Consider the following 63,257-nt stretch of genomic DNA (forward strand, 5'->3'; position numbering starts at 1 on the left):
CACGTGTCGCGCGCCGATCGCGCGGCCGACCGTTGGCCCGGCCGACCGTTGGCTCACCGGACAGTCCGGTGCACACCGGACAGTCCGGTGAATTTTAGCCGAAGTCGCCGGAGAAAAACCCGAGAGCGGCTGGTTTGCGCTGCGCTGATCTGGCGCACCGGACACTGTCCGGTGCACACCGGACAGTCCGGTGCCCCAGCCCGAAGCAGCCTTTGGCTGTACACAGCCACTCTCCACTTCTTTTCTTTTCTTCTTTCTCCTGTTTCTAACACTTAGACAAGATGTTAGTACACAAAACTAATGTACTAAGGCTTAGAAACATACCTTTACTTGTGATTTACACTTTGTTCATCCATGAGCATATTTTCACATTTAGGCCCTTGTGTTTGCACTCAATCACCAAAATACTTAGAAATGGCCCAAGGGCACATTTCCCTTTCAACTTCCCCGCAAGGACCACCACACAATTGGTGTCTCTTGCCTTGGTTACAGGTGAGTGTTTGATCACAAGAAAGAATGAGAAAGAAGAAAGCGATCCAAGCGCAAGAGCTCAAAAGAACACGACAAATCACTCTCACTAGTCACTAATGCTTTTGTGGAATTGGGAGAGGATTTGATTACTTGGGTGTGTCTTGTATTGAATGCCTAGCTCTTGTAAGTGGTTGGAAGGTTGAAAACTTGGATGACTTGAATGTGGGGTGGTTGGGGGTATTTATAGCCTCAACCACCAAACTAGCCGTTTGGTGGGGCTGTCTGTCGCATGGTGCACCGGACAGTCCGGTGCACACCGGACATGTCCGGTGCGCCAGCCACGTCACCAAGGCCGTTGGGTTCCGACCGTTGGAGCTCTGTCTTCTGGGCCCGCCTGGATGTCCGGTGGCACACCGGACATGTACTGTAGAGTGTCCGGTGTGCCAGCGCGCGCGTGCCTGACTTCTGCGCGCATTAAATGCGCCTGCAGGTGACCGTTGGCGCGAAGTAGCCGTTGCTCCGCTGGCTCACCGGACATGTCCGGTGAATTATAGCGGAGCGAATTCCCGAAGCTGGCGAGTTCCAGAGTTGCTCTCCCCTGGAGCACCGGACAGTCCGGTGAATTATAGCGGAGCGCTTCTGGATTTTCCCGAAGGTGAAGAGTTCAGCGTGAAGTCCCCTGGTGCACCGGACACTGTCCGGTGGTGCACCGGACACTGTTCGGTGGCACACCGGACAGTCCGGTGCGCCAAACCAGGGCACACTTCGGTTATCCCTTTGCTCCTTTGTTGAACCCATTTCTTGGTTTTTTTATTGGCTAAGTGTGGACCTTTAGCACCTGTATAACTTATACACTAGAGCAAACTAGTTAGTCCAATTTATTTGTGTTGGGCAATACAACCACCAAAATCATTTAGGAAATAGGTGTAAGCCTAATTCCCTTTCAGAGCCGGATGGGCCGCGCTGGCCGCCTAGGCCGCCTGGGCTGTTCGCCCAAATGTTTGAATGGGCTAAATTTACTCATTTTTATTTTCTGTATTTTTAAATACATGACTATGTGATTATTTGTATCATAGTTTTCAATCAGTATTTAGTATCTAAATTTAAATATTTAGACTGCTGATGTTATATGTAATTATACATATTTGTCTGATTTTAATATGAAAAATGCAGACTTGTCAGTGAATTATATATTTTTTTATTTACATTTATAATTCACATATTTTCGACTTGCTTTTGTTTTGTATTCTTTTATGTTTGCATGGAAAACATAGACATAATTAAGCCGAAACTAATGGTCCTCATGCAAAATGATATTGCATTTTTGGAAAAGCATAGGGTGATGGAGTCCTAAGCACTGGTGCGCTAAATTCTTTATAGAGTTTAGTAGCCCAGAGACCGTGCTTTAGGCCGCATTTGAAATGCCTATCACTATGAGGTCTACATCTTTCGAGATGATTACCTATACGTGCTATCCAAAAAGATCACGGACCACACAGGCATCGCGGGCTATGGAGCCAGGCTGGACGCTGCAGTCATGCTGACTGCTAAAAGAATTCTTTTAATTAAGTTCTACTTAATTAAATGATGAATTCTTGCAAAATATGACACATATCTTGAACTTGGGATATTTCAACACATGATGGAGATCTAGGCTTTGGCTGCAATAAGTTCTTGGAATTTATTTGCCCTGAGACCAAGCTTTTAGACAGTAAAATATTTTTTGCCCATCAGTAAGAGGTCTACATCATATGGTTATGATGATTACCTATGTGTTCTTCCAAGTAGATATGTTGGAGATGTGATGTTGGTTATTCACCTTTATGGTGATTTCCATTTTATTTTTGAAATTTTGGTTAAGCACAGGGTAGTGGAGTCCTAAGCATTGGCCGCGGTATGTTCCTTGAATATATCAGCCTAGAGACCATGCTTTCAGGCAGCAAATATTTTGCCCACTACTGGGAGATCTACTCCATTGTTTCATTACATGGAGATTATCTACGTTGTGTACACCAATTTTCAAAAATCTTTGGTACACTTTATGTGATACCTGGAATTCTCCAACATATAAAGATATGATATATTTTGCGGCAAAGTTGCAATAGCAAACGAAAATGGTTAAGCCATTTGAAGGATAATTATTTAATAGAGTTTGATGAACTCGCCTAATGGGCTCAATTATCCTTAATGTTCATTTCATATGTTCATTTCATTTTTGCATGATATGGGAATTCACCTCTTCATTTTGGAGGAAATAAGATGCTTTCTTTCTCTTACGGTTCTTATGAAAAGAACTTATGTGCTTTTGCGGCTTGATACGCAAGCGCAAAATGAATAGCAAAGAAAATCATAAGACTTGTGGACTTATGAGTATGTGTCTGCATTATGTTGTAGAATAACACTTTGTATTCAAATATTTTTGCTTGAAAGCAAATATATAAGCACATTAAAAAGGGAAGGGCAATGAGTATGACAAACTCTTTTGTCATTACACTATACGTGGTATAGTGTTGTATGTCTAAGCATCTAATCATGTATATGAAATCCCAAATAGATGCATACTACTCATGAAAGCTAAGATATGAAGTGTACTTCAATCTTCCATCTGACATGATAACAATAGTTAGTTGTGTAATTCATGATTTGGACTAATCATGTAACAACACTTCTCTTCCTAAGAGAAGACCACTTTGTTAGATGATTTGCTTTTGAGTACTATATAAATGATGCATGAGATTTGGTATAATCTCATAATTGATGTTGTGATAGGTTCAACTCATACGATGTGAGTTGAACACACTCATGTGATTTGAGTGTAAAAACTCATATGAATTTGAGTTAAACAAACTCATCGATTGGAGTTGATCACTCATGTGATTTGAGTTGAACAAACTCATCGATTAGAGTTGAACCAACTCATCAAGGGAGTTGAAGACTCATTGATTTGAGTTGTGCAAACTTGTACAGGGATTCTTCCAATTGAGGAAGAAACATGCAATGTGGAGAATTGAGCCACAAACTCTATAAGTGGGGAAACAAAATATTCTCATATTCCTTTGGAAAGAGGAAAGAATATTTTAACAATCGCTTCGCGCGATATCATGATATGTTAATATCTAGTCCCCTTTTGGTAATGGAAGTATCAAGTTTGTGTTGATATATCCTAATTTATCTTACCAAATTATAGAGATATCCATAAAATTACTATCATGTGGAAATACAAGGTGATAGTGATGGACATTGCATATGTTTCTCAGAAACATTTCTTATGGATTGTATTCTACATACATCCTCCCATACAAAGTGTTGCATATGTTATAACTTTTCAAGTGATGATACTTACCATGCTGAGTAAGATTGAATTGGTCATCCCATTGTTGGGATGAAATGAAAAGTTATGAACAATTCTATTGGTCATTTTCCCATAAGATGGATACTTGATGAGTATCATCGAGAATGAGATTTTAAGTCCCTCTTATCTTAAAATCTGATCTGAATTGGTTAAGTTCTTTGAATTATTTCAAAGGAACAAGTTGAAAGGGAAATGTGCCCTTGGGCCATTTCTAAGTATTTTGGTGATTGAGTGTCAACACAAGTGTTTAAATGTGAATCAACGCCCATGGATGAACAAAGTGCAAATCTTCAACAAAGGTATGTTTCTAAGTCTTAGTACATTGGTTTTGTGTACTAATATATTTGTCTAAGTGTTAGAAACAGAAAGAAGAAGAGAAGAGAAGACTTGGCTGTGTGCAGCCAAGGGACTGCTTCGGTCTGGGGCACCGGACTGTCCGGTGGTGCACCGGACAGTGTCCGGTGGTGCACCGGACAGTGTCCGGTGCGCCAGGCTCCCTCGGCCGAAGAGCCCGCTCTCGGGTTTTTCTCCGGCGACTTCGGCTAAAATTCACCGGACTGTCCGGTGTACACCGGACTGTCCGGTGAGCCAACGGTCGGCCGGGCCAACGGTCGGCCGCGCGATCGGCGCGCGACACGTGGCCGAGCCAACGGTCGGAAAGATACACCGGACTGTCCGGTGTGCACCGGACATGTCCGGTGCGCCAACTGTGCGCAGATCTGACTCAGACAGCAACGGTCGGATGCGCTGTTTAAGGAAACAAATCAGGCACCGGACAGTGTCCGGTGTGCACCGGACTGTCCGGTGCGCCACGAGACAGAAGGCAAAGATGGCCTTCCAGATTTGTTCCCAACGGCTCCTAGCTGCCTTGGGGCTATAAAAGGGACCCCTTGGCGCATGGAGGAGTACACCAAGCATTCCTTGAGCACTCTTGATCACTCACACATCAATCTTGCGCACTTGTTCGACATTCTAGTGATTTGAGCTCCGTTCTAGTGTGCTAGTCTTTTGAGCTCAAGTCTGGGTCTTGTGTGTGCGTATTCGCTGTGATCTTTGTGTTGTGTGTGAGTTGCTAATCCCTCCCTTGCTCCGTGATTCTCTGTGAACATCTTTTGTAAGGGCGAGAGGCTCCAAGTTGTGGAGATTCCTCGCAAACGGGATTGAGAAAAGAAAAGCAAGAACACCGTGGTATTCAAGTTGATCATTGGATCACTTGAGAGGAGTTGAGTGCAACTCTCGTCCGTTGGGACGCCACAACGTGGAGTAGGCAAGTTTTGTACTTGGCCGAACCACGGGATAACCACCGTGTCATCTCTGTGATTGAATTCTTGTGGTTATTGTGTTTTGACTCCTCTCCAGCCACTTGGCCATAATTGTGCTAACACTTGACAAGTTTTTGTGGCTTAAGTTTTGAAGTTTTACAGGATCACCTATTCACCCCCCCCCCTCTAGGTGCTCTCAATTGGTATCAGAGCCGTTCTCTTCAAGAAAGGGACTAACCGCCCGAAGAGATGGATCCTAAGGGGAAGGGAATTGTGATCAACGACAAGGAGAAGGAGTCCTTCGTCAACGAGCCCAAAGATGACAAGCCTACCGACTCCGGCTCGGGTCATAGACGAAAGGAAGGGAAGAAGAAGAAGACGAGGCGCATCAAGGAGATCGTCTACTACGACGACAGTGATGAGTCTACTTCTTCCCAAAAGGACGACGACCACAACAACTACGAACAAAGGAAACCGGTTAATTCTAACTTTTCCTTTGACTACTCTCGTATTCCGCAAAGTTCAAATTCACATTTGCTTTCCATTCCACTCGGCAAGCCCCCACACTTTGATGGAGAGGACTACGGATTTTGGAGCCACAAAATGCGTAGTCACCTATTCTCTCTCCATCCTAGTATATGGGAGATTGTAGATAGTGGAATGCACTTTAATAGTTCGGATAGTCCTATATTCATTAATGAGCAAATCCATAAGAATGCACAAGCTACTACTGTTCTTCTAGCTTCATTGTGCAGGGATGAATATAACAAAGTGAGTGGCTTGGATAACGCCAAGCAAATCTGGGATACCCTCAAGATCTCTCATGAGGGAAATGACGCTACCTTGCTCACCAAAATGGAGTTGGTAGAGGGCGAGCTTGGACGGTTCGCGATGATAAGGGGCGAGGAGCCAACTCAAACATACAACCGGCTCAAGACCCTTATCAACAAAATAAGGAGCTACGGAAGCACGCCATGGACGGACCACGACGTCGTCCGACTAATGCTAAGGTCCTTTACCGTTCTTGATCCTCATTTGGTGAATAATATTCGTGAGAATCCCAGGTACACCAAAATGTCGCCCGAAGAAGTCTTAGGAAAATTCGTCAGCGGGCGAATGATGATCAAGGAAGCAAGGTACGTGGACGACGCCTTGAATGGACCGATCAACGAACCACAACCTTTGGCTCTCAAAGCTACAAGAAGCAAGGAGGTGCTACCTAGCAAGGTGGCACAAATTGAGGCGGTCGGACTTAATGATGAAGAGATGGCTCTCATCATCAAACGCTTCAAGACGGTGCTAAAGGGTCACAAGGGGCAGCCAAGCAAGGCCAAGACGAAGGGGAAGCGCTCATGCTTCAAGTGCGGTAAGATTGGTCATTTTATCGCTAACTGCCCCGATAATGATAGTGACCAGGAAAAGGGAAACAAGAGGGAAAAGAAGAAGCATTACAAGAAGGCAAAGGGCGAGGCGCATCTAGGCAAGGAGTGGGACTCGGATTGCTCCTCTTCCGACTCCGACAATGAAGGACTCGCCGCCACCGCCTTCAACAAATCAACCCTCTTCCCCAACGAGCGTCACACATGCCTTATGGCAAAGGAGAAGAAGGTATGTACTCGCAACTCTACCTATGCTTCTTCAAGTGAGGACGAATCTAGTGATGAGGATGAAGTAGATTATTCATGTTTGTTCAAGGGCTTAGATAGATCTAAGATAGACAAAATTAATGAATTAATTGATGCCTTGAATGAAAAGAATATACTTTTAGAAAAACAAGAGGATTTGTTGTATGAAGAACATGATAAGTTTGTAGAGGCTCAAAAATCCCTTGCATTAGAAATTAAGAGAAATGAAATGCTTACTTGTGAATTGTCTACATGCCATGATTCAATTTCAAAATTAAAGAGCATCAATGATGACTTAAATGCTAAACTAGTGAAAGCACAAAAATCCAACTCTTGTGTTGAACATGTTGAAATTTGCACTAGGTGTAAGGATGTTGATATTAATGTCTGTAGTGAACACTTAGTTTCCATTTCAAAATTGAGTGATGAAGTGGCTAGTCTTAATGCTCAACTTAAGACTAGCAAAAGTGATTTTGAAAAACTAAAATTTGCTAGGGATGCCTACACAGTTGGTAGACACCCCTCAATTAAGGATGGACTTGGCTTCAAGAGGGAAGCCAAGAACTTAACAAGCCATAAGGCTCCCATTCCCGCCAAGGAGAAAGGGAAGGCCCCTATGGCTACTAGTGCTAAAAGGAACCATGCCTTTCTGTATCATGATAAAAGACAAACTAGAAATGGAAGTTATGATGTTTTTGATTCATATGTTTATGATTCTCATGCCATGTTTGCTCCTAGTTCTTCTTATGTGTATGATAGAAATGTTACTAGGAGAAATGTTGTTCCTAAAAGAAATGTTGCAAATGTTCATCAAATGCCTAGGAGAAATGTTGTTCCTAAAAGAAATGTTGCAAATGTTCATCAAATGCCTAGGAGAAATGTTGTTAGGAAAGTAGTGAATGAACCTTCTACAATTTATTGTGCTTTAAATGCTTCCTTTGCTATTTGTAGAAAGGATAGGAAAATAGTTACTAGGAAGTTAGGGGCAAAATGCAAGGGAGACAAAACTTGCATTTGGGTCCCTAAGGATATTTGCACTAACCTTGTAGGACCCAACATGAGTTGGGTACCTAAGACCCAAGCCTAAATTTGCCTTGCAGGTTTATGCATCCGGGGGTTCAAGCTGGATTATTGATAGCGGATGCACAAACCATATGACGGGGGAGAAGAAGATGTTCACCTCCTACGTCAAGAATAAGGATTCCCAAGATTCAATCATATTCGGTGATGGGAATCAAGGCAAGGTAAAAGGGTTAGGTAAAATTGCAATTTCTAATGAGCACTCTATCTCTAATGTGTTTTTAGTAGAGTCACTAGGATATAATTTACTATCTGTTAGTCAATTGTGCAATATGGGATATAACTGTCTGTTTACAAATGTAGATGTGTCTGTCTTTAGGAGAAGTGATGGTTCACTAGCTTTTAAGGGTGTATTAGACGGCAAACTTTATTTAGTTGATTTTGCAAAAGAAGAGGCCGGTCTAGATGCATGCTTAATGGCTAAGACTTGCATGGGCTGGCTGTGGCATCGCCGCTTAGCACATGTGGGGATGAAGAACCTCCACAAGCTTCTAAAGGGAGAACATGTGATAGGTCTAACCAATGTTCATTTCGAAAAAGATAGACCTTGTGCAGCTTGTCAAGCAGGGAAACAGGTGGGAGGAGCGCATCACAGCAAGAATGTGATGACCACTTCAAGACCCCTGGAGCTGCTGCATATGGACCTCTTCGGACCCGTCGCCTATCTAAGCATAGGGGGAAGTAAGTATGGTCTAGTTATTGTTGATGACTTTTCCCGCTTCACTTGGGTGTTCTTTTTGCAGGATAAGTCTGAAACCCAAGGGACCCTCAAGCGCTTTCTCGGGAGGGCTCAAAATGAGTTTGAGCTCAAAGTGAAAAAGATAAGGAGCGACAACGGGTCCGAGTTCAAGAACCTCCAAGTGGAGGAGTTCCTTGAAGAGGAAGGGATCAAGCACGAGTTCTCCGCTCCCTACACACCACAGCAAAATGGTGTGGTAGAGAGGAAGAACAGGACGCTCATCGACATGGCAAGGACGATGCTAGGAGAGTTCAAGACCCCCGAGTGCTTTTGGACGGAAGCCGTTAACACTGCTTGCCACGCCATCAACAGGGTCTACCTTCATCGCCTCCTCAAGAAGACGTCGTATGAGCTACTAACCGGTAACAAACCCAATGTATCGTACTTTCGTGTATTTGGGAGTAAATGCTACATTCTAGTGAAGAAGGGTAGAAATTCTAAATTTGCTCCCAAAGCTGTAGAAGGGTTTTTATTAGGTTATGACTCAAATACAAAGGCGTATAGAGTCTTCAACAAATCATCGGGTTTGGTTGAAGTCTCTAGCGACGTTGTATTTGATGAGACTAATGGCTCTCCAAGAGAGCAAGTTGTTGATTGTGATGATGTAGATGAAGAAGATGTTCCGACGGCCGCTATACGGACCATGGCGATTGGAGAAGTACGGCCACAGGAACAAGATGAACGAGATCAACCTTCTTCCTCAACTATGGTGCAACCCCCAACCGAAGATGACGAACAGGTACCTCAAGTGGAGGCGCTTGATCAAGGGGGAGCACAAGATGATCAAGTGATGGAGGAAGAAGCGCAACCGGCACCTCCAACCCAAGTTCGAGCGATGATTCAAAGGGATCATCCCGTCGATCAAATTCTGGGTGACATTAGCAAGGGAGTAACTACTCGGTCTCGATTAGTTAATTTTTGTGAACATTACTCTTTTGTCTCTTCTATTGAGCCTTTCAGGGTAGAAGAGGCCTTGCTAGATCCGGACTGGGTGTTGGCCATGCAAGAGGAGCTAAATAACTTCAAGCGCAATGAAGTTTGGACACTGGTGCCTCGTCCGAAGCAAAATGTTGTGGGAACCAAGTGGGTGTTCCGCAACAAACAGGACGAGCACGGGGTGGTGACGAGGAACAAGGCTCGACTTGTGGCAAAAGGTTATGCCCAAGTCGCAGGTTTGGACTTTGAGGAGACTTTTGCTCCTGTGGCTAGGCTAGAGTCCATTCGTATTTTGCTAGCATATGCCGCTCACCATTCTTTCAGGTTGTACCAAATGGATGTGAAGAGCGCTTTCCTCAATGGGCCAATCAAGGAGGAGGTGTACGTAGAGCAACCCCCTGGCTTTGAGGATGAACGGTACCCCGACCACGTGTGTAAGCTCTCTAAGGCGCTCTATGGACTTTAGCAAGCCCCAAGAGCATGGTATGAATGCCTTAGAGATTTCTTAATTGCTAATGCTTTCAAGGTTGGGAAAGCCGATCCAACTCTTTTTACAAAGACATGTGATGGTGATTTGTTTGTGTGCCAAATTTATGTCGACGACATAATATTTGGTTCAACTAACCAAAAGTCTTGTGAAGAGTTTAGCAGGGTGATGACGCAGAAATTCGAGATGTCAATGATGGGCGAGTTGAACTACTTCCTAGGGTTCCAAGTGAAGCAACTCAAGGACGGCACCTTCATCTCCCAAACGAAGTACACGCAAGATCTACTAAAGCGGTTTGGGATGAAGGACGCCAAGCCCGCAAAGACGCCAATGGGAACCGACGGACACACCGACCTCAACAAAGGAGGTAAGTCCGTTGATCAAAAAGCATACCGGTCAATGATAGGATCTTTGCTTTATTTATGTGCTAGTAGACCGGATATTATGCTTAGTGTATGCATGTGTGCTAGATTTCAATCCGATCCTAAGGAATGTCACTTAGTGGCGGTGAAGCGAATTCTTAGATATTTGGTTGCTACGCCTTGCTTCGGGCTCTGGTATCCAAAGGGGTCTACCTTTGACTTAGTTGGATACTCAGACTCCGACTATGCTGGATGTAAGGTCGATAGGAAGAGTACATCGGGGACGTGCCAATTCTTAGGAAGGTCCCTGGTGTCATGGAACTCTAAGAAACAAACATCCGTTGCCCTATCCACTGCTGAGGCCGAGTACGTTGCCGCAGGACAGTGTTGCGCGCAACTACTTTGGATGAGGCAAACCCTCTGGGACTTTGGCTACAATCTGAGCAAAGTCCCACTCCTATGTGACAATGAGAGTGCTATCCGCATGGCGGAGAATCCTGTTGAGCACAGCCGCACAAAGCACATAGACATCCGGCATCACTTTTTGAGAGACCACCAGCAAAAGGGAGATATCGAAGTGTTTCATGTTAGCACCGAGAACCAGCTAGCCGATATCTTTACCAAGCCTCTAGATGAGAAGACCTTTTGCAGGCTGCGTAGTGAGCTAAATGTCTTAGATTCGCGGAACTTGGATTGAATTGTAGCATACATGTGTTTATGCCCTTGATCATGTTCATTCTGCATTTTGTTGCTTATTGTGGTGCTCAAGTTGTACAAACACTCCCTGGACCTCACAAGTCCGTTGCAAAGTTATGCACATGTTTAGGGGGAGATGTGTTACAACTTGACCCTTTGAGACTAACCATGTGCTTGAGTTTGGTAATTTAGTCTCGAAGGAGGATTGAAAGGGAAAAGGTGGACTTGGACCATGAAAGACTTCCACTGCACTCCGATGAGAGGGTAACTAATTCCAAGTTCATCTCATGAAATCTTATTGCCATTTGCTCTTAATTGAAGACTTTGGTGAGGCAATGGGGTTAAAAGGCCAAGATTAATCCCGTTTTGGTGCTTGATGCCAAAGGGGGAGAAAATAAAGGCCAAAGTGATAAATGGATCAGCTACCACTTGAGAGATTTTGAAAATAGTAGAATAGAGTTTTTGTTTTGTCAAAAGCTTTTATTGTCTCTTATTGTCTCTATTGTCAAAAGTTGGCCTTGTGGGGAGAAGTGTTGATTATGGGAAATAGGGGGAGTTTTTGAACTCTTTGATCAATCTCTTTTGGAATGACTCTCTTTATGCCTCAACATGTGTGTTTGACATAGAAATAGAGAGTTGAGTTTGATTTGCAAAAACAAACCAAGTGGTGGCAAAGGATGATCCATATATGCCAAAATTGAATCAAAACCAATTTGAGTTTTTATTTGAAGTGATTTTGCACTTGTTCTAGTTGCTTTATGTTGTGTTGGCATAAATCACCAAAAAGGGGGAGATTGAAAGGGAAATGTGCCCTTGGGCCATTTCTAAGTATTTTGGTGATTGAGTGTCAACACAAGTGTTTAAATGTGAATCAACGCCCATGGATGAACAAAGTGCAAATCTTCAACAAAGGTATGTTTCTAAGTCTTAGTACATTGGTTTTGTGTACTAATATATTTGTCTAAGTGTTAGAAACAGAAAGAAGAAGAGAAGAGAAGACTTGGCTGTGTGCAGCCAAGGGACTGCTTCGGTCTGGGGCACCGGACTGTCCGGTGGTGCACCGGACAGTGTCCGGTGCGCCAGGCTCCCTCGGCCGAAGAGCCCACTCTCGGGTTTTTCTCCGGCGACTTCGGCTAAAATTCACCGGACTGTCCGGTGTACACCGGACTGTCCGGTGAGCCAACGGTCGGCCGGGCCAACGGTCGGCCGCGCGATCGGCGCGCGACACGTGGCCGAGCCAACGGTCGGAAAGATACACCGGACTGTCCGGTGTGCACCGGACATGTCCGGTGCGCCAACTGTGCGCAGATCTGACTCAGACAGCAACGGTCGGATGCGCTGTTTAAGGAAACAAATCAGGCACCGGACAGTGTCCGGTGTGCACCGGACTGTCCGGTGCGCCACGAGACAGAAGGCAAAGATGGCCTTCCAGATTTGTTCCCAACGGCTCCTAGCTGCCTTGGGGCTATAAAAGGGACCCCTTGGCGCATGGAGGAGTACACCAAGCATTCCTTGAGCACTCTTGATCACTCACACATCAATCTTGCGCACTTGTTCGACATTCTAGTGATTTGAGCTCCGTTCTAGTGTGCTAGTGATAGTCGCCTAGAGGGGGGGTGAATAGGGCGAAACTGAAATTTACAAATATAAACACAACTACAAGCCGGGGTTAGCGTTAGTAATAATAAAAGAGTCCAAGAGAGAGGGCGCAAAACAAATCCCAAGCGAATAGGCAAGTGAGACACGGAGATTTGTTTTACCGAGGTTCGGTTCTTGCAAACCTACTCCCCGTTGAGGAGGCCACAAAGGCCGGGTCTCTTTCAACCCTTCCCTCTCTCAAACGGTCCCTCGGACCGAGTGAGCTTCTCTTCTCAAATCAAAGCCGGGAACAAAACTTCCCCGCAAGGGCCACCACACAATTGGTGCCTCTTGCCTTGATTACAATGGAGTTGTGATCTCAAGAACAAGTGAGAAAGAAAAGAAGCAATCCAAGCGCAAGAGCTCAAATGAACACGGCAAATCACTCTCCCTAGTCACTAGGGCTTTGTGTGGAATTGGAGAGGATTTGATCTCTTTAGTGTGTCTAGAATTGAATGCTAGAGCTCTTGTAGTAGTTGAGAAGTGGAAAACTTGGATGCAATGAATGGTGGGGTGGTTGGGGTATTTATAGCCCCAACCACCAAACTTGACCGTTGGCTGGAGGCTTCTGCTCGATGGCGCACCGGACAGTCCGGTGCACACCGGACAGTCCGGTGCCCCTGCCACGTCATCACTGCCGTTGGATTCTGACCGTTGGAGCTTCTGACTTGTGGGCCCTCCTGGGTGTCCGGTGCACACCGGACATGTACTGTTTGATGTCCGGTGCACCGGTATGGGCAAGTCTGACGTCTGCGCGCGCATTAAATGCACCGCAGGGAGCCGTTGGCGCCGGAGAGAGCCGTTGCTCCGCTGGTACACCGGACAGTCCGGTGCACACCGGACAGTCCGGTGAATTTTAGCGGAGCGGCTGCCGCGCGAACCCGAGGCTGGCGAGTTCCGGAGACCGCGCTTCCTTGGAGCACCGGACATGTCCGGTGCACACCGGACAGTCCGGTGAATTATAGCGTGCCGGCTTCCGAGAAATCCCGAGAGTGAAGAGTTTGAGTCTGAGTCCCCTGGTGCACCGGACAGGTACTGTTTACTGTCCGGTGGCGCACCGGACAGTCCGGTGCGCCAGACCAGGGGTGCCTTCGGTTGCCCCTTTGCTCCTTTATTGAATCCAAAACTTGGTCTTTTTATTGGCTGAGTGTGAACCTTTTACACCTGTATAATCTATACACTTGGGCAAACTAGTTAGTCCAAAGATTTGTGTTGGGTAATTCAACCACCAAAATTATTTAGGAACTAGGTGTAAGCCTAATTCCCTTTCAATCTCCCCCTTTTTGGTGATTGATGCCAACACAAACCAAAGCAAATAGAGAAGTGCATATTTGAACTAGTTTGCATAATGTCAGTGTAAAGGTTGTTTGGAATTTAGCCAATATAACTACTTACAAGATATGCATGGAATGTTTCTTTCTTATATAACATTTTGGACCACGTTTACACCACGAGTTTTGTTTTTGCAAATTCTTTTGTAAATCCTTTTCAAGGTTCTTTTGCAAATAGTCAAAGGTAAATGAATAAGAGTTTGTAAAGCATTTTCAAGATTTGAAATTTTCTCCCCCTGTTTCAAATGCTTTTCCTTTGACTAAACGAAACTCCCCCTAAAAGAGATCCACCTCTTAGTGTTCAAGAGGGTTTTGATATATCATTTTTGAAATACTACTTTCTCCCCCTTTTGAACACAATAGGATACCAAACGATAAATACTTTTGGAAAGCACTAAGTTTTTGAATTTGGTGGTGGTGGTGCGGTCCTTTTGCTTTGGGCTCATTTCTCCCCCTTTTTGGCATGAATCGCCAAAAACGGAATCATTAGAGCCCTCCAAGTAAGTTCCTCCCCTTTGGTCATAAGTAAATGAGTTAAGATTATACCAAAGACGAGGTCCGGTCCTTTTGCTTTTGAGCTTTTACTCTCTCCCCCAAGGATGGAGTCCTTTTCTTTGATGCTCATTTCTCCCCAAGGAATAGAGAGTTGCTCGGAGTGATGGCGAAACATGAGTTACGGAGTGGAAGCCTTTGTCTTCGCCGAAGACTCCAATTCCCTTTCAATATACCTATGACTTGGTTTGAAATAGACTTGAAAACACATTAGGCATAGCATATAAAAGAGATATGATCAAAGGTATTCAAATGAGCTATGTGTGCAAGCTAGCAAAAGAAATTCCTAGAATCAAGAATATTGAGCTCATGCCTAAGTCTGGTAAAAGATTGTTCATCAAGTGGCTTGGTAAAGATATCGGCTAATTGATCTTTAGTATTAATGTAAGAAATCTCGATATCCCCCTTTTGTTGGTGATCCCTAAGAAAATGATACCGAATGGCTATGTGCTTAGTGCGGCTATGCTCGACGGGATTGTCGGCCATTTTAATTGCACTTTCATTATCACATAGCAAAGGGACTTTGGTTAATTTGTAACCATAGTCCCGCAGGGTTTGCCTCATCCAAAGCAATTGCGCGCAACAATGACCTGCGGCAATGTACTCGGCTTCGGCGGTGGAAAGAGCGACCGAATTTTGCTTCTTTGAAGCCCAAGACACCAAGGATCTTCCCAAGAACTGACAAGTCCCCGATGTGCTCTTCCTATTAATTTTGCACCCCGCCCAATCGGCATCCGAATAACCAATCAAATCAAATGTGGATCCACGAGGGTACCAAAGCCCAAACTTAGGAGTATAAGCCAAATATCTCAAGATTCGTTTTACGGCCGTAAGGTGTGATTCCTTAGGGTCGGATTGGAATCTTGCACACATGCAAACGGAAAGCATAATGTCCGGTCGAGATGCACATAAATAAAGCAATGAACCAATCATCGACCGGTATACCTTTTGATCCACGGACTTACCTCCCGTGTCGAGGTCGAGGTGCCCATTTGTTCCCATGGGTGTCTTGATGGGTTTGGCATCCTTCATCCCAAACTTGGTTAGAATGTCTTGAGTGTACTTCGTTTGGCTAATGAAGGTGCCCTCTTGGAGTTGCTTGACTTGGAATCCTAAAAAATACTTCAACTCCCCCATCATCGACATCTCGAATTTCTGTGTCATGATCCTACTAAACTCTTCACATGTAGACTCGTTAGTAGACCCAAATATAATATCATCAACATAAATTTGGCATACAAACAAGTCATTTTCAAGAGTTTTAGTAAAGAGTGTAGGATCGGCCTTGCCGACTTTGAAGCCATTAGCAATAAGGAAATCTCTTAGGCATTCATACCATGCTCTTGGGGCTTGCTTGAGCCCATAAAGCGCCTTAGAGAGCCTGTAGACATGATTAGGGTACTCACTGTCTTCAAAGCCGGGAGGTTGCTCAACATAGACCTCTTCCTTGATCGGTCCGTTGAGGAAAGCACTTTTCACGTCCATTTGATAGAGCTTAAAGCCATGGTAAGTAGCATAGGCCAATAATATGCGAATTGACTCAAGCCTAGCTACGGGTGCATAGGTTTCACCGAAATCCAAACCTTCGACTTGGGAGTATCCTTTGGCCACAAGTCGAGCTTTGTTCCTTGTCACCACACCATGCTCGTCTTGCTTGTTGCGGAAGACCCATTTGGTTCCTACAACATTTTGGTTAGGACGTGGAACTAAATGCCATACCTCATTCCTTGTGAAATTGTTGAGCTCCTCTTGCATTGCCATCACCCAATCCGAATCTTGAAGTGCTTCCTCTACCCTATGTGGCTCAATAGAGGAAACAAAAGAGTAATGTTCACAAAAATGAGCAACCCGAGATTGAGTAGTTACCCCCTTATGAATGTCGCCGAGGATAGTGTCGACGGGGTGATCTCGTTGGATTGCTTGGTGGACTCTTGGGTGTGGCGGTCTTGGTTCTTCCTCATCCTCCTTTTCTTGATCATTTGCATCTCCCCCTTGATTATTGCCATCATCTTGAGGTGGCTCATCTTCTTGATTTTGCTCTTCATCATTTTGAGCCTCATCCTCATTTTGAGTTGGTGGAGATGCTTGCATGGAGGAGGATGGTTGATCTTGTGCATTGGGAGGCTCTTCGGATTCCTTAGGACACACATCCCCAATGGACATGTTCCTTAGCGCGATGCATGGAGCCCCTTCATTACCTATCTCATCAAGATCAACTTGCTCTACTTGAGAGCCGTTAGTTTCATCAAACACAACGTCACATGAGACTTCAACTAGTCCAGTGGACTTGTTAAAGACCCTATATGCCCTTGTGTTTGAGTCATAACCAAGTAAAAAGCCTTCTACAGTTTTAGGAGCAAATTTAGATTTTCTTCCTCTTTTAACAAGAATAAAGCATTTGCTACCAAAAACTCTAAAATATGAAATGTTGGGCTTTTTACCGATTAGGAGTTCATATGATGTCTTCTTGAGGATTCGGTGAAGGTATAACCGATTGATGGCGTAGCAGGCGGTGTTGACCGCTTCGGCCCAAAACCGGTCCGGTGTCTTGTACTCATCAAGCATGGTTCTTGCCATGTCCAATAGAGTTCGATTCTTCCTCTCCACTACACCATTTTGTTGTGGAGTGTAGGGAGAAGAGAACTCATGCTTGATGCCCTCCTCCTCAAGGAAGCCTTCAATTTGAGAGTTCTTGAACTCCGTCCCGTTGTCGCTTCTAATTTTCTTGATCCTCAAGCCGAACTCATTTTGAGCCCGTCTCAAGAATCCCTTTAAGGTTTCTTGGGTTTGAGATTTTTCCTGCAAAAAGAATACCCAAGTGAAGCGAGAATAATCATCCACTATTACAAGACAATACTTACTCCCGCCGATGCTTATGTAAGCAATCGGGCCGAATAGATCCATGTGGAGTAGCTCAAGCGGCCTGTCGGTCGTCATGATGTTCTTGTGTGGATGATGGACTCCAACTTGCTTCCCCGCCTGGCATGCACTACAAATCCTGTCTTTCTCAAAATGAACATTTGTTAATCCTAAAATGTGTTCTCCCTTTAGAAGCTTATGAAGATTCTTCATCCCAACATGGGCTAGTCGGCGGTGCCAGAGCCAACCCATGTTAGTCTTAGCAATTAAGCAAGTGTCGAGTTCAGCTCTATTAAAATCTACCAGGTATAGCTGACCCTCTAACACTCCCTTAAATGCTATTGAATCATCACTTCTTCTAAAGACAGTGACACCTACGTCAGTAAAAAGACAGTTGTAGCCCATTTGACATAATTGAGAAACAGAAAGCAAGTTGTAATCTAAGGAATCAACAAGAAAAACATTGGAAATAGAATGGTCAGGAGATATAGCAATTTTACCAAGTCCTTTGACCAAACCTTGATTTCCATCCCCGAATGTGATAGCTCGTTGGGGATCTTTGTTTTTCTCATATGAGGAGAACATCCTTTTCTCCCCTGTCATGTGGTTTGTGCACCCGCTGTCGAGTATCCAACTTGAGCCCCCGGATGCATAAACCTACAAAACAATTTTAGTTCTTGACTTTAGGTACCCAAATGGTTTTGGGTCCTTTGGCATTAGACACAAGAACTTTGGGTACCCAAACACAAGTCTTGGAGCCCTTGTGCTTGCCCCCAACATATTTGGCAACTACCTTGCCGGATTTGTTAGTAAGCACATAAGATGCATCAAAAGTTTTAAATGAAATGGCATGATCATTTGATGCATTAGGAATTTTCTTCTTAGGCAACTTAGCATGGGTTGGTTGCCTAGAGCTAGATGTCTCACCCTTATACATATAAGCATGATTAGGGCCAGAGTGAGACTTCCTAGAATAAATCTTTCTAATTTTGCTCTCAGGATAGCCGGCAGGGTACAAAATGTAACCCTCGTTATCCTGAGGCATGGGAGCCTTGCCCTTAACAAAGTTAGATAAGTTCTTTGGAGGAGCATTAAGTTTGACATTGTCTCCCCTTTGGAAGCCAATGCCATCCTTAATGCCAGGGCGTCTCCCATTATAAAGCATGCTACGAGCAAATTTAAATTTCTCATTTTCTAGGTTGTGCTCGGCAATTTTAGCATCTAATTTTGCTATATGATCATTTTGTTGTTTAATTAAAGCCATATGATCAAGAATAGCATTAACATCAATATCTCTACATCTAGTGCAAATAGAAACATGCTCAACATTAGATGTAGAGGGTTTGCAAGATTTAAGTTCTACAACCTTAGCATGCAACATTTCATTCTTAGTTCTAAGGTCGGAAATAGTAGCATTGCAAACATCAAAATCTTTAGCCTTAGCAATTAAATTTTCATTCTCTAATCTAAGGCTAGCAAGAGATGCATTCAATTCATCAATCTTAGCAAGCAAGTCAATGTTATCATCTCTAAGATTGGGAATTGAAACATTACAAACATGTGAATCAACCTTAGCATTTAAAATAGCATTTTCATTTCTAAGGTTGTCAATCATCTCACGGCAAGTGCTTAGCTCACTAGACAATTTTTCACATTTTTCTACTTCTAGTGCATAAGCCTTTTTAACCTTAACATGTTTCTTGTTTTCTTTAATTAGACAATCCTCTTGGGAGTCCAAAAGGTCATCCTTTTCATGAATAGCACTAATCAATTCATTTAGTTTTTCTTTTTGCTCCATGTTAAGATTGGCAAAGAGAATACGCAAATTATCCTCCTCATCACTAGCATTATCATCACTAGACGATTCATATTTAGTGGAGGAGTTGGATTTAACCTTTTTCTTTTTGCCGTCCTTTGCCATGAGGCACTTGTGGCCGACGTTGGGGAAGAGGAGTCCCTTGGTGACGGCGATGTTGGCGGCGTCCTCGTCGTCGGAGGAGTCGCTTGAGCTCTCGTCGGAGTCCCACTCGCGACAAACATGGGCATCGCCGCCCTTCTTCCTGTAGTACCTCTTCTTCTCCTTTCTTCTCCCCTTCTTGTCGTCGCCTCGGTCACTGTCACTAGACATAGGACATTTAGCAATAAAATGACCGGGCTTACCACATTTGTAGCAAACCTTCTTGGAGCGGGACTTGTAGTCTTTCCCCCTCCTTTGTTTGAGGATTTGGCGGAAGCTCTTGATGACGAGCGCCATCTCCTCATTGTCAAGCTTGGAGGCGTCTATTGGTTGTCGACTTGGTGTAGACTCCTCCTTCTTTTCTTCCGTCGCCTTGAATGCAACGGGTTGAGCTTCGGATGGGTCGCCAAGCTCGTTGATTTTCCTCGAGCCTTCTATCATGCACTCAAAACTTACAAAATGCCCGATAACTTCCTCGGGGGTCATTTTAGTATATCTAGGATTACCACGAATCAATTGAACTTGAGTGGGATTAAGAAAAATGAGAGATCTTAAAATAACATTTACCACTTCGTGGTCATCCCACTTCTTGCTCCCGAGGTTGCGCACTTGGTTCACCAAAGTCTTGAGCCGGTTGTACATGTGTTGTGGCTCCTCCCCTTTGTGAAGCCGGAACCGACCGAGCTCCCCCTCGATTGTTTCCCGCTTGGTGATCTTGGTGAGCTCATCTCCTTCGTGCGCGGTTTTGAGTACATCCCAAACCTCCTTGGCGTTCTTCAACCCTTGTACTTTGTTATATTCCTCTTTACTTAGTGAGGCGAGGAGAATTGTTGTGGCTTGTGAGTTGAAGTGCTCGATTTGGGCTACCTCATCCTCATCATAGTTCTCATCCCCTATAGATGGTACCTGCGCACCAAACTCAACAACATCCCATATGCTTTTGTGGAGCGAGATTAGATGAAATCGCATTAAATCGCTCCACCTAGCGTAATCTTCACCATCAAAAGTTGGTGGTTTGCCTAGTGGGACGGAAAGTAAAGGAGTATGTTTGGAAATGCGTGGGTAGCATAGGGGGATCTTACTATACTTCTTGCGCTCTTGGCGCTTAGAAGTGACGGAGGGCGCATCGGAGTCGGAGGTCGATGTTGATGAAGTGTCGGTCTCGTAGTAGACCACCTTCCTCATCCTCTTGTGCTTGTCGCCTTTCCGATGCGGCTTGTGGGAAGAAGATTTTTCCTTCTTCTCTTTGTGGTGAGAAGAAGATTTCTTCTCCTTCCCTTTGTTGGAGGAGCTCTTCTTCTTCTCCCTCCTTTTGGTACGGGACTCTTCCGATGAAGTGCTCCCGTGGCTTGTAGTGGGCTTTTCGCCGGTCTCCATCTCCTTCTTGGCGTGATCTCCCGACATCACTTCGAGCGGTTAGGCTCTAATGAAGCATCGGGCTCTGATACCAATTGATAGTCGCCTAGAGGGGGGTGAATAGGGCGAAACTGAAATTTACAAATATAAACACAACTACAAGCCGGGGTTAGCGTTAGTAATAATAAAAGAGTCCAAGAGAGAGGGCGCAAAACAAATCCCAAGCGAATAGGCAAGTGAGACACGGAGATTTGTTTTACCGAGGTTCGGTTCTTGCAAACCTACTCCCCGTTGAGGAGGCCACAAAGGCCGGGTCTCTTTCAACCCTTCCCTCTCTCAAACGGTCCCTCGGACCGAGTGAGCTTCTCTTCTCAAATCAAAGCCGGGAACAAAACTTCCCCGCAAGGGCCACCACACAATTGGTGCCTCTTGCCTTGATTACAATGGAGTTGTGATCTCAAGAACAAGTGAGAAAGAAAAGAAGCAATCCAAGCGCAAGAGCTCAAATGAACACGGCAAATCACTCTCCCTAGTCACTAGGGCTTTGTGTGGAATTGGAGAGGATTTGATCTCTTTAGTGTGTCTAGAATTGAATGCTAGAGCTCTTGTAGTAGTTGAGAAGTGGAAAACTTGGATGCAATGAATGGTGGGGTGGTTGGGGTATTTATAGCCCCAACCACCAAACTTGACCGTTGGCTGGAGGCTTCTGCTCGATGGCGCACCGGACAGTCCGGTGCACACCGGACAGTCCGGTGCCCCTGCCACGTCATCACTGCCGTTGGATTCTGACCGTTGGAGCTTCTGACTTGTGGGCCCTCCTGGGTGTCCGGTGCACACCGGACATGTACTGTTTGATGTCCGGTGCACCGGTATGGGCAAGTCTGACGTCTGCGCGCGCTGCGCGCGCATTAAATGCACCGCAGGGAGCCGTTGGCGCCGGAGAGAGCCGTTGCTCCGCTGGTACACCGGACAGTCCGGTGCACACCGGACAGTCCGGTGAATTTTAGCGGAGCGGCTGCCGCGCGAACCCGAGGCTGGCGAGTTCCGGAGACCGCGCTTCCTTGGAGCACCGGACATGTCCGGTGCACACCGGACAGTCCGGTGAATTATAGCGCGCCGGCTTCCGAGAAATCCCGAGAGTGAAGAGTTTGAGTCTGAGTCCCCTGGTGCACCGGACAGGTACTGTTTACTGTCCGGTGGCGCACCGGACAGTCCGGTGCGCCAGACCAGGGGTGCCTTCGGTTGCCCCTTTGCTCCTTTATTGAATCCAAAACTTGGTCTTTTTATTGGCTGAGTGTGAACCTTTTACACCTGTATAATCTATACACTTGGGCAAACTAGTTAGTCCAAAGATTTGTGTTGGGTAATTCAACCACCAAAATTATTTAGGAACTAGGTGTAAGCCTAATTCCCTTTCAGCTAGTCTTTTGAGCTCAAGTCTGGGTCTTGTGTGTGCGTATTCGCTGTGATCTTTGTGTTGTGTGTGAGTTGCTAATCCCTCCCTTGCTCCGTGATTCTCTGTGAACATCTTTTGTAAGGGCGAGAGGCTCCAAGTTGTGGAGATTCCTCGCAAACGGGATTGAGAAAAGAAAAGCAAGAACACCGTGGTATTCAAGTTGATCATTGGATCACTTGAGAGGAGTTGAGTGCAACTCTCGTCCGTTGGGACGCCACAACGTGGAGTAGGCAAGTTTTGTACTTGGCCGAACCACGGGATAACCACCGTGTCATCTCTGTGATTGAATTCTTGTGGTTATTGTGTTTTGACTCCTCTCCAGCCACTTGGACATAATTGTGCTAACACTTGACAAGTTTTTGTGGCTTAAGTTTTGAAGTTTTACAGGATCACCTATTCACCCCCCCCCCTCTAGGTGCTCTCACAAGTGTGGTCCATTACAGAGTTGTATGGACATTGAAGGTTTTATATGGTTATTTGGTGCATCTATATGATGACCTCAAGTGTGTCCTTCGGACAACACATGACCATTAAGTAATAATGTCTCAAGCTTGAGCACATTAGCCTCCACACTACTGAATTTACCAAATCTGCTTACAATGATGATTGTTTGTCTTGGTATTCAGAATGATATCCATAAAGGATATGATGAATATGTGATAGATTCGAAAATTTCAGATCATTAATGACCATCAGTAATGAATTGTCATTTCCAACTGGTTATGGTTGGAGTCAGGAAGTTTTGCACGCTCCTGACTTGCGATTAACTGCATGTACTACATGTACAAGTTCCCCTATGGTTTTTAGTACATGGGAATCTATGAAAGATTTCCCATGCGTACATTGGGTATGTTTTCCCAATCTCACCACCGCAGCGTACATGTATGGGCACAGAGAAAGCTGGGGATCTATGTGAGAATTTATTCTCCGTCGATCATTAAGTTTTAGAATCTCTTCATGAGAATCTATTTACGGCCCGTACGCTTGCTTGAATCATGAGCTTTTCCAGGCATTAGGGGGAGATATCAAGTACCAAAAAAATTCCAGGAAATGATGAATGCAGTAAGTATTCAGGCTCAGGATCACGTACTAAAACTGAACCTTTGGGTTCGAATGATTTGCAAGAAGTTGCAAATTGACTGCCTTGTGCATTTACTATGAGGTGTCACTCAAATTAATCCTATGTGGAAGTGCTAGAAAGAGTGGTTAAATGGAACACCACTAAACTCCCTATTACAATGATGTTGTAAATAAGAGGGGGAGAAGTATGGTCACAAATCCTAGGATTAAGATGCTTGCAAGCTAATGAAGGCTAGACCTTCTGAGATAGTAAATGCAGACCATCTATTCGTTGGTAACCAACATGGTATTGGTGGACACCTAAAGGATATTGATTATCCTGTGAATGGAAGACATTCACAACCTAGCTCAGTGCGCACTGATGAGGCTAGGTTATCGGAAGCCCTTGATTCTCGTTTTGGGATTTCACGAAGAATCATAAGGGTGCATAAAAAATGACTTCATGTCAACTAGAGAATTATGTTATTTGAAAGCTACAAGTGTCGACACATACATCTCAACAATTGTATATGCGCTCCAAGTGATCCAAAAGACTATGGCCATAGCAGAGCATAGGTATGCTCAATTGGATCTTGTTGAGTGATACAATGTCGCAGAGATAGCCTTGCTCACCATAAAGAAGTGTTGAATTATTTCCACTTCAAGGTATCTTACTTTGGATACATGTTTGTTTTCATGGACTTGGAAACAATGAGGTGGTGAGAAAGCATGGCTAGTAGCAACTGGGTTTATACGCAAACCCAAGCATTATTTTAATGCTATAAATTCTCTTCTATCGTGAGTAGTAAAATTCCGATACAATATGAAGGGCAGTAAATCATCTATCTATGTAGTTGATAGATGTAGTGACAACATATGCATATGTGGTCACTAGATTATGGTATATGTGGAGTCTTATACATAATCGCCAATCACAAATTCGCAATGCTTGGAAAGTCTTTGTGACTTAGAGCATCCTGGTCAAATATGGTACATTCGACCTAGTGAATCCTTCTTTCTGAAAGGATACACAAAGTATGGTATGTTAAGTGTAAATATGTGCAGCATATTTTAAACATACATTACTTATCGACGGAGTTCAAGATAGAGGATATGAATTGTAAGAGTTTTTCAATTCAAAGTAAACTATCTTGAGTATCTTAGATACAAAGTTGTCTATATCCAACATATATTGAAAAAATTCAATATGAGAGAATCATTGTTATTTGTATTTGATTCTTTCGGATCATGAGATGTGCTATTGTATCTTGCAAGAGCATCCGGCCGGATATTGCTTTGCAATGATTTGCTAGCTAACAGCACATGAGATCGAGTTATGATCTCCAGGTGTACCCATGCTCTCCTTATGTTTGGATATACTGATCTTGGATATCTATAGAAGATCCCCAGGTACAAGATCAATGACATACTTCTGGTAAGTTGGACCTACTGTTTGATTTATGTCGATCAACAGAGATTAATGGTCACTTACACACAGAATGATATACTACATACTGAGGGTATGTGGTGGTCATGATTTTATATCATTGACCTTATTATCTATGGAGATAATATTACTTTGTGTTGTTTAGATGAAAAACAAGTTACGAACTAAGTCTCTACCTTACTCCACATTTTTGATGTGTTTGAGAGTAGGTATGGGATGACTTAGTGTTTTGCAAAGATCAGGGGGAGTTTTCTCTTGATCGAAAGAACTTGTTTCTACATCATGTTGTGCTCTTTTCTTTGCATGAGTTTTTCCCTGTTTGGGTTTCTCATTCAAAGTTTTTAACGAGGCAACATCAACACAAGGCCTATGTCGTATCATCTATTTTTCCCATAGTGGTTTTCGAGGATGATACATTATGACATAGTTATTGTTGTATTTGAACTAGGTGATGAGTTTATCTCCTTAGAGTTCAAATGAATCAACAATAGAGTATGACTACTCTCCTTATTTTTTTCACTGGGGTTTTAAGGAGACTCAGCTGATATGTTGATTCCTCAGATTTTCTGGCAAGATTATCTTGGAGAAATATTAGCCTGAGTTATATGTCTCATCATTTATTTTCCCCACGGGGGTTTTTGAGATGATGGCTATAGACATATTATTGTTCTTTGGGCTAGAGGTCCATTGGAGAACAATATCGTACCATGATTCAACTGAATCACCGACCATTATCCATAAGGATAATTGAGCTTGTGTTGTTCAGATGGAAACAGGTTATACCAGGAGCAACATTAATAAACATATTGCTTCTAAATTGTTTTATCCCCATGAACTTCAGGAAAATGGAGATATAAACATCTTGCAAACAAAGTCTTGTGATAATCTTACTGATCTATTCACAAAATCTCTACCATACTCAACGTTTTTAGAAATGTGTTGAGGTGATTGGTATGAGAAGACTTAAGTGCTTGCAAGGATCAGGGGGAGTAATTCTCCATGATATTTGACCTGTTTTATACCATCATATTACACTCTTTTCTTTGTATGAGTTTTGCCTTGTTAAGGTTTTCCTCATCCAAAGTTTTTAACGAGGTAATATCAACTAAGCTATATGCTTCATCATTAACTTTTCCCCACTGGGGTTTTTATGAATGATGATTACAAGCATATTTTCTTTTGGAATTCAAATGGGATTATTCTCATTATCCAAAAGACATTGTGTACTCCTTATTTTTTTCCCACAGGGTTTTTGAGGAGATGGTACATTGGAAGACGACTTGCAGGTGATCAAAGGGATTTGGGTTGATCAAGGGAGAGTGTTGCGAAACATTCACATGTTATTGGACACCAAAATGAGCGGACAGTCCGACCCTTGGGCCCGGACGGTCCGCGTGTCCCGAGATTAGATTAACTCGGATGTTTATCCTTATCTCGTGCGTGGTTATCCATCTAATCACGTGGGAGTTTGTTGGCTATCTCTTAGGAAATGGTCCAGACCTCCTCCCCTATAAATATAAAGGGGTACAGCCGATTGAGAACCCCCGAACACATTCCAATCGAACCAATTACCTTATTTACTTTTCCTGCCCTAGGAGTAGATGTAGCATAGTTCTAGTTGTAGCCTTCCGCATATCCACCTCCACCCCTATTCGACTCTACGTCGTCTAGATCTGTCTTGGGTGGCCTGCCGATCCCAAGACGACCCTAGGATCTCACCCCTCCCGGGGGGAAAGATCTAGTTGTCCATCCAAGACCTCTTCCTCGATTTGATCTCTTAATTCCTAGGCGACTCCACGTCGTCTGGGGACGCCCCGGGTGACCTGTCGACCCGGAGCACCTTAAGATCTTTCCCCCAGGGGACGAGATCTAGATTCCAGCAAGGAGGAAGACGACCCTGTCGCCAGGTCACGGACCGTCCGGCCCAGAGCTGCGGACCGTCCGGTGTGACGCAGGGAAGACACCGCTCCTGCGCCCAGGTCGCGGACCGTCCGGCCCAAGGCCGCAGACCGTCCGCGCCGTCGCAGAGGGCACTACCAGGCGATCCGGCGACCTGTCGCAGGCCGCCACTACTGTTCACCTTGCGGAGCCGAACCCAAGGTATTGCTCATCACGAGAAGGCCCTAAGGTTCGTTGCTATTTGGTCCCAAATAGGTGGTGACCATCATAGAGGTTTTGCCCCACATTTAGGATAACCACTTTATTTGACCCTACATCATCTAAAGGTGCCAAGTACCGCCAAGCGGTTCATTATAGTGTTTGGTGACCAAAAAGGCACCAACATACTTTTGGCGACTCCGCTGGGGACGAGGTTGCAGATCTACAAAATCAGGCTTACATGGCCGATTCTAAAGATCTCAACAGTGCTTCTCCAAACAGCGACACAAGGCTGACTAATTTATCGGCCGTAGAGCATGAAAACTTAGAAGATGACATGAAGAAGATGGATGAGGAGATCCAACGGCAACAAGATCAGATGCTCAAGGTGGCAAAAAAGTGGTACCTCTCGCACTTCAAGGTAGATCGCCACCAGAAGGTCGTAAAGGAGAGGGAAATAGACGCCGATTACATGTCATCCGTGCTGCAACAGCTCCTCACGATAGGTGATGCCAGGTCAGTCGATGATATTCCATCTATTAAAATTTCTTTTGATAATCGAATTAAAAGTATCACAGAGGATATAGAAAGGATGGCGCATGCATTAGGAAAAACTCACATGCCTAGTTTTTTATCACATAAATTAGGCGCCAAAACAATTGCGCCAAACACATCGGCAACAAATGGGTTTACCCAGCCATATTCTGGTATGCCGATGGACTCATATCCAGGACGACCATCACCACCATCTTCGCTAAATGGTGAGTCAACTCTGAGCACGGCCGGACCGTCCGCACACAATCGCGGACCGTCCGGCCCTCCGTCAGACCGTCCGGCACCCTACGTCGGACAGCCCGGAGTTACACAGAGCCCACCACAAGGGTCATAGGTGTTGCCTGACGTGACCGGACAGTCCGAGGATAGTACCAGACCGTCCGATCCACCCGCAGACCGTCCGACTGTGCAGGTCGTACCGTCCGGAGCACCAGAAGTCACTTGTGATCCGCCTAATGCGGAAGGCCGACATAAATATAACCGGCCACCCAAGCCCCAAGAACCAAAAAAGTCACATGTCCCTGAGCTTGTTTGGCCCACTAAGGCCAAACCTTCTGTTCGCTCTCACCCGCACTCGACACAAAAGGAAAAAGTTAAGTTCACATTTAATATTACTAAATGTGATAAAATATTTGATGAGTTGCTTAAACATGGTAATATTAAATTGTCACATGTTATTCCTCCGGTTGAACAATTAAAAGGGCGCGTTTATTGCAAATGGCATGGCTACTTTCTCCATAACACCAATGATTGTGTCGTCTTCCGTCGGCAAATACAATCGGCTATAAACGAAGGCCGGTTGAGGTTTCAAAAAGAGGTGAAAATTGACAGGCCGTCTGTTCCTGTCACCACATTAGAGCCAACGAGCAAAAAGGCCATAATTCGGCCTTGTGCGGCCGATGAAAGTAAAAATAAAAATATCATCATTGGTGATCATCTCACACCAAATATGTCACACAGAATGGTTACTCTGAAGGCTCCGGACAAAAGAAAGACCGGAGGCACCGGGGGGCAAGCACGATCGGACATCCGATCATGGTCACCTGTCCTGCGTACGCCAGACGATCCGGGTACTAAGGCCGAACAGTCCGAGACAGGCACGGATAGTCCGGCTATGATGGCCGGACGGTCCGCAGATGGTCAGAAGCAACAACCTCAGACCATCGGACCACAACGTTCCAACACAAGTGTTAGGAAACAAAACACTACTAAGACGTCTGGACGACTCAGTAGAGTCGGTCCTACTTTTGGTCAGTTGCTTGCCAAATATATGAAAAAGGTCGTTCCACACAACCGGCCAATAAAACAAACGAAGTCAAAAGGGCGACCTGTGCGGAAGCAAAAGCCGACTAAACGGACCCAAAGGGTAGCACAACCAAGATCGCCTTGTCATCCTCCTCCGGGGATAGCATGGTGCGTCCCGTTCTATCCATCGCCGATGTGTTGTCCTGCTCATGTGTGGGGTGGTACGGCGATGAATTTGTATTACTGGCCTAATCTGTTTGCTTATTTAGGCTGGGGGGCACCACAAGTTTTTGCCTATTGACAGGTTGATCAGGTAGACATGGCCGAAGAGGATGCAATCCGAAACGGCCTCTATGCATTAAAGTTCCATCAAGTATTTATATTATATGATCGCAAGAGCCGATGACTTGCATCGAGCTGAGTCCTTACTTCGGGAACAAAAGCTCATGAGGTCAATTGTTTCCGAAGTTTTCGCTGATGCTTTTGGTTCGCCAAGCTCCACCAAAAGGCAGGGGGCATATGTTGGACACCAAAATGAGCGGACGGTCCGACCCTTGGGCCCGGACGGTCCGCGTGTCCCGAGATTAGATTAACTCGGATGTTTATCCTTATCTCGTGTGTGGTTATCCATCTAATCACATGGGAGTTTGCTGGCTATCTCTTAGGAAAAGGTCCAGACCTCCTCCCCTATAAATATAAAGGGGTACAGCCGATTGAGAACCCCCGAACACATTCCAATCGAACCAATTACCTTATTTACTTTTCCCGCCCTAGGAGTAGATGTAGCATAGTTCTAGTTGTAGCCTTCCGCATATCCACCTCCACCCCTATTCGACTTTACGTCGTCTAGATCTGTCTTGGGTGGCCTGCCGATCCCAAGACGACCCTAAGATCTCACCCCTCCCGGGGGGCAAGATCTAGTTGTCCATCCAAGACCTCTTCCTCGATTTGATCTCTTAATTCCTAGGCGACTCCACGTCGTCTGGGGACGCCCCGGGTGACCTGTCGACCCGGAGCACCTTAAGATCTTTCCCCCAGGGGACGAGATCTAGATTCCAGCAAGGAGGAAGACGACCCTGTCGCCAGGTCGCGGACCGTCCGGCCCAGAGCTGCGGACCGTCCGGTGTGACGCAGGGAAGACACCGCTCCTGCGCCCAGGTCGCGGACCGTCCGCGCTGTCGCAGAGGGCACTACCAGGCGATCCGGCGACCTGTCGCAGGCCGCCACTACTGTTCACCTTGCGGAGCCGAACCCAAGGTATTGCTCATCACGAGAAGGCCCTAAGGTTCGTTGCTATTTGGTCCCAAATAGGTGGTGACCATCATAGAGGTTTTGCCCCACATTTAGGATAACCACTTTATTTGACCCTACATCATCTAAAGGTGCCAAGTACCGCCAAACGGTTCATTATAGTGTTTGGTGACCAAAAAGGCACCAACACATGTGATCAAACCTATCCGATGGGTTACTACCCAAGGATCGCACCCCTTGGGAGAGTACCCCTACAGTCTGTATATAATCCAATGTTCCCCTGCAATAAAGACTTACAACTGTCATTTGTCTGTGCCGGAGACGGCGCCCACGTGGCATTGGCGTATCAATGCGGGGACAAACGCCGCCTACCTGCTTCATCCGGTTCACGTATCCCCCTGGTTCAAATGGCGCGTCACTGAGAAAAGGGCCGATCAGGCGAGTTTCACGGAGGGTAGCAGCAACCAAAAAGACAGCTACTTCACAAAGGCAGAAGTGGCATCAGCGGCGTCTTGTTGTCAAGTGTCAAGGGCTCGCATGGTTCCACTAGCAAATCTCTTTAACACGCAATGTACTCCAGAAGCAAACAACAGGAGGTGCAATTCTAATGCATATCAGCTCATTCGATTGTTGTCACGTCTTGTGCTTGTACACTTTGAAATCCAGTCATCAACAAAGCATAAATACGATCATCTGTTGCTTCATCAGTCCTAGTAAAGTTACACATGCGTGTAACTCCTGTACAAACCCTCAGCTAGAAGGACAAATACTCCTCAACGATCTTACGTACAAATCAAAATTCAAAAGTGTCTGAGATTTGTTCACGAGGAGCAGAGAGGACACCGCACCAGCCCGTTCTCGTTGCACTCGGGGCACCGCCTGAACGTGCCCACCTCCTCGACGAACACCTTGCAGCTGCCGGAGCAGTCCTCGCAGGGCACGAACCGCACGCCGCCGCAGCCGGAGCACGCGTCCAGGACAACGCCCTTGCCGCCGGAGCTCGGCGGGGGCGCTACTACTACGTCGCAGGCCTCGAGCGCCCTCGCCAGCTCGCCGGCCTCGTGCATCCGGCGGACCTCCTCGGCGCCGCCCAGGTGCCTGCCGTCCGCGAACGCCTGCGGGAGCCTGCCCGCGTTGGGGCTGGAGCCCAGCGCGGCGTGGAGCTCGTCCTTGAACCCCGAGTGCATCGACAGGTCGCGCTCGTCGACGCGCACGCCGTAGCTCCGGAGGACGGACCTGGTGGACCAGCAGTCCTCGTACGTCTTGCGGACGCCACGGAGGCTGGTCAGGTACAGCACCACCTTCCGGGCGCTATCCGGGGGCGGCGGCGGTGCCAGCTTGGCGAGCAGCTTCGCGTCGATCCTCTGCTGGAACGCGCTGACCCGCGCGCGCACGATGCCAGGGAACCTCTGTATCTCGCGCTCCCGCTGCTTGACCTTGACGCCCACCTCGCCGCCCGGGCCGTCAGGCTTCTTGTCGACACACCCCTCGTTGCCGGGGACGTCCGACGGCGGCGGCGGGGGGTTCTCATCCAGCGCCTTCCGGAACGCGGCGATGACGTCCGGGTCGAAGTCGAACTCGGCGGGTGACCCTGTCGCCGACTTCTCCCGCCGCCCCTCGGCGTCGGCGTCGGCGTCGCCCCCCTCCTCATCGTCCTTGCCGTCGTCGTCGAGGCCGTCCATGAGCTCCCACACGTTGATCACCTCGGGCTCGCGAGCAGGCGCCTTGGCCGGCGAGCCTCGCACTTGTTGTTTCTGCCGCCGCATCAGCGTCTTCGCCGCGCCTGCTAGAGCGCCGTCGTCGTCCCGGTCCCGGTCGAGGCTGAGCGACCCCAGCGTGGAGGACTTGAGCGCGACGGTGTGGTGGACGCCGCCGGAGCGGCTCCGCGCGCGCGGCGACCGGCTGCCACCCCGGACGCCGCCGCGCAGCGCGTGCCTGGACCCGGTGCAGCCCATCGGACAGCCGCCACGGCCCACAGAGAGCGACCCCGGACCGGCAGCGCTAAGGCACAGTAGCTCAATGTCGGTGTGGAGCCTTGTTGGAGGAGCACTGGACCATCATCCCTCGACAAGAGCAGAGCAGCTGGGCCAAGAACAGCGAGGTGGTGGAACAGCTGAGGCCAGTTCAGACTTCAGAGTATGGAACCGGTAGGTAGCTGGGCGCGTCGCCTCCGCGCCTCTCCCTGGCCACCAATCCAAGCGCAGGTGGGGTTAGTCAAGCGTGGGGGAGAGGAGCTCGACGGCGATCGAGGCGGGGAGGAGGCGGACGGAGTGGCGAGTCTACCAGGTGGGCGAGATCTGAGGCACAGGGTGAGGTTGGCTGCGATGCGCGGAGGGAGGAAACGCTCTAGTAATCAAGCGAGGAAGGAGCGTTTGGGGTCACGGCCTCACGGCACGGGCGCATAAAGCGTAATAACTCGCGCGTTTCGGTTGGGAAATCGTGGACTCGTGCCCGCGTCCCCGTTCGCGCTGACAGGTGGGTGGAATCATTACCCGCCGGCCGCCGGCAAGCAGCTCCTGGTGGCTCTGATAGGCTGGAACTAGCCAGGCCAGGATCATCCGCATCGGCGGGAGAGAGACTGCAGCATCGGATCGAGCGCAGGAGTTCGGCGGGCGACCGTACGCTGCTAAAATGCCAGACCTGTCAATTCGGCACCTTCTGCGATGCAGCGGCTGAGCGAGCGCCCCATGTTTCATTTCCGAACGAGGGCAACTTGATGGCCAACACCGCGTGGCAACTGGCAACTAGCTTGTTGCAAGAACGTGCGCGCCTGATCGCCTTTCTATTTTCGAACCCAGCAAGTCGGGCGTGTTCGAGGATTAGTGGATTCTGACCTTGAATTTGACGCCGCGGGCAAGGCAAACTACTGTCACTGTGTCACCACCCTCCCTGTCCCCGTCGCCGCGACGCAGCAGCTTCGTCCTTTTTCTCCTTGTCGCGATCTCACAGCTGAAACAGCGAGGCGCCGCGGTGTCACTGTCACGGTGTCACCACCCTTCGCCCCGGGTAACGTACATGCCAATCTGCTGACGCGCAACCGCGAGCGCATATGCCAGTCTGAACTGGGAGGTGGGAGCCGGCCAAAGGTTTGCGCACCGCCAACAAGTCCTACTACTTCTCTTTCGTCACGTCAGGTCAGGTGACTGCGCCCAACAGAACGTCTCAAGCTTCGATCGGCGCTGCCGCCTATCTCACCGACGCGCGCCGCGGGAGCTGGACCAGAGCGAGGGCGCGATTCCAAGTTTCCGACCCTTCTTTCTTTCTTTCTTTCTTTCTTTCTTTCCGGCACGAAACCTGGGCAGGTTTTCGCCTGTTGGTTGGTGGCGCCGAGTGCCGACCGACGACTGCTAGTCAGTGCTGCTGACCGTGCCGAGCGGACGAGGGCGACTGGCAGCGGCAATGCCCGTGCCCGTGCCCGTCGGCTGCTTCCACTTCCACTCTTCCAGCCATGAGCGCATTTACCGTTCAACAATTCCGAGCCACCACACTGAAGACTGAACTGAAGACCAACCTGTCGTCTCAGCTTAGCTACAGTAACTGCGAAGACGAGTACGCCGCTTTTTGGTGAGCTGTAGTAGCCTGCTGTCGCTGCTGAATCTAGAAAGGGAACCGGTGCTGCAAAAAAGATGATGCCTAAAGTTCCGTGGGAGTACCACTCGACCCTGTGGGCGACCACTCACCAAGACAGCTCGTGAGTTAGGACTGCACTCTTGGTATCGATTCCGATGCTCTAGCTGGATCATCCTGCTCGTGACCTCGCGACATCGCAACCCGCAGTTCCTCATATGGAGTCAGATCCGGCGTTTTTTTTTGTCAAGACTAGAGATTGTTCTCAAAAGGCAAGCCATAGCATAATAGGCCTAGCTAGCTGGGCCTGATCATCCAAATGTTTGATATAGACGTGGGCCGTTGTGTAAATCCAAGATCGTAGTCACCGGCTAGGAAACGAAGCGGCAACTATGGGCTGGTGCGTGAAAGCAGATTTTCTCGTACGTCCACACTGGTGATGCCAAAAAAAGGCAGCCCGTTATAGCGACCGCAAATTTTATCAAGGCCAGCAGCCCACTAGGCAGAGCTGTTTGGAATCCTCGTTCATTAGATGCAACATATAGAGTAGTTTATTTTTCCTAGTATGTCTCGTGAAGATTAACGTGGAGCCTCCGTTTGGAGTCTCCAACTAGCAACAGTAACCAATAGTAAGATCTATAAATATACATAGATCGAAGGTCTCAGTTGTTTTAATGTTAACAATACCATTGCATACTGAGATCAGGTCATCCTTGAATCTAGCAGCACAATTGTGCATGAAGTGCAGGGCCCTTGCTAGTTCAATTGGAAATCTAAAGAAATTTATAGCTTGCTAGTTCAATTGGAGTTCTACAGAAATTTAGCCTCTCGGTAGGGCAAATTCGAATCAACCCTCCATTTCAGAATACAGGATTTAATCCCCCATAAAAAATTAGCTATGAATACGTACGCCATGTATAAACCCTAGTCCAGTACTATACCTCGGGGTAGCAGGCAGCGAGCGAGTCACGAGTACTTTGGAGTAGGCATCTTGGCAGGCAGCGTTGGCAGCGTCACCTCACACTGCAGCATGCTCACAGCCTGCCTGATGGAAGGCCTCAGACTACAGTCCGGATGAGCGCACGCCAGCCCGACAACCATCACCCGCTCCATCTCTCCGCGGTCGAAGTCGCCGCCCATCCGCTCGTCCGCCGCTTCAAGAACGGCTCTTCGTCCGTACAAGCCCCAGACCCACTCCACCAGGCGCGTCCTGCCCTGGTCTTCCTGCTCGGGCACCACGGGCGGCCGGCCGCAGGCGATCTCGAGGAGCACGACGCCGAAGCTGTACACGTCCGACTCCGGGCCCGCGCGGCCGGCGACGAGGCACTCCGGGTCCATGTAACCCATGGTGCCCGCGAGGTTTGTCGTGTGCGATCCACGGCCGTGGTCGACAAGCCTGGCGAGGCCGAAGTCGCCTAGCTTTGCGGCGAAGGACGCGTCGAGCATGATGTTGCTCGGCTTCACGTCCCTGTGCACCACGCACTGCTCCCACTCCTGGTGAAGGTAGAGGAGCGCAGATCCCAAGCCGAGCACGATCTTGAACCTGCACAGCATAACACAGCCAGATCGACATCCAGATCTGCAGCGTGTATTCTGTTTGCTCTGCCCACATCGAACGGACACATTCACGTAACGTTTTCACCCTTACCTGACTGGCCATGTTAGGAGAACAGTCGGGTTGTAGAGATGGGTGTCGAGGCTGCCGTTGGGCATCAGTTCATACACCAGCAGCAGCTCCTTGCCCTGATGGCACCATCCAATGAGCTGCACAAGGTTCCGATGCCTGAGCCGGCTTATGATCCTCACCTCGGAGCTGTATTCTTTCCTCCCTTGCTCTGAACCCCTCGAGACTCTCTTGATGGCGACGTGGAGGTCCAGCTCTTTCAGAAACCCTCTGTAAACTGCGCCGAAACCGCCTTCCCCGAGCTTCTCCTCCTCCGAGAAGCCCTTGGTCGCGACAGAAAGTTGGCCGTACTCGAACCTCTTGGGCCCCGAGCCCTTCTCAAACTCCTCGTCCATGAGCCTGTCAGCATCTCAGACAGGAGCAATGAGCAGACAACGAGAACAAGCCACGGCACGTGAGAGTCCATCGTCCAAACGCCAAGGTTACTGAGCCAATATGGGCCAAGTAGTGGGTCAGCTATCTATGGGTCGCTTGATGTTCGAGTAGTACTATATAAAAGACAAACACTTGTGTAATAGGGGCATGAACAATTTAGCTATCAAATATCAGACAAACTCGTCTTCCTCCCAGCTATTCCCTTCTCCAAGTCTTATTCTCCTCTGAGCTCTTCCTCTTGGATCCCCTTCCCAGGTGTTGCTAACATTTGGTATCAGACTAGGACTCAATCTCGATGGAGGCCACGATGCAGGATATTCTAGACGCACTGGCGCGCATGGAGGCACGCTTGACCGATGCGCTGGTGGGTCGCTGCGGCGAGCAGTACGCACGCGAGCACACTTCCCCCTTCGACGGATCCGTGCCTCCTTCTTCCATCGTCAACACACAGTACCGCGACGAGGCAATCCTTCCGCCTCTCGTCCACGACGACGCTGCGAAGGTGGCGTCCTTGGATTCGGGAAACGACTTTGGCCTGCAGCAGACCGCCACGGTGCTTGCGTCCCTGGGGTCCGACGAGATGTCTTCGTCGACCACGCTCCTCGCCGGCTCCATATCCGACCGCTACATTCCGCCGCTCTACGACGACGACTGCTACACCATGCCACAGCCGTTTGTCGATACTCTCGCCAACCCCGACGATGACCTCCTCCAGGAGCTCGACGTGTTGGACGAGGATGCCGCGAGCGCCAACGCGGCTGACGACGATTCAGGCGTTGTCCTCGTCTATGCGCCGCTCGACTCGAACATCGACAGCAGCGGATCACCGCGCTACCCGTGCCTCCCCGAGGGCGCGGTGTTGTTCCATCGGGACCCGCACGAGAAGGTCCTCATCGGCGGGACGGAGTTGTCCGGCGAAGTCCGCCGCCTCCGTTTCTCCTTGTCGTCACCAGACCAGGCGATGAACCCCGCGCTCGTCCCCAACACCGACGCAGAGGAGGAGGAGGTTCTCACCATCACGCCCACCAAGTGTTCGACAATATACCTCAACCGCGGCATTTACTCCGTCCCCAACCCGGTCCTCCATCGTCAGCACCTACTCCGGGACTGCGACGGCAACCACGTCGGAGTCGACGTCGACATCCTTCCTACCTCCGAGTTCGACGAGGGTCCCATCTTCGACGAGGAGCCCTGCTTCCACCGCAGCCTCCTGGATTCAGATCCAGACTCTCCCTACGACTGGGTCGTCCCCGTCATCGCCGTCCACGGCAGCGGCGACACTGAGCTGTCTCACAGCGAAGCCGACAAGGTCCCCGCGACCGCCGCGCTACCCAACCTGCGCGAGAAGATCTGCTGTCGGTTCGTCGACAGGACGAAGCTGTCCCGCCACGTCCACCTCATCCACTTCTCCCTACCGTCGCCGGACCAGGTGCTCGGCATCCCCACCGGCACGCATGTCTTCGACTGCACCAGCGTTGACGGGAAGCCGTGTATGCGATTGTACACGCCGCCGAGCAAGGAGGACGAGGTTCTCGCCACTACGCCCAACAGGTGTTTGATGAATTGCTTCATCCTCACACAGAGTTGTTTCTCGCCTCCGGTCAGTTGCAGCTGGGATGCAGTGATGCAGAGACAACCATGGCCACCACCTATGCAATCCAACCGTGTTGTGAGCATCACCGACCGCCACACCGAGGAGGCCAGCCCCGTGCGCAAACTGGTTGCCGAGATCATTGGTGTGCTTGGGTCAAAACACATGAGAACTGTCACGCCGCTTCCTGACACCGGTCAATGGCTGCTTCTATCATTGATCGAGAAGCTCCCTCAAAGCGTGGTTGATCTACTGAGAGCTCATGTTATCAATCTCCATCATTATCTGATGTTGTTTAGCTTGCTGGGATTTTCAGTTCTGTTCGACTGTATCAAAGCACCTGACTCGAATGCTATCTGTAGAGGCATAACACAGGATATGACATATGCTGCTGTTCAAGCTTACACAGATGCATATAAGCCTGATTGGGAACGTATCAACTTCATTGTAGACATTTTGAGATCGACTCCTGGAGAAGGGCCTTCGTGGTACCATCTTTTGAAGAAAGTTAGTGGCGGCTGCAATGATCTTAAGAACAACGAACACATGCTTGTTGTTGTCCTTACCAAACAGCAAGCTATTAAGACAGGAGGCAACTTCCAGATCGTGGAGTATTTCCTGGTTGAGGCAATCCAAATCCAGTCATATGGAGCAGAGGGCAATACCGAGCTCAACCTTTCAACTGGTGACTACATAGTGGTAGGGGTGTCAGATGTCCAGGTCTGGTGTGGCTGCGATCTGCTATTCCGCATTACAGACTGGCACATTCCATGGCATATCATCTTGGCGGTATCAAAAATTTCCATCGGCTTGGGAGCCAGCCGAAGCTCAAGAATGGAGAAATGTCAGCCATATGTCCAGTCGTCAGTCACTTCCCGTGACAAGCAAAAGTTGTTTGTCCGATTCTTTGGTGTGCTCTACAGAGTGTTCAACAAGACGAATTTCATGCTGCTGTTGGACGACGATTGGGAGCCACTGATGGATAATTACCGGCCTTTGGGAATAAAATCTCTGAGGTTCAGCACATTTTCTCTTGGAAATATGTCACCAAAGATAGAAGAGCAAAAAATTCAGTACACCATTCATACCATTGGAGGAAGCTTAACTGCAGTTCATGGATTTTTTGTCCAACTTGGTGTCAATGTGGATACGAGTGACTGGGAGCTTCAAGCTCTGGGAAGACTTTCGGTTACTGTGGCAAAGCAAGCCAAGCTCGACCGCTTCCCCATCACCATTAGTGATCCAATCTCAGCTACGTTCGGTGAACCATTTGAGAAAGCCAACCCAAGCCATTCCTCCACAGCAATCGTTTGTCGAGCTGGTTCAGGAATTGATATGGTTGTTGGCCTTGTTTCTTCTAGTCTAGGTGCTGTTGCTAGTGGCCAAGGCAATTTCAAAGTCTTAGTTTGGGATCCTGGTGGTTATGCATATCACAGCTTGGGGACAAGCTGTATTTCAAGCGGTGGGGAATGTCAGCATCTCAGACAGGAGCAATGAGCAGACAACGAGAACAAGCCACGGCACGTGAGAGTCCATCGTCCAAACGCCAAGGTTACTGAGCCAATATGGGCCAAGTAGTGGGTCAGCTATCTATGGGTCGCTTGATGTTCGAGTAGTACTATATAAAAGACAAACACTTGTGTAATAGGGGCATGAACAATTTAGCTATCAAATATCAGACAAACTCGTCTTCCTCCCAGCTATTCCCTTCTCCAAGTCTTATTCTCCTCTGAGCTCTTCCTCTTGGATCCCCTTCCCAGTTGTTGCTAACAGAGCCTTCCTCGAGCATCCGATTCTAGCTGTATCTCAGCCAACGCCAGGTGTTTCCTTCGTAGTGCACGGAGCAGAGCAACAACTGCCGCGCAGAGCAAGATGGATATCGAGCTAGTGATTCCAAGAGCAACTTTCAGTCCTGTTCTGGGATTCGATGAAGCCAAAGCACCTACAGACGTTCATGCATATATAACGACATCAAATGATTCATCAATGGTGCATGTGTAGTGTATGTAGTAGGTTGTCAGTGGCAGGGATCAGTTGCCTACTACTTCCGTGTGTGTGCTCGTACGGTCGTACCGCGTACCTGGATCGGTTGGGCTCCCAGTCCCAGGAGCTACCGAGCTGAAGGACCAAGAGAGCAACTGGTGGAGCTCGATGGACGCGCCGGTCGCCGCCGAGAAACCGATGGCCACCTGCTCCGGCAGCGCGGAGCTGAGATCCACCTTGGCGCTCACGTTGAAGATAGGCGTAGCGCTGCCGAACTTGGGGCTGCGGTCGAATCTCAGGTCAACGCCCATCACGCTGGTGCTGCTGTTGTAGTCCACCCGCGCGCTCATCTGCCCGTTCAGGCTGAAGCTCGGCAGCGAGATGTTGGCCACGGACACGACGGAGTTCACGTTGATCCCCATGTGGTCGTAGGTCAGGTGGGGATCCCAGGAGTCGTCGAACGTGTCGAACTCCACGGCCACGAACCTGTCCCTGCCAGCGGTCCGGTTGACGCAGTAGTCGGTGCAGAGGCCGAGTGCGCCTCCCTCCGACCTGGGCGGCAGACCCGAGGGGTAATTGCCGAGGAAGAAGGCCATGCCGTCCCCCTTGTTGTTCATGTCGGTGATGTTGATGGCGAAGGTGAAGGATGTGGTGAAACTGGCCACCTGGCCCGTGGCGTTGTCCCGAAGAGGCACCGGGTGCGCGTACGCAACCCGGCCGACGCTGTCGGAGATCCCCGCTCTGTACGCGTTCGCCGTGAGGTCGAAGCGTTGGCCGTGGAACGCGGCGTCGCCGGCGGTCGTGAAGTCCGCGAGGCTGAACGTGGAGGCGTTGGAGAAGTCGACATCGAAGAAGAGAGAAGCGGAGCTGAGGGCACTATGGCTGGCACTGGCAACGAGCATCAAGTAGACAAGCGGGATGACGAGAAGACGTGTTGTGGTTGTGGTGGTGGAGCTCATCGCCGCCGTCCTGCTAGCTAGCTAGCTAGTGCCGATGGGCGTCGCGAAAGCTTGTGTGAAGTGTGCTGACTCGTCGCCTTCGCCATTAGCATGCATATGCAGTTACCTCGCTCCGCTCTGCAGACTGATGGTCAAGTCTTACTTGCTGATGGTCAAGTCTCCGTCTCCGCGTCTCGATGTTGAATGTGTGACGGGATTGACGGATTGTTACGGGAGTTCGGTCATCCTACCACGATTCTAGACATCCAAACATATGTTTACGGTTTACCATTACCGTTTTCATCCAAGGATGCTCCCATCTTCAAATAATTGACGCGTCCAATCAATACATTTTGGTTTTGACCATCAGTAATTTTTTAACCTGATGCAAATAATTAAATAACTGAAGTAAACCCTTAATGACTGAATATTTATTGTACGTAGTGGCAAATCCATTAGTGAATCAAAGGACCTATTAAGCCGGTCAACCGTGGCGATGTTGCCCTGGCGATGGCAACAGACGGTCGATACCTTGTGTTAGGCAACCTAGCTGATTAGCCACTGTCGTCCACTAGTCTAGAGCCTGGGCGCCTGCAGGCTGTGGTTGTACTATGGAGGAGATGGAGGGTAGGCGCCAGATAGCGACGAGCCGACAACTAATGGGAATAGCGGGTGCGAGACATCAACGGATAAGGTTAGGACACAGATTGGGACAAGGTCGGTGTCGTGGCGAGTGTGTGTCAGATGGAAACATTTAATCTTTTATCATCTTTATAGATAACACTAAATAATCAGTCATGACAACTGAGTCATTAATATGGTATTTTACGTGACATCTATCCCACAAAATGGCAAAAAGATCATGTCCGATACGAATGTGGTTGGTGCATGGTGGGTTACGGAGTGAGACATTTAGACTGATACGAAGATCCGCTCCTATTTGTTGGATTACTATATTTAGATTGATCATCTTCCTTGTTTTACTATTGCATGCCACCATTATTGTATACGCACGGTGATCACCTTCCATCTCTAGTGCATGGCTATACTTAGAAGGTACTAAACAGGTGATCACCGTCCATCTCTACCGGGCACTGTTTCTATGAACCGGTTGGAGCCTAGTCTATATATTGTTGGTCTTGTTAATCAATAATACAACAATCATTCGACTATCATGGTATCACAGAGGTTCGTTCCGAACCATCGCTTCCGCCTTTCCTAACCACGCTATCTCGCTGCCATGGCCGACGACGAAGTCGCAGCTGCTGCTGCTCGCCGTGCTTTGGAGCAGCGCGTCGCCGCCTTTACTGCTGAAGAACGCCGCGAGGCTGCTCGCCAAGAAGCTGCGCACCTGGAGGCTGCGCGCATCGAGGCCGAGCGTCGCGAAGCCGCGCGCTTGGAGCAGGAACGCCGCGACGCCGATGCCCATGCCCTGGTCATCGCCGGTGAGGTCGCTGCGGCTACTGCCGCTCTTCATGCTCAAGCAGCAGTGATCCTCAACGTCAAGTCTCTCGTTCCCATCGTCCTCGACTTCACGTCACCCCACTACAATCGATGGCGTGGCCTCTTCCTCAACACTCTCGAGCGCTATGCGCTTGTCGATCATGTGCTTTCCGACGACGACCGCTCCGCCGACGCCATGTGGAAACGCATGGACTGCACTGTCTTGTCCTGGCTCTACGGCACCATCAATCCCGAGCTCCTCGAGGTTGTCATGAACCGGGACGATGGCCCTCCCACTGCTCGTCGCGTGTGGCTCGGTCTCGAGCAGCAGTTCATTGGGAACAAGGAGAGTCGCGCTCTTCTCCTCGACGCCGAGTTCCGCACCTTCGTCCAAGGCGGTCTGTCCATCTCCGACTACTGCCACCGGCTCAAGTCCATGGCTGACCAGCTTGCAGATCTCGGCGAACCCGTTCGCGACCGTACGTTGGTGCTCAACGTCATTCGGGGCCTCAACGACAGGTTCTCCTACCTCGGCGCGCTGATCCAGCGTCAACGTCCGTTCCCGACGTTCGCCGAAGTCAAGTCTGATCTTCGCCTCGCCGAAATCAACATGGCTGCCAAGTCTGCCCAGCCGCCTCAGGCCTTCGCTGCCTCGGCCCCTCCTTCTCAGCACAACAGCGGCGGACCCGGCGGCGGTGGACGCAAGCAGACAAGGCGTGGCAGCGGCGGCAAGAAAACCTCTGGAGGTCGCGGTCCTGGTTCCATGCCCCCTACCGCGACTTGGGCTGGCCAGCCGCCACGGCCCACACCCTGGCAACATGCATTTGGCACTTTCCAGGCGTATTGGGCCGGCCTGCCAGGACCACCAGGCGTCCCGCCGCGCCCCCCTGGCCCACCTCCGCAGACTTTCTACGCCGGCCCATCCGTGCTACCTGGGCCGCCTCCGACGGCTGCTTCAACAGGCCTCCTGGCGTCCCCGCCTGGGCCATCCCAGCCGGCTCCACCTGGCTTCATCGGCGCCAACCCGCCACCACCAGGATGGCTGCAACATCCTGGCGCCTTCTCCTGGGACGCCAACATGTTGGCTGCAAATTTCAACACGATGACGCTTCAGCCACCGCCAACAAATGAATGGTATATGGATACAGGCGCTGAAACTCACATGACATCCAACTCCGGTAATCTTTGCACCTCGCAGCTTCCTTCTTTTTCTACTCCGTCCAATATTGTCGTTGGCAATGGTTCTCTTTTACCTGTCACTCACACCGGCTCTACCACCCTTCCTGTCATATGTGGTCCTCTTCATTTAAATAATGTTCTTGTTTCTCCTCACCTCATTAAAAATCTCATTTCCGTTCGACAGTTTACTATTGACAATAAATGCTCTGTTGAATTTGATCCCTCTGGCTTTTCTGTGAAGGACCTCAAAACCCGGAACGTGATCGTCAGGTGCAATAGTTCCGGTCCGCTATACCCGCTTCTATCATCGGTTTTTCAGCCCTTAGCACTCACTGCCGGCGTCTCTTCATCCACTCTTTGGCATCGGCGTCTTGGACATCTCGGTCATGAGGCCTTGTCTAGTCTCGTGTCATCATGTGCTATTTCTTGCAATAAGAGTAATTCCGAACACTTGTGTCATGCTTGTCAATTAGGTCGTCATGTACGTCTCCCCTTTCCCACCTCCAGTTCGCGAGCAATCAATAATTTTGATTTAATCCATTGTGATCTTTGGACATCCCCTGTTCCTAGTATTTCTGGCTACAAATATTATTTAGTCATTCTTGATGATTGCTCTCACTTTCTCTGGACCTTCCCCTTGCGTCTCAAGTCTGACACATTTTCTACTCTCACTCAATTTTTTGCCTATGTCTCCACCCAGTTTGGTGTCACCATTAAAAGCGTTCAGTGCGATAATGGTCGTGAGTTTGATAACTCCTCCTCCCGCACGTTCTTTGCCACACATGGTGTCACTCTCCGCATGTCTTGCCCCCATACCTCGCCACAAAATGGCAAGGCCGAGCGCATCATTCGCACCACTAATAATATCCTTCGCTCTCTTCTATTCCAAGCCAGCATGCCTCCGTCGTACTGGGTTGAGGCTCTTCATACTGCCACCTATCTTCTCAATCGCCATCCCACTAAAACCTTGGCCTCGGCCACACCTTTCTTTGTCCTATTCAAAACCCAACCCTCCTATGACCATCTTCGTGTCTTTGGTTGTCGCTGTTACCCCAACCTTTCCTCCACTGCTGCACACAAGCTAGCCCCGCGCTCCACTGCCTGTGTCTTCCTCGGCTATCCCTCCGAACATAAAGGGTATCGCTGTCTTGATCTTTCTACCAATAGAATTATCATCTCGCGTCATGTCATTTTTGATGAGACCTCATTTCCCTTTTCTGAAGTCTCTTCGCCTCCTTCCTCTGACTTTGATTTTCTCTCGGAGTTGGATGTTGCTCCTGTTATTTTTCCTGGTGTCTCACATGTTTCAGGTACCATGGCTCCTCGCACTGCTGCCCCTGTTGGCTCCTTGCCCCAGGTTGCTGCCAGCGGTGCCACGCTGCCTCCGGCCTCGACGTCCGCGGGGGTGGTCTCTGACGCGACCACCACTGCGTATCCTGGTGCTGCCAGCGGTGCTCCACTACTTCCGGCCTCAACGTCCGCGCGGGTGGTCGGTGCTCCCCATGCGACTTCCTCAGCCTCGCCCACTCCTGCGGACCGCACTGGGAGTGCGTCTGAGCGCATCGCCTCTCCGGTGTCTGGTGCGGGCTGCACCACCGGTGCTCCTTCAGGGAGCATGAGCCTGCCTGAGATCATGCCACCTCTGAGCGGTTTGACGCCACTTGTTGAGCGGCCGGCGCCTCCAAATGCGGTCACTACTCAGCCTCTAGCCAATGACCACAGCATGCTAACGCGTGGCAAACGGGGCTTTCGTCAACCAAAGGTACGGCTTGATCTGCATGTTGCTCCTTTGTCTCCCGTGCCCAAATCCTACCGAGGAGCATTGGCCGATCAAAATTGGAGAGCCGCTATGTCTGAGGAATTTTCTGCACTTCAGAAGAATAACACCTGGGACTTGGTTCCTCGTCCCTCGGGTGCTAATATTGTGACTGGCAAATGGGTTTATCGGCACAAGTTTCGCTCTGATGGTTCACTAGAGCGGTACAAGGCTCGCTGGGTTCTTCGTGGTTTCACTCAACGTCCTGGAATTGATTTTGATGAGACTTTCAGTCCGGTTGTCAAACCTGCTACCATTCGTACAGTACTCACAGTGGCTCTCTTCCATCGTTGGCCTGTCCATCAGCTCGATGTGAAGAATGCTTTCTTGCATGGCACCCTTGATGAGATTGTCTATTGTGTACAGCCTGCTGGTTTCGTTGATAGCTCTCGGCCTGATCATGTCTGTCGTCTGAACAAGTCTCTGTATGGGTTGAAACAAGCTCCGCGTGCCTGGTACAGTCGTTTTGCCACTCACATTCTCTCTTTTGGCTTTGTGAGTGCCAAATCTGACACTTCCCTGTTTATATATCAACATGGCCATGACACAATTTATTTACTTCTCTATGTGGATGATATTGTGCTGACAGCATCTTCAGCCTCTCTGCTCCAGTGGGTGATTACAGCTCTACAGCAAGAATTCTCTATGACAGATCTCGGCCCTTTACACCATTTTCTAGGTCTCACGGTGACTCGCCAGCCCAATGGATTTCATCTTTCTCAGCGACAGTATATTCTTGAAGTTCTTGAACGTGCAGGTATGATAGACTGTAAGCCATGTTCTACTCCTGTCGACACGAATGGCAAGCTTTCTGGTACTGACGGGCCACCGGTTGATGATCCGACTCACTATCGGGGTCTTGCTGGCGCACTGCAATATATCACTTTCACTCGGCCTGACATTTCCTATGCTGTTCAGCAAGTTTGTTTACACATGCATGATCCTCGGGAACCACATTATACGTTGATCAAACGTATTCTTCGCTATCTGCATGGGACATTGGATCATGGCTTACATCTTCGCCCCACAGATGTTTCTGCTTTGGTTGCCTACTCTGATGCTGATTGGGCCGGTTGTCCTGACACCCGTCGTTCAACCTCTGGGTATGCTGTTTTTCTTGGTGATAACCTCATATCTTGGTCATCCAAGCGTCAGCCTACTGTTTCCCGTTCAAGTGCTGAAGCAGAGTATCGTGCAGTGGCCAATGCCGTTGCTGAGGCTACCTGGCTCCGTCAGCTCCTTCAGGAAATGCATTCTCCCCTGAAGCACGCCACTGTTATTTTCTGTGACAATGTTAGTGCAGTCTATCTTTCCTCGAACCCAGTACATCACCAGCGTACGAAGCACATTGAGATCGATCTTCACTTCGTCCGTGAGCGCGTTGCGGCCGGTGCTGTTCGAGTATTGCATGTTCCTACTACCTCTCAGTATGCTGATATCTTCACCAAGGGATTGCCTTCATCGGTGTTCACAGAATTCAGGTCCAGTCTGAACATTCTTCCAGGTGGCTGACCACGTTCAGACTGCGGGGGGGTGTTGGATTACTATATTTAGATTGATCATCTTCCTTGTTTTACTATTGCATGCCACCATTATTGTATACGTGCATGGCACGGTGATCACCTTCCATCTCTAGTGCATGGCTATACTTAGAAGGTACTAAACAGATGATCACCGTCCATCTCTACCGGGCACTGTTTCTATGAACCGGTTGGAGCCTAGTCTATATATTGTTGGTCTTGTTAATCAATAATACAACAATCATTCGACTATCACTATTACTTTTAGCCTACGGGAGGGCAGGGTTGCAGGCCTGACAGCCCCGACAACGGCATAAAGTCCACAATAAGCTTTGCTATTAGCCTTGTTTTAATGTATAAAGTAGTCGACGATGTAGTATAATTAATATACTTTGTCATGAATATTTTTTTATGAATTTGCTAGTAGTAATTGAATGTTGTTCCTTGTTTTCAAGGTTCAAACTGCACATCGTCCACCACGTGAGAAACCTTCGCAGAAAAAACAATTGTAGGCCATGCATATTTGCAAATAACCACCGAGAAAGACGAATAATCTCTCAAAGGGCTAGAAGCTTATGGAGGAGGAGATATTTGTAGTTTAGATATAGATTTGACGGTCTTTTATTTTTAACACTAGCATAGGTGAGCGATTTACATGCAGATAAGCTATATTATAGTAAAAAGATAAGCTATTGGTTGACCGTTGACAGTCCCGTCTCATGCAAATTTGGTAAAAGACACCGTGGCTATTAGGATATAGGTTGATTTCTAGCTCAGGAAAAGAAAGAAATAATTTGAAGTACTGTACTATTTTTTGCCTCTGGCCCTACACTCCACGTGAGTGATTCTCTGTAAACTAGTACTATTTGTTTGGTGGTATTTTTAGTTAGATTCACTCCAGGTAAACTGGATCTGGATGACGGTCCAACGTTTGAAGAAGCTAGCTCGATGGAGGAAAATCACATCTTGTCCAAAAGTGAAATAACAGTACCGAGGTTACGACGCGTGTTCCGCACACTGATTGGGCGTGGTCAAATTGCCGTGTAGAACGGGCATCAGCATCACGGTAGTGTGTCGTCGGCAGTCGGCTTCAAAACTTTCGCCGTTGCTTCCTCCATTGTTCCCACCCCCTATTATTGCACACGGCGGACACACACATACATGCATGGCGGTGCGCTGTTGCTGCATTATTTGCTTCCATAGCTGCCAGAGTTTGGCGCCGCGGGATGTTTGGTACCGGCAGGATCTTCTCGTCTTTGTGTTTGTGTTTGTGTTTGGGTCGAGTGTTTTTATTGGAAAAACTTGAAGGGATAGGATCGATGAAGTGTAACACCATTAGCTACACCTGGTTCCCAGTAGTCATTCTCTCTCCATGCCACGTATTCTTTTCCTTTCGCCGGCCAAGGACAGCTGCCACGCTCCTCCTCCCGGCCGTAGGTCCTTATATATATACTCTCAAAATGCAAAATCTAAGTCTCTAAACTTGTTAATCCATCTTATATAGGTCTAGATTTTCATATGCCCTTTCAACTATTCACTTGTGTCTACCTTTCTACCATAAAGACTGCACTTCTACTAGTTAAACGCCGATTTTGCTTACTATATAATGCATGGTTGGTAATATCTGTGTAGAACCGGAAGAAATCGGCTGAACTATCAGCTGAGCCGTCCATGATAGAGGGGGTAGGTTAGGGAACACACGACCTCTAAAATTAAATTTACTTGTCGAAAGATTGCCACTCAGATAGAGTAGTTGGAACAAATTAACGTGGGCACTAGAAATCCCTTCGTTCCGGGCTGGCGCGCCATCTTTTTTGGTCGGAATGCACACCGGGCAGCTGGAGAATGCACATATATGCGCAGCCAAGCAGCACGGGCAGGGCCCAGGTTTCTCTTTCATTCATGAATGGAAAAATTCCGTGTGTGACATCGGAATTTATACTCATCACATATGTACCATTGAATGATATATATATATAGAGAGAGAGAATTTTTTGTGTGTATATAATACGTGGGGCATCACATATGTACCATTGAATGGTATATAGAGAATTTTTTGTGTGTATATAATAAGTGAGGCCAGTGGCACATAAAGGATCCCTTGCATGCTGGACAGTGGGCGCCACCGCCATGCATGGCCCCATGCCATGCTATATACAAGGGTCGATCCATGTAAGTATGCAACAGTCTTCCACATTGTTTGGTATCAATAATTCAGTGCATCCCATCACAACTTTTTGCAGGCGAGGGAGTAGTTGTGTTTAGTATTTGCTTAAACTCCTCTTTCTCTGTTACAGTACTCACCAAAGTGTAAACACCGATGTCCTATCCATTTAATTCGGCGGCACGAAACTGTGCATTTCTTGACGCTCTCCCTCTGACTGTCTTGTGCTCTCCATCGTAACGGGAGATGAGAGAGAGTTTGGTTGCTGATTCCAAATTCCAATCTAAACTGAGCGACATGCATTTGCATATTTGTGATTTTATGAACCTGTAATTAAATGAGCAACCGTGCTCCAGCTAGCTGCAGCATGTGCAGAATTGACAAGAAATGTTGCTTCTGCATGCAGAATTAAAGGCGGGGAAGGGAGAAGGGGTCGTCCTGACCGTTTTTTTTTTTTTGCATTTTAGACTTTTTGGTTTTATTTTCACAAATACGCCTTTTTCAGTTTTATTTTAAAAAATGGATCCCCAGCTCGGCGTCATCACTATTGGCACCGAGCTATAACGTGTCGACGCCAATTAGTTTGGCGTGTACATGTAAGAGTTGACGCCTATGTGGATCTGATGTGGCAGCACCTCGGCGCCGACCTCAAATTAATAGTACCTATCTCGCGAGACAACAAATTCAACTGGACTAGTCCTGCAAGGATGAGTGTAAATAACTCAGCTCAAACATGCAATTCGTTATCCATTGATCCCAAAACTTCCTTTTATAATATACAAGGGAATCATGCACCAATTAAGTAACGGACTGCAATAGCCCTGTAACTAAAAGTGAACACAGAAACAGAAATAGTTTAACTAAGCTCATAATTCCTTGCAAACCTTGGCTTGTAATAGACAGTGAACATACTACCAGTGTTCACTGCATGCCATGCTGTTGCAAGAACACCAAGATGCATACTGTGGTTTGATGTTACTGAAGATGGGATAGTGGTTTGGTGCCTCAGTGCACGCCAAACTCCAACACATAGCTCCCCATTCTCACCTCTATCATGTAAAATTTAAGGAACCGGGTATTGGTATGGTTAGGGGTGGGCGTTCGGGTTACCCGAAAATTTCGGGTCGGGTAATTCGGGTTTTTAAAATTTCGGGTTTTGAGAATCGATACCCGAAATTACAACGGGTTTTGTAATACCCGAAATTTCGGGTACCCGAAGTTTCGGGTTCGGGTTCGGGTATTCCCGAACTACCCGAACTATTGTGTCACCTTCATAAAAACGCATACACCCTATTAAATTAGTATAAAAATATAGTTTGAATAATGATACACATGGACATATAAAACACAAGCAATCTACAATCATAAGTTATGCACACATACACATAATTATAAATGTACAAATTAATAATTAAGCATGACATGGGTACATGACACATTAAAGTTCGGGTAATTCGGGTATTTCGGGTACCCGATTGTGATACCCGAATTACCCGAACTAAATTCGGGTTTTGCAAGTTGCTACCCGAAATTCCTGAACAAAATTCGGGTTTCGGGTATTTCGGGTTCGGGTATTTCGGGTTCGGGTTTCGGGTTACGGGTTTTTTGCCCAGCCCTAGGTATGGTAGTCAAGCGTAAAAAAGGAGAGTTAAGAGCAACCGCATTAACTGCTCATCATAGCACCTGAGAAATATGAAGGCATCCCCCACGACAAGACGCTTGGCGCTCACAAAAAAACACTCCAACCACTTTGCATGAGATGTCTTCGTGGCTGACCTATGAAATGCTAAGTTGTAAATTTTAACAGGTATAAGATCATCAACTATCCAAGTTATAATTTAGGTCACTGTCGGTACCCTGAAATAGGGGTACCCCTTACTACTGTGCAAAGACGCAGTACCCACGCGGCTATCACTTAGTCGCGTGGAAGAAGTGTTGCGTATGGGACCAAGCCACGGCTCGCCCTAGTCTCATGCGGCTATTCTGGGTCCACAACAGTGCTTGACTCCACCACGTGGGCGGGGTCCGGAGCCGCCACGTGTCCAGAGAAGGTGGTATACTCCAAGACATCAACAGTGGTCCGGACCCCCACGGGTGAGCGCCGGACCCCCGGATATACCGACCGGACCCCCAGGGTTGGTCCTGGACCCTCGGGTATACAGTCCGGACCCCCAAGGTTGGTCCCGGACCTCCACGTGTGCAAGCCGGACCGCTGGGATAGGGTCCGGACCCCCTCCCCCCCGTAAGGGGTCTGGACTGTCCACAGCGGGATCCGTTACCGACACGTGTCAGGACCCAGTCTAGTGCGGACCTGTCCGCATACGCCTCTGCTCCCCGCCCAGGCGGGGACCCGATGCTGCCACGTGGCCTACTGCTCGTGACGTAAGCCAGCGGGCAGAGCCTGACGTAAGGCCTCTGGGTTGCGCGACCCCTGCATTTATTGCGGATAAGACGCGCCGCCTGACAAGCGATGTGCCGCCTCGGCATTTAATGAGGCCTGCCCACTCTGCTGTCAGGCGGCGACCTGTCCATTCCACTGGCAAGCAGTGTGCCGCCTCAGCATTTAATGAGGCCTGCCCACTCTGCTGTCAGGCGGCGACCTGTCCATTCCACTGGCAAGCAGTGTGCCGTCTCAGTATTTAATGAGACCTGTCAATTCCGCTGGCAGGCGGCATGCCTGTCTATTCCATTGGCAGGCGGCACGCCCATGCTGCGGCATGCACTATACTCATCATCACTCGTATGTTGCTAGGGAAGCTTCCGCTGCACGCTAATGCTACGCAGACCGTGGATGCCAGGATGCAGGAAGATTGCGCTGGCGATTAGCATTAGTTGCTCCAAGTATTACATCTGTTATGTTCCTGGGCCCACATGTCGGGGCTCAGTACCCTTGTACATGCCTCCCTTAAGCTATAAAAGGGGGCACACGACGTTACAAGGCAGGTTTTTTCAAAACGAACTTAGACACTGAGACTCTCGGCTCTCAAGCTCTCACAGGAATACAACACACAGTGGAGTAGGGTATTACGCTCCAGTGGCCCGAACCACACTAAATCCTTGTGTCTTTGCGTGTCCATCCTGAATCCATCTAACAAGCAAAACGCTTAGTCCCCCTCCTCATCTTAGGATTTAGGGTGGGTGCATTCCGCCATCCGGCCGGAGAATTTTCTCTCTGACATTTGGTGCGTCAGGTAGGAGGCTTTGGCTTTAAGTTTTTGCTTGTTTTTCTGCTCGACCCCATGGTCCACATCGTCGAGCTCCAAGATTTCGTGCCCGAGGACTTCATACTGGAGGAGGAGGCTGCCTCTTCCACTCCGCGGGCCACCAACCTCCCTGCGCCTGGTGCAGCGGCTACTGTGCACTCTGCACGACAGCACACTCTCGCGCAAACATCTCGGGCATCTAGGGCTGCGCCTGGGGCGCTGTTAGCAGCTAGGGAATTGCTGCGCCACCCTCCTAGCTCCACGGCCTCTCCAGGAGCCATGAAGTAGTGGCGGGACGATGTCAACCGTCTGCTCGGCATGGCGCACTCTGGCTCAACCAGGCCCATGCCTCAGTCATCCCGGCGTCAACATGAGGCGTCGGCATCTGTGCGCTCACCCTCGGTGAGGGCAGCACCGACTGAGGACCTGCGGGCGGAGCTCAACCGCCGGCGCGTGGCAGAGGACGCTCCAGTCTCTCTGGAGAGGTCTAATGACCTGCGGGCATAACTCAACCGCAGGCGTGTGGGCGAGGATGCCCGCGTCTCTCTAGAGAGGGCGCGAGAGCGTCGACAGAACGTCGAGGGTCGCAACCTCGACTACGACTTCGCTGTGGTTGCACCGTAGACTCGCCCGGATCCAGGCGGGTGTCCCATTGGCCGGCGTGGGCTGCGCCGCACTCGCGGACCATCTCCGCGCGGCGACCTGGCCATCCAAGTTCCGGCCACACCTGCTGGAGAAGTACGACGGTACGTCCAATCCGTTGGAATTCTTGGAGGTTTACGTCACCGCCATCACGGCAGCAGGTGGAGACACCACCGTGATGGCAACATACTTCCATGTTGCCTTGTTTGGGCTGGCCCGTACTTGGTCATGAACCTTGCCCAGGATCGATCTACTCTTGGGAAGAGCTCTACGCGCGGTTCACAGCGAACTTCGCCAGCGCTGACCAACAACATGGCATGGAGGCCCACCTCCACGTAGTGAGGCAGGAGCCCGGGGAAACTCTCTGAACGTTCATCACCCGCTTCACCAAGGTACGAGGCACCATACCTCGTATTTCAGATGCTTCCTGAAAGTCGCCTAGAGGGGGGTAAATAGGCGGAATCTAAAATTTACAAACTTTAAGCACAACTACAAGCCGGGATTAGCGTTAGAAATAAAATCGAGTCCGAAAGAGAGGGCGAAAACAAATCACAAGCAAATGAAGAGTGTGACACGTTGATTTGTTTTACCGAGGTTCGGTTCTTGCAAACCTACTCCCCGTTGAGGTGGTCACAAAGACCGGAATCTGAAATTTACAAACTTTATGCATGGATGGTTTTCTTCTTATTTAAAAGTTTGGACCACACTGCACCACAAGTTTTGTTTTGCAAATTATTTGTAGAATTCTTTTCAAAACTTTTTGCAAATAGTCAAAGATATATGAATAAGATTGAAAGAAGCATTTTCAAGATTTTGAAATTTTCTCCCCCTATTTCAAATGGTTTTCCTTTGACTAAACAAAACTCCCCCTCAATGAAATTCTCCTCTTAGTGTTCAAGAGGGTTTTACAAATTTTTGAAGATACTAGAACTTTCTCCCTCTTTTGAAATCTCATTAAGATACTAATTTGAAAACTTCATTTTTAAAATTTCGGTGGTGGTGCGGTCCTTTTGCTTTGGGCTAATACTTTCTCCCCCTTTGGCATGAATTGCCAAAAACGGATACTTGTGAGTGAAATATAAGCCCTTTTACTTTCTCCCGAATGGCAAACAAATAAATATGAGTGAAAGATTATATCGATGTGGAGAGATGGTGGAATACCAGCAAAGTGTAGATAATACCGATGGAGTGGAGTGGAAGCGTCGTCTTTGCCGAATACTCCATTTCCCTTTCAATTCTATGACTAAGCATGAGAATACACTTGAAAACACATTAGTCATAGACATAAGAGAGATATGATCAAAGGTATATAAATGAGCTATGTGTGCAAAGTATCAATCAAAGTTCCGAGAATCAAGAATGTTTAGCTCATTCCTAAGTTTGGTAAAGGTTTTCTCATCTAGTGGTTTGGTAAAGATATCGGCTAGTTGTTCTTTGGAGTTAATATAGGCTATCTCGATATCCCCCCATTGTTGGTGATCTCTCAAAAAGTGATACCGAATGGCTATGTGCTTAGTGCGGCTGTGTTCAACGGGATTATCTGCCATGCGGATTGCACTCTCATTATCACATAGAAGAGGGACTTTGCTAAATTTGTAGCCATTGTCCCTAAGGGTTTGCCTCATCCAAAGTAATTGCGCGCAACAATGGCCTGTGGCAATATACTCGACTTCGGCGATAGAAAGAGCTACTGAGTTTTGTTTCTTTGAAGCCCAGGACACCAGGGATCTCCCTAGAAACTGACAAGTCCCTGATGTGCTCTTCCTATCAATTTTACACCCTGCCCAATCAGCATCGGAATATCCTAATAAATCAAACAAGGATCCCTTGGGGTACCAAAGACCAAACTTAGGCGTATGAACTAAATATCTCAAGATTCTCTTCACGGCCTTAAGGTGAACTTCCTTAGGATCGGCTTGGAACCTTGCACACATGCATACAGAAAGCATAATATCCGGTCGAGATGCACATAAATAGAGTAAAGATCCTATCATCGACCGGTATACCTTTTGGTCTATGGATTTACCTCCCGTGTCGAGGTCGAGATGCCCATTGGTTCCCATGGGTGTCTTGATGGGCTTGGCATCCTTCATTCCAAACTTGGTGAGTATATCTTGAATGTACTTCGTTTGGCTAATGAAGGTGCCCTCTTGGAGTTGCTTCACTTGAAATCCTAGAAAATACTTCAACTCCCCCATCATAGACATCTCGAATTTTTGAACCATGATCCTACTAAACTCTTCACAAGTAGATTTGTTAGTAGACCCAAATATGATATCATCAACATAAATTTGGCATACAAACAAATCATTTGCAATAGTTTTAGTAAAGAGAGTATGATCGGCTTTTCTGACTTTGAAGCCATTAGTGATAAGAAAATATCTTAGGCATTCATATCATGCTCTTGGGGCTTGCTTGAGCCCATAAAGCGCCTTAGAGAGTTTATATACATGGTTAGGATACTCACTATCTTCAAAGCCAGGAGGTTGCTCAACATAGACCTCTTCCTTGATTGGTCCATTGAGGAAGGCACTCTTCACGTCCATTTGATATAGCTTAAAGCCATAGTAAGTAGCATAGGCAAGTAATATGTGAATTAACTCAAGCCTAGCTACGGGTGCATAGGTTTCACCAAAATCCAAACCTTCGACTAGTGAATAACCCTTGGCCATAAGTCGGGCTTTGTTCCTTGTCAGCACACCATGCTCATCTTGCTTGTTGCGGAAGACCCACTTGGTTCCTACAACATTTTGGTTAGGACGTGGAACTAAATACCATACCTCATTTCTCGTGAAGTTGTTGAGCTCCTCTTGCATCGCCAGCACCCAATCCGAATCTTTAAGTGCATCCTCTACCCTGTGTGGCTCAATAGAGGAAACAAACGAGTAATGTTCACAAAAATGAGCTACTCGAGATCGAGTAGTTACCCCCTTATGGATATTGCCGAGGATGGTGTTCACTGGGTGATCTCTTTGAATCGCCTGGTGAACTCTTAGGTGTGGCGGTCTTGGACCCTGATCATCTTCCTTGTCTTGATCATTGGCATCTCCCTCTTGATCATTGCCCTCCTCTTGAGGTGGCTCATCCTCTTGATCTTCATTTTCATCATCTTGAGCTTGATCCTCATATTGGGTTGGTGGAGATGCTTGTGTGGAAGATGATGGTTGATCTTGTGCTTGTGGAGGCTCTTCGGATTCCTTAGGACACACATCCCCAATGGACATGTTCCTTAGCGCGACGCACAGAGCCTCTTCATCATCTAGCTCATCAAGATCAACTTGCTCTACTTGAGAGCCATTAGTCTCATCAAACACAATGTCACAAGAAACTTCAACTAGTCCAGTGGACTTGTTAAAGACTCTATATGCCCTTGCGTTCATATGATGTTTAGATTTTCTACAGCCTTAGGAGCAAATTTAGATTTTCTACCTCTTTTAACAAGAATAAAACATTTGCTACCAAATACTCTAAAATATGAAACATTGGGCTTTTTACCGGTGAGGAGTTCATATGATGTTTTCTTGAGGATTCGGTGAAGATAGAGACGGTTGATGGCGTAGCAAGCAGTGTTGATTGCTTCCGCCCAAGACCGGTCCGAAGTCTTGTACTCATCAAGCATGGTCCTCGCCATGTCAAGTAGAGTTCTATTCTTCCTCTCCACTACACCATTTTGTTGTGGCGTGTAGGGAGAAGAAAACTCATGCTTGATGCCCTTCTCCTTAAGAAAGCCTTCAATTTGAGAGTTCTTGAACTCCGTCCTGTTGTCGCTTCTAATCTTTTTGATTCTCAAGCCGAACTCATTTTGAGCCCGTCTCAAGAATCCCTTTAAGGTCTCTTGGGTTTGTGATTTTTCCTGCAAAAAGAACACCCAAGTGAAGCGAGAATAATCATCCACAATAACTAGACAGTACTTACTCCTGCCGATGCTTATGTAAGCTATCGGGCCGAATAGGTCTATGTGGAGTAGCTCAAGTGGCATGTCGGTCATCATGATGTTCTTGTGTGGATGATGAGCACCAACTTGCTTCCCTGCTTGGCATGCGCTACAAATCCTGTCTTTCTCAAAATAAACATTTGTTAGTCCCAAAATGTGTTCTCCCTTTAGAAACTTGTGAAGATTCTTCATTCCAACGTGGGCTAGTCGGCGATGCTAGAGCCAGCCCATATTAGTCTTAGCAATTAAACAAGTGTCGAGTTTAGCTCTATTGAAATCAACTAAGTATAGTTGACCCTCTAACACTCCCTTAAATGCTACTGAATCATCACATCTTCTAAAGACAGTAACACCTAAATCTGTAAAAAGACAGTTGTAACCCATTTTGCATAATTGAGAAACTGAAAGCAAATTGTAATCTAAAGAATCGACAAGAAAAACATTGGAAATAGAATGATCAGGTGATATAGCAATTTTACCAAGTCCTTTGACCAAACCTTGATTTCCATCCCCGAATGTGATAGCTCTTTGGGGATCTTGGTTTTTCTCATAGGAGGAGAACATCCTTTTCTCCCCGGTCATGTGGTTTGTGCACCCGCTATCAATGATCCAACTTATGCCCCCGGATGCATAAACCTACAAAACAAATTTAGGCCTTGTTCTTAGGTACCCAAACGGTCTTGGGTCCTTTGACATTAGAAACAAGCACCTTGGGTACCCAAACACAAGTCTTTGACCCCTTGTGTTTGTCCCCCAACATATTTGGCAACTACTTTGCCTGATTTGTTAGTGAGCACATATGAAGCATCAAAAGTCTTAAATGAAATGTTATGATCATTTGATGCAATAGGAGATTTCTTTTTAGGTATTTTAACATGAGTAGAACGCCTAGAGCTAGAAGCCTCATTCTTATAAATAAAAGCATGGTGAGAAACAGAATGAGTTTTCTTAGCATGAATTCTCCTAATCTTATCCTCAGGATAACCAGCAGGATATAAAATATAGCCCTTGTTATCTTGAGGCATGGGAGCCTTGCCCTTAACAAAGTTAGACAATCTCTTAGGGGCATTAATTTTGACATTGCCTCCCTGTTGGAAGCCAATGTCATCCTTAATGTCAGGGCGTCTCCCATTGTAGAGCATACTACGAGCAAATTTAAAATTTTCATTTTCTAATTCATGCTTGGCAATTTTAGCATCTAATTTTGCTATATGATCATTTTGTTGTTTAATCATAGCAATGTGATCATGGATAGCATCAATATTAACATCTCTACATCTAGTGCAAATAGAGACATGACTAACAATAGATGTAGAGGGTTTGCAAACATTTAGTTCATCAATCTTAGCATGTAACATGACATTTTCATTTCTAAGATTGGAAATAACATCATTGCAAACATTTAAATCTTTAGCCTTAGCAATTAATTTTTCATTCTCAATCTTAAGGCTAGCAAGTGATTCATTCAACATGTCAATCTTAGCAATTAAACTAGCATTATCATTTCTAAGATTAACAATTGAATCATCACAAATATTTGATTTCTCAACCTTAGCAATTAATTTGGCATTTTCATTTCTAAGGTTAGAGATAGTGTCATGGCAAGTGCTTAGCTCACTAGTTAATTTTTTCACATTTTTCTACTTCCTGAGCATAAGCATTTTTAACCTTAACATGCTTCTTATTTTCTTTAATTAGGAAGTCCTCTTGGCTATCCAAGAGTTCATCCTTCTCATGAATAGCACTAATCAATTCATTTAATTTTCCTTTTTATTGCATGTTTAGGTTGGCAAAAAGGGTGAGCAAGTTATCCTCATCATTACTAGAATTATCCTCATCACTAGAAGTTGCATACTTAGTGGAGGATCTAGATTTTACCTTCTTTTTCTTGTCGTCCTTTGCCATGAGGCACTTGTGGCCGACGTTGGGGAAAAGAAGGCCCTTGTTGATGGTGATGTTTGCGGCGTCCTCGTTGGAGGAGGAGTCGGTGGAGCTCTCGTCCGAGTCCCACTCCCGGCAAACATGGGCATCGCCGCCCTTCTTCTTGTAGTATCTCTTCTTCTCCTTCTTCTTCCTCCTCTTGTCGTCGCCCTGTCACTGTCACTAGAAATAGGACATTTTGCTATGAAGTGACCGGGCTTACCACACTTGTAGCAAACTTTCTTGGAGCGGGGCTTGTAGTCTTTCCCCCTCCTTTGCTTGAGGATTTGGCGGAAGCTCTTGATGATGAGCGTCATGTCCTCGCTGTCGAGCTTGGAGGCATCGATGGAGAGTCTACTTGATGTAGACTCTTCTTTCTTCTCCTCCGTCACCTTGAATGCGACGGGTTGTATCTCGGGTACGGAGGAGGCGCCTTGCTCGATGATCTTCTTGAAGCCTTTGATCATCAATTCAAAGCTCACAAATTTTCCTATCACTTCCTCGGGAGACATTAGTTTATATCTAGGATCACCACGAATTAATTGAACTTGAGTAGGGTTAAGAAAAATAAGTGATCTAAGAATAACCTTGACCATTTCATGGTCATCCCATTTGGTGCTCCCGAGGTTGCACACTTGGTTTACCAAGGTTTTGAGCCGGTTGTACATAGCTTGTGGCTCCTCTCCTTGGTTGAGCATGAACCGACCGAGCTCTCCCTCGATCATTTCCCTCTTGGAGATCTCATCTCCTTCGTGCGCGGTCTTGAGCACGTCCCAAATCTCTTTGGCACTCTTCAACCCTTGCACCTTATTATACTCCTCTCGACTTAGAGAGGCGAGGAGTATAATGGTGGCTTGGGAGTTGAAGTGCCGGATTTGGGCAACCTCGTCCGAGTCATAGTCTTAATCCCCTATGGATGGTTCCTGCGCTCCAAACTCAACAATATCCCAAGTACTAGAGTGGAGTGAGGTTAGATGGTGCCTCATTTTATCACTCCACATGTTATAATCTTCACCCTAAAAAACGGGTGGTTTGCCTAGTGGGATGGAAAGTAAAGGAGTGTGTTTGGAAATGCGTGGGTAGCGTAGGGGGACCTTACTAAACTTCTTGCGCTCATGGCACTTAGAAGTGACGGACGGTGCGTCGGAGCCAGAGGTGGATGGCGACGAAGAGTCGGTCTCGTAGTAGACCACTTTCTTCATCTTCTTCTTCTTGTCGCCACTTCGACGTGACTTGACGCGTGGAGGGGATTCCTCCTTGTGCTTGGTGCCGGACTCCTTTGATGGAGCCTTCCCGTGGCTTGTAGCGGGCCTCTCGCCGGTCATGACCTCCTTCTTGGCGTGATCTCCCGACATCACTTCGAGCGGTTAGGCTCTAATAAAGTACCGGGCTCCGATACCAATTGAAAGTCACCTAGAGGGGGGTGAATAGGCAGAATCTGAAATTTACAAACTTTAAGCACAACTACAAGCCAGGGTTAGCGTTAGAAATAAAATCGAGTCCGAAAGAGAGGGCGAAAACAAATCACAAGCAAATGAAGAGTGTGACACGGTGATTTGTTTTACCGAGGTTCGGTTCTTGCAAACCTACTCCCCGCTGAGGTGGTCACAAAGACCGGGTCTCTTTCAACCCTTTCCCTCTCTCAAACGGTCACCTAGACCGAGTGAGCTTCTCTTCTCAATCAATCGGGACACTAAGTCCCCACAAGGACCACCACACAATTGGTGTCTCTTGCCTTGATTACAAATGACTTGGGAACAAGAAAGAAGGAAGAAGAAAAGTGATCCAAGCGCAAGAGCTCAAAAGAACACGGCAAAACTCTCTCTTTTAGTCACTATTGCTTTGAGTGGAATTGGGACTTGGAGAGATTTTGATTCACTCTAATTGTGCTTTAAATTGAATGTTATAGCTCTTGTATTGAATGTGTTGGCTGAAAACTTGGATGCCTTGAAGTGTGGTGGTTGGGGGGTATTTATAGCCCCAACCACCAAAGTGGCCGTTGGGAGGGGCTGTTGTCGTATGGCGCACCGGATAGTCCGGTGCGCCAGCCACGTCACCCAACCGTTAGGGTTCGACCGTTGGAGCTCTGATAGGTGGGGCCACCGGACAGTCCGGTGGTGCACCGGACGGTCACTGTTCACTGTCCGGTGCACCTTCTGGCGCCTGCTCTGACTTCTGCGCGCGCAGTTGCACTGTTCACTGTAGACTTTTGCAGACGACCGTTGGCACAGTTAGCCGTTGCTCCGCTAGCACACCGGACAGTCCGGTGAATTATAGCGGAGTGGCTCCCCAAATTTCCGAAGCTGAGCAGTTCGGAGAGGATCTCCCTGGTGCACCGGATATTGTCCGGTGGTGCATCGAACATTGTCCGGTGGCACACCGGATAGTCTGGTGCGCCAGACCAGGGCAGTCTTCGGTTGTCTTTTGCTCTTTTTATTTGAACCCTTTCTTGGACTTTTTATTGGTTTGTGCCGAACCTTTGGCACCTATAGAACTCATAATCTAGAGCAAACTAGTTAGTCCAATAATTTGTGTTGGGCAATTCAACCACCAAAATTATTTAGGAAAATGTTTGACCTTATTTCCCCTTCACTTCCATCATCACTACTTTTCGCTAGGGAGTACGTGATGAAAAGATGTTGGAGAAGTTAGCCACGCACGACGTGGAGACTGTCACCATACTCTTCGCTCTGGCCGACAAGTGCGCCAGAGCCGCCGAGGGCCGTGCATGGCACTCAGCGCCACAGATCGGGGCTGCCTAGACGGGTGGCTCGAGTGCCGTCGCTGAGGACAGCAAAAAGAAGAAGAAAAAGCATCGCGGCCACAAGAAAGCCATCGTCTACCGCTCTGGTCGTCGCAGCTGCGACCGGGGGCTAGAACGAGCGCAACAAGCGCCCACGGCCGCAGAGGGGTAACAGCGGCTCTTGCCCTATACACCCCAACAGTCACCACAGCGCGCGCGGAGTGTCGCGAGATCATCGAGCTCGCGAAACGCGTCAGTGAGCGGCGCGAGCAGACCTCCTGTAACGTCCAAAATCGTATGGTGGTAATTTAGAGAGATCTTCCAAAATATTTAAGATAAAATTACTCCTAAATAATGAATTCCCTCTTTATAAAAATATGTTTCCTTGAAACAAACAACAAGTAACATTAAAGGTTTGGTAATTCAAACTTAGACCCAAAGTTGAATTTAAAAAGTTTGAATTGAAAATAGAAACAACAAATAGAGGAAGGACCTTTAATCTACCTAATTATTCACTTAAACACCCTTCACAAATAAATAGATGCATTTGAATGAAAATAGTTCATGACACATATAATATACATTTGTTTATTTATTGTTTTAAAAGAAAATAATTAATGAAAATTAAAGTATACTTTCTAAATGAGTCTCTTATAAATATATATATATATATATATATATGTGCTTTATATTTTGAGGCATATAGATAACCAAATATTATAAATAAAATACAATTTCGCATTTCATGCTGGAATCTATTTTGTTTATGCATTTGAACTTGAGTGTGGAATTCAAAACCTAATTTAAATTTGAATAAATAGAAAATAGGAAATAGAAATGGAAATGGAAAAGGAAAATAAAAAGAAAAAGAATGGAAAAGAAAATGGGAGATTTTCCTGCGCTTGGGCCGATTCCCTGCTTCCGGCTCACCTTACCTTTCCCTCCCCTCGGCCCATCACGGCCGGTCAACCCCCGCTCACCATTTTCGCGCCGTGTGTATGCTTCGTGGGCCCGGGCGTCAGCCTCTCACTGCGATCTCGCGCGTGCGCACTAGTCGCAAACAAGTGGACCCCGAGGCTCGGAATCGTCCTCCCCACGCCGTGTAACAAACCCCCGCAGAACGCTCGTCGCCACCGGGATCGGAGCTACTGAGATTTGGTGAACAACTTCGGACCTCAGGGTATAAATGGGTGGCCTCGTGACTCTTCCCCTGGGCCATCTTGATGCACCAACCAGAGAGAGAGAGAGCGGAGTCGAGCAAGGAGGAAATGGGGAGGAGAGAGAAAGAATGGACGTCGCCGCGGAACCTCGCCTGGGTTGCCGTTCGGGCCTCGGATCCGTGCCAGGGAGCTTCACCATGCTGCGCGTGACTCGACCGTGACCTTGCTTGGGCGAAGCCGCGCTCCGGACTGCCGGAATTCTTTGCCGACGCATCGCTACTGCTCACCACCGTGGCCGGGTGCTGCTGCATCTATAGCTTCAGTGAGAAGTTCCCCATGGCGATTGTCTTACTCCCTAATTCGTGTAGAGCACTTCGTACGTGAGTTTGGCGCTCGGTTGTGCGGGTAGATTAGCCTCGGCAATGGTGCGTCGTCGTCGTGCCCTGTTCCTGGCCGCGGGTTCGTCCGGAGGTAAAAGAAGCCCTCTGCGCCGTGTATCTCGTGATGGATGGCTGTAACTGGATCCACGGTTGGGACATCCTCGGCCGTTGATGCGTGGATGGGCAAACCGGATCGGTGCTCGCTTACCGCTTCGGTGGGATTTAATCTGGGGCGTTGGCGCTCGATCGGACGACTGGCGTCGTGTACCGGTTCGCTTAATGGGATCAATCTAATCTGGACCCTCGATATCAGATCGTGCGGCTTGGGATCGGGGATACCCCTTCGCCGAGCCAGTTTCACAAATAAGCCTCTGTCCTTTGAGGTATTCAACCCGCCGTACATGTGGGTGTGGTTCTGAGTGTTGAGAACATTTGCGCAGGGCCCCTGTACTTTATAGAATTTGATGCGGGGTTCAGAGGGATAGAAATATCAGAAAAAATAAATTTAGAAAATGATTTTAATGTGAAAATAAATGCTAGAAACTTGTATAATTCATAGTTAATTCATTTTAACTCCAAATTGAGTCATTCCAGTTGCAATAATTTTGTTTTAATATTGTCTATCAGCTAGTAACATTGTTTAGCCATGAAATTTGAATTAAAATTGTTCATTTGGATTAATCTATTCTAAGCACTAAATAATTTCAGAAATTCATAACTTAATAACCATAGCTCCGAATTTAGTGGTTCTTGTTTCTACGATCTCGTTATGGCGCGTAGATTATTATCACACAGTTTATTCTTATGTTTGGTGTAATGTTAATTTTTGCCTATGCCATGTTTGTCTGTATTGATACGTTTAGTAGTGAGGACACGTGTCATCTAAAGAGCAAGTTGGTACCTGGAATCTCAAGTCCCAGGCAAGTTGTGCCCTTGATCATTTCTTTTTACCCACTCATGTTCTAATTAATCATAATGATCTGCATAGGTTAATTTTGATGGGACCCAATAGGTTACCCTAGTTTGTCTATCTTTATACCTTGTTTACCACTGAACTTTTTGGGTAGTACTTGCTAGTGCTTTATGTGGTTTTGGGTATGAAGATACATTATTCATGATCACACTTTTATTATCTGTTTATTATTACTGTTTATGATAAGATCATTATGTTAATTGGAACATGGAGCGACCACCCGGGAAAA

The 63,257-nt window shown here is 47.6% G+C and overlaps 5 protein-coding genes and 1 long non-coding RNA gene across 6 annotated transcripts; 3 read left to right on the forward strand and 3 right to left on the reverse strand.

Moving 5' to 3' along the window:
• Positions 1–30,411: 30,411 nt before the first annotated feature.
• Positions 30,412–32,347, reverse strand: LOC100279402 (uncharacterized). The gene is made up of 2 exons (NM_001152414.1): positions 32,097–32,347; positions 30,412–31,995 (listed from the first exon to the last, which is right to left on the reverse strand). Exon 2 carries the CDS (start codon positions 31,766–31,768, stop codon positions 30,635–30,637), a length of 1,134 nt encoding a protein of 377 aa, NP_001145886.1. The 5' UTR covers positions 31,769–31,995; positions 32,097–32,347; the 3' UTR covers positions 30,412–30,634.
• Positions 32,348–33,884: 1,537 nt separating this feature from the next.
• On the reverse strand, positions 33,885–35,412 carry LOC111589355 (uncharacterized). The gene is made up of 2 exons (XM_023300212.2): positions 35,029–35,412; positions 33,885–34,923 (listed from the first exon to the last, which is right to left on the reverse strand). The coding sequence occupies exons 1-2, from the start codon at positions 35,397–35,399 to the stop codon at positions 34,347–34,349; spliced, it is 948 nt and encodes a 315-aa protein (XP_023155980.1). The 5' UTR covers positions 35,400–35,412; the 3' UTR covers positions 33,885–34,346.
• A 198-nt stretch (positions 35,413–35,610) lies between these two features.
• On the forward strand, positions 35,611–39,074 carry LOC118472113 (uncharacterized). Its single transcript, XR_004849748.1, has 2 exons — positions 35,611–35,694; positions 38,791–39,074. It is a non-coding gene; the product is annotated as an uncharacterized lncRNA (long non-coding RNA).
• Positions 35,721–38,733, forward strand: LOC100278754 (uncharacterized). Its single transcript, XM_008648050.4, has one exon. It carries the CDS (start codon positions 35,735–35,737, stop codon positions 38,525–38,527), a length of 2,793 nt encoding a protein of 930 aa, XP_008646272.2. The 5' UTR covers positions 35,721–35,734; the 3' UTR covers positions 38,528–38,733.
• Positions 38,651–40,154, reverse strand: LOC100193302 (uncharacterized). Its single transcript, NM_001138441.2, has 2 exons — positions 39,111–40,154; positions 38,651–38,972 (listed from the first exon to the last, which is right to left on the reverse strand). The coding sequence occupies exons 1-2, from the start codon at positions 39,970–39,972 to the stop codon at positions 38,797–38,799; spliced, it is 1,038 nt and encodes a 345-aa protein (NP_001131913.2). The 5' UTR covers positions 39,973–40,154; the 3' UTR covers positions 38,651–38,796.
• Positions 40,155–41,107: 953 nt separating this feature from the next.
• Positions 41,108–43,179, forward strand: LOC103627744 (uncharacterized). Its single transcript, XM_008648052.2, has 2 exons — positions 41,108–42,572; positions 42,815–43,179. Exons 1-2 carry the CDS (start codon positions 41,192–41,194, stop codon positions 42,850–42,852), a joined length of 1,419 nt encoding a protein of 472 aa, XP_008646274.1. The 5' UTR covers positions 41,108–41,191; the 3' UTR covers positions 42,853–43,179.
• Positions 43,180–63,257: the final 20,078 nt, after the last annotated feature.

The sequence above is a fragment of the Zea mays genome, chromosome 5 (assembly GCF_902167145.1).
Source record: "Zea mays cultivar B73 chromosome 5, Zm-B73-REFERENCE-NAM-5.0, whole genome shotgun sequence".
NCBI lineage: Eukaryota > Viridiplantae > Streptophyta > Magnoliopsida > Poales > Poaceae > Zea > Zea mays.

Coding starts and splice junctions, on each gene's coding strand:
- LOC100279402 (NM_001152414.1), bottom strand. CDS start 31,768: ATGGGCTGCACCGGGTCCAGGCACGCGCTGCGCGGCGGCGTCCGGGGT.
- LOC111589355 (XM_023300212.2), bottom strand. CDS start 35,399: ATGGACGAGGAGTTTGAGAAGGGCTCGGGGCCCAAGAGGTTCGAGTAC. Junction 34,924..35,028: donor CTCCTAACATGGCCAGTCAG/GTAAGGGTGAAA, acceptor TATGCTGTGCAG/GTTCAAGATCGTGCTCGGCT.
- LOC100278754 (XM_008648050.4), top strand. CDS start 35,735: ATGGAGGCCACGATGCAGGATATTCTAGACGCACTGGCGCGCATGGAG.
- LOC100193302 (NM_001138441.2), bottom strand. CDS start 39,972: ATGAGCTCCACCACCACAACCACAACACGTCTTCTCGTCATCCCGCTT. Junction 38,973..39,110: donor TGGGAGCCCAACCGATCCAG/GTACGCGGTACG, acceptor GAACGTCTGTAG/GTGCTTTGGCTTCATCGAAT.
- LOC103627744 (XM_008648052.2), top strand. CDS start 41,192: ATGGCCGACGACGAAGTCGCAGCTGCTGCTGCTCGCCGTGCTTTGGAG. Junction 42,573..42,814: donor TCACATGACATCCAACTCCG/GTAATCTTTGCA, acceptor TTTTCTGTGAAG/GACCTCAAAACCCGGAACGT.